This window comes from Hemibagrus wyckioides, linkage group LG28, assembly GCF_019097595.1.
Source record: "Hemibagrus wyckioides isolate EC202008001 linkage group LG28, SWU_Hwy_1.0, whole genome shotgun sequence".
Taxonomy (NCBI): Eukaryota; Metazoa; Chordata; class Actinopteri; order Siluriformes; family Bagridae; genus Hemibagrus; species Hemibagrus wyckioides.
The window spans coordinates 6,438,455-6,499,402 of NC_080737.1; the positions used below are offsets into that span (position 1 = coordinate 6,438,455).

The window sequence follows — 60,948 nt, forward strand, 5'->3', positions numbered from 1 at the left end:
CTGTTGTGTTGAGTTCCACTCAGATAATCACTCTTTACATTGGTGTTGAGCAGAAAAGCATGTCGGAACATTGAGGTGAATGAGCTACAACAGCAGGTTTCTGCTCCTGTCAACAACAAAGAGGAATCTGAGCCTAAAACTTGGAATAAAACCTGATGTCTGAGATGCTTTTTTGTAAAAGATGTCCAGGCAGGTCAGTCCAGTTTGACTCACTGGATGTTTTTTAAGTCTTTTTTGGCACCATTCTGTGAAAAATCCAAAGAGATCAGCGGTTTCTGAAATATTCAAACCAGTAAGAAAAGACAGATCACTTTTTTCCCCAACATGTTTTAAAATTTATTTCCTGAAAATCAGGGGATAAAATCCATCACATTTAACAATCAGAAAATCACTGATCACTAGGAGCACAGCTTTGAAAAAAAGATTGTCGATATAAGATTATTGGATTATCACTAATTCATGGCAAGTTCATAGAAGTCGTTGTAAACTTACCCCAGAGACACCCAGAACAAGTAAACAAGATTGCATAGAGATCAGCGTGGGTTCTCAGGGCTAATGTGCAATAGAGGTTGGGCAGCTTAATAAACCTGAGTTGTGTCTTCGCCTGTAGACACAAATATTGCATAGTGGAAGTTTCATTCTTGTTATAAAAAAAATAATTGTATGTAAATGCGACGCTGAGATCATAATGTGACGAATCACAAATCCATTATTGATTTACGAAAGTGATTCTAATGTAAATTTGACTGCTTAGGAGCCTTGTTTATATCTTTGGAAGTAATATAATGCCAGATTTGGGGTAGTTATGCCATCTGAAACACATGAGTATGGAAGGATGGTGAGTGAAAGAAATGTGGTTCATATGTTTGTCTTGCACCTCCAGGGTTGTGAGTTCGATTCCCGTCTCTGCCCTCTGTGTGTAGAGTTTCCACATTCTTCCTGTGCTTTGGGAGGGTTTCCTCCGGGTTTTCTAAATTGTAATTGTGCAGACATCGCAACCTTTCTCCAGTAAACCAAAAGAGTCTACTCATAGTAATGAAACGATCCAAACGACACTATATTAGAAAAGAGCTTGAGTGGGCAGAGCTGAAAGTCCTGAAACACATATGAATCAGATGCAAGTCGAGTGGGCAGAGCTGAAAGTCCTGAAACATGTATGAATCGGATGCAAGTCGAGTAACGGATTTACGGCAGTGACTACAGATTTGCGATTCATACATCAGACATTTCACATACGCATTCACATCCAATGATTTCTAACAGGAAATGAACTCCAGAGTGGAACAACCCAATGGCAGAACCCAAAAGAGCATAGCACCATATCCATTTCTTCATATTGAGAAAAAATAAATGATTGGAAGTTTTTCAAATGCCTAATTAAAAGGAAAAAGCTAGAATTAAATGGAAAGCCTACAAAAAGCGCCCCATGTTCCCACAGGTGTCTTTGGTTTATTAAGTTTCCTTCAGATTAGCAAATGTTTGGCAACAGAAAAAGGGAAGCTTAGCTATCTGTTTCAGTATCTCCCAATATCGTGACACAATATTATGTATAGTCGAAAAACTATTATATTTGAAAACAGTAGCAGAAGACATTTCCCTGGTTTTTGCAGTGCATTGTGGAATTTTTTATTTTTTTTATGAAGCAAACGTTCTGGAGCACTGACCCTTGTGATGATCCTCAAAATGGCTGACTACCTGATCAGTGGAGAGCTGATAGTCTGGTTTTAGGCTTGGTTTGTCTACAGACAACTGTATGTACGAAGTAAAATTAATTCTAGTAGTAATTAGATTTGTATTCCTACTACTTATTATACGACTCATTCTGAAGGTAGAAAGTGGAAGTCTTATCAACACTGCTGTTCCAAGTTTACAGGTTGATACGGATACAGTAATGGAGATTTACAAATAGAAATCCATGAATTCCTTCCACAAAATATATCTTGTCTTAACCCTTTCTTTTGCAATTAAGCCTGCTCAGAGAGGTCATTATAGATTCAGCAAATTTCAAGTAATGTTGCATACTCTACGTTACAGATGCAGTAAGTAATGATTTGATTTCAAAGAAACATCTGGAACATTTCATTATTATTTATCTAGCCTGATCTGTAACCTGGTGTTTTATTATTGAGGTTATTAGAGAGGTTAATACACATAAGAGCGGATTTGCTGACTTAAAGATGCTCCTTTACCATCTGGCCAACTTACCATTGTCTTCTGCAATTCACCTGCCACTGTATGTAGTTTGCATGAGTACAAAAATTCTGGCTAAAATTACGCTTCCCTTATTTGTTAGTTACATTAGCCTCTTACGAGTGGAAAATTTAAGGCACCTTTGGGGTCAGGGAAAAGTTGTTCAATTGGCATTTTGGAGAGAGTGTTACTTTAATAATCACTGAATGCTTGGCGATGGGCTAGTGGATATCGGTCAGTGTTCCTGGGATTGGCTTCAGATCTACTGAGACCCTGACCAGGATACAGTGCTTACTGAAGATGAATGAATGAATGAATCATGATATCAGAATGTCTCCCTTTCACTGTATACCAACATTTTGTTCTCAGGAAACTTCTTAGCCCCACTGACTGCACTTGTGTTTGGTCATCAGTGTGCAGATGGTCTCCCCACAGCCCCAGCAGGGCTGAACAGTATGCCCTGGAACTATTTTCCACTTGCACAGCTGGCACACATTAGGGTTGGCGGCGGCGGCGGCAGCGGCAGCTTGCGCAGATTTCTGGGTGATTAACTGCTTGAGTTCATTCAAAATGGTACTGTTAGGTGCTAACACGATATCAATCACTTCGATGCGTTTGGGGTCCCACACGCAGTCTTCCTCCAGGCCACTGGGAACAGCCTTCATACCGCATTTGGGTGGCACCCAGGCCGTGTCGTAGCCATTGGCGTGCCAGGTCTTCTGCATAGGGTGGTTGTCCTTGTCGATTTTCTTGACTTTTCCACAGTCGACATTCAGCTTCAGGACCACACGGTCGGTGAAGGTCGAATTCAAAGGGTAGCGCTCGGCTTTCTTCTGGTTGCGGCTCACGTAAACGCCAGGCCCCAACATTCCATCCGGGGACTGACTGAAACCATTTTGGACGATATTGCGTGCTGCTTGGACCTTGGTGCCATGGTACATGATGTAATGATTGCCAGATTTAGGCGCTTGTTCTGCTCTGAGGTGGCGGTCCTCATCATAGGCCACTTCCCAACCACAGAAAGTGATGGACATCTTTTTTGTCCCTCCTTATATTCTCTGTACCAAAAGAAATAAGAGTACACTGCAATAAGCTTATTACATTCATGTAAAGTTATAGAAAGTCTATTAAAAAAATTCTAATTTGCAAAGTATGCCAGGTACCATAAAATGCTTGTGGTGAGGGTAAAGTAAGCTGCTGTTCAATGTACATAAGTCCTGCCAAACTGCGAATGTAAACAAGTTATATGCAGTGGTGTAGTGCAGGGTATACGCAGGTGTACAGTGTATACCCACTTCTTTATCAGTCGCCTTTGTGTATACCCACTTCTAAATCCCCCCTGATGCTCATCATTCAGTTGTGTCCTGCATTAGCGAAAATCATGAAAGATCATCACATGAGTAGCTGGCCCAATTAAACTGTGAATAAATGCAAATATTCCCTAAAAACACCCAGTAAAGACAGTGATGCGTTCAGGACCAAGGCGCCGGCTTCCCTTCAAATATGATAGCAACGGCCCCGCCCCCAACAATCTGACAATGCCCACCGGCATGGTACTGTCAATCATTACCTGATTCGCTGCCTGTCATTTTAGCAATGTTCAACACTATTTCAATTAATGAATACTGTTTATATATGCAAATGATTTAGCTATTTTTATATCTTGTTTATATATGCAAATTATTTATATTTGTTTATATACTGATTATATATGCAAATTATTTGCACTGCGAAAATGCACTTCTGGTTAAATGCTAACTGTATTTCATTGCCTTGTTCCCACATGTGCAGTGACAAAGTTGAATCTATTCTAATCTAATCTAATCTAATCTAATCTAATCTAATCTAATCTAATCTAATCTAATCTAATCTAATCTAATCTAATCTAATCTAATCTAATAAGAAAGATGAACTGAACTACTCAAACAAAAATTTGTTTTCAGAATTACAAACGACCTCGCAATGCTACATCGGTGCTGTAGCTCAGTTAACGATAGCGATGTAGACAGCAGCACAGCTAATGTCAGCCAAGCGCCCGCGCCCGGCTCCTCCCCCACCCTGAGAGAATGTGCCGACAGTGACAGAGACAGTGGTGTAGTGCAGGGTATACGCAGGTATACGGCGTATACCCACTTCTCCAGGGACCACTACACCACTGGTTATATGGTAAGTGCTAAATGGTTGACCTCGTGGGAGAAAGTTGAACCCTACAGTGTTTTCCTGTCAGTAAACGGTTCCAACCCTTTAAGGAAGCGAAGAATCCACCTTGTGCAACTTGCATATCAATCTTTATAATTAACATGTAATTTATTAGTGTCTAAGATTTATCCAGACAAACATGCACAGCCTGAACCATTTATCTTAAACAGGATTGCATGGCATCTGGAGCCTGTCACTCATACACCCATTCACACACTATAGACAACCTAAAGATGCCAACAACACATGTCTTTAGATCGGGGGAGGAAACCAGAGTACCCAGAGGAAACCGGAGTAGATTAGCCTCTCCTTCATCGCTGGCTCTTTCTCGGATTCTGTCATACTCTGTGTGTTCCAGTCCACCATCTTTGAGACTCCATGGACTCCATGTTTTATACTTAAAGCTGTCCAGTTCACCCGGGACACAATCCAGGTGTAATACCAGGTGTAATCAGGGCTTGGGGCACAGCTGTGTTGTATAACTGCGGTCAGTAAATAATGTGTCACTTGAATGTGTCCACTACTTCTACAAAGGTTCCTATCATTCATAAAAATGTGAACGTCACGAGAAACTCTTGCGTTTTGTTTTTTATGGCGCTAACAGCGAAACGTGCTAACAACGCCCCCAGTGACGTCGGAGGGGGCGGGCATTTGCTATAAAGACTTACAGGAATAACGAAAATACAAAGACAGCCAATAAATAAAAATAAAAATAGCATCCGAGGTACTAATCAGATGATACGTTTTTCAGAAATAAACACATTTAATCTGTTTCAGGGTGGATTTCCGATTTCGTTACTGAATAAAACCTCGCAGTAGACTTCGGTTTAAGAGTGTAGATGAGAATAAACCAGTTTCAGACCCGTGTTTTAAAACGAATTTGAACTGAATGATACAAAAATTATAACAACAAAAATACAGAAATGTGTAAAGAAATAAACCTACAATAAACACTGACCTGCTCTCGTGCTCCTTCCGTCCTTCTCAGCAGCTGATAGTGACAATACTCCTGGAAACTTTCGTTTTCGTTTCAGCTCAGAAGAGTCCTTTTCTTTTCCTGTAACTGAAAACGACACTCCTCTATATCCACTTTATTACTCTTTACCCATCCCAAGTCTTTCATTTAATCTCGGAAGCTGTCCAAAACCAAACCTTATTAACTATATGCTCTGAAATTCTTGTAAATGAGTTTATTGAGCAATATATAATAGGGAATAAAGAACCATTTCGGACGCAACTCTGTCCACGAGTCATTTTAGTTATCATAAAACTAAATGAAAAGATTTGTCTTGAGATAAAACATTAACACTGAAACCTTGTTAAAATGATACGTATATTTTTTTTAGGTACATTTTCATCATGAATGAGCGACCTTTTAGTGGTTTCCACCCGGACTTATTTTATTGTTGCTCTTCGATAGAAATGTTTAGTCTAAAATAGTGAGCTAATGCACCTGGTTTTTTTTAAATAGTAAACAAATGCTGCCATTTTCAGTCTTCTGCATACTTAATGGTAACAGTTTCAGGTAAACATCCATTTCATTTTGGTGAATATTATTTTATTTTGTCTCATTTGGAATCGTTAGGAGGAAAACCGTAGCGTTACGTCTCTCTCTCTCTCTCTCTCTCTCTCTCTCTCTCTCTCTCTCACACACACACACACACACACACACACACACACACGTTTTCCACTTGTCATCCTGTCATCTTAAAAGTTGAAAAAAAAGTAAGAAAGTAAAATCAGCAATGACGTGTACACCTAGCGCAGGCTATGGTTTCCACCCGGACTCGTTTCTATGTTACTTTTTAAACGGATTTGCCAAATTTAGTAACCTAACTTGATGTCTTTAAATAAATATCCTATTTTTTTCAGTCCTCAGACGACCTGTAAATATTTGCTGCACATTATTTTATGCATTTATTTGACTTTAGCCTCATTTATGTAAAAGGGGAAGGCAATCTGTGATGGCCTTGAGGTAACTAGGTAACGAGAGTGCGTGTAGCGAATTTGCATCTCTCTCTCTCTCTCTCTCCCCCTCTCTCCCACCGTCGGCTTACCACACAAAGCCGTAAAAGCTAGTAGCTGCCCCCTTTTTTTAACCTGATTTTATCCCTCATCAGGTATTATTCTAGAGTAAAATAATAAACCGGAAGTCAGGATGCTCGGGAAGCCATTATCTGCTCCAGTGAAGTGCTCTGTGAGAGAAGTGGACTGGTGAAGATGTCTGAAGTGCTGTTGGTTGGAGAAGGGAACTTCTCCTTCTCGGTGGCTGTGTGTGAGTCGGGTGATGTCGAGAGCATCACCGCCTCCTGCTTACAACCCGAGCAGCAAGCCCTGGCTCAGGAGCACGCAGCCCACAATATCCAGCGGCTCCGGGACCGAGGTGAGACCATCAGCATCGCCGTGTAGTAGTTTAGATAAAGTATAGATTTCTATACCAAACGGGATAGTGCGCAAGCAACGCGCGTTGCCATGGCGACGATATATGCGGCAGTCTCGCGCATTATGTTTTCAGACCCTATCTTATAAAATGTGGTCATGTTTTCCCTTTTGTGTGTGTGTGTGTGTTTTTTTTTTTCTTCCATGCCGTCTTTAATGGACTTTTAAAATATTAAGTAACAGCTTAAATGTACAACAGTCAAAATGGGTCATTTCTTACTATCATATTGTCTCAGAATAAATGTAATACATGACTGAAGACCGTTATTTGGACCGGATTATTGTCGGTAATTTTACAGACACGCCCCCTGTCATACTTAATAATCATTAGGAGGAGAAATAACATGTTTATAGAGTTGTAACTTGGCATTCAAATGGTTAAAAATGCCCGAGTGAGATTGAAAGTAATGTCATTACTAATTGTAACCCCAGCTGAAGTTCCGGGGGCGGGGTTTTTGCGTACATGGATGGAAATGGGGGCGTGTTCTTTGAGTAGAAAATATTAAAATGTTACTCAAGGCCACTAATTTAACCAGTAAGACACCATACTAATCACAAACCATAGGAATGCACCTTTAAAAGTTAGGGGGAATCAAAATTTGAATTATTTCTGCCCCGCCTATATTAACAAAGCTCCACCTCCATGATTTGCGGTAGACCATGCAAGCTACAAGGATGTTCGTTAACTTAACAAAAGATAATGACTAAATCCATTGTTGTTATTATGGTTGTTGTTAATTTAAGTCATGTTCTACATACACTATATTGGCAAATGTTTTGGGACTCTCCTCCAAATCATTGAATTCAGGTGTTGTTTTTCAGGGGTTGGACTCGGCCCCTTAGTTCCAGTGAAAGGAACTCTTAATGCTTCATCTTCATACCAAGACATTTTGGATAATTTCATGCTCCCAACTTTGTGGGAACAGTTTGGGGATGACCCCTTCCTGTTCCAACATGACTGCACACCAGTGCACAAAGCAAGGTCCATAAAGACATGGATGAGCGAGTTTGGTGTGGAGGAACTTGACTGGCCTGCATGTCACAGAACACCTTTGGGATGAATTAGAATGGAGACTGCGAATCAGTCCTTCTTGTCCAGCATTAGTGCCTGACCTCACAAATGTGCTTCTAGAGGAATGGTCAAAAATTCCCATAAACACACTCCAAAACCTTGTGGAAAGCCTTCCCAGAAAAGTTGAAGCTGTTATAGCTGCAAAGGGCGGGACAACTCCATATTACATTCATGTGCATGTAAAGGCAGACGTCCCAAAACTTTTGCCAGTATAGTGTAACTCCAGTTGAGGCACAATAAATTTCAAGGACAGGGTTTTGTGTAGATGTGTGGAAATGGGGGCATGTTCTTTGAGTAAAAATATTCAAACGTTACTAAAGGCCACCAATTTAACCGTAAGACACCAATTTTTCACAAACCATACTAGTGCACCTTTAAAAGTTAGGTGGAATCAACATTTGAATGATATCCGCCCCTCACATATTAACAAAGCCCAGCCTCCAGGATTTATAGTACACCATTAAGCGTTTACAAAATGATTGATACATCCAACAGAAACAAGCGTTAAGGACCCGATGTTCATTATCCGAACAAAAGGTTCTGACTGAACCCGTTGTTGTCATTATGGTTGTTGTTATTTTAAGTCATGTTCTACATATTTTACAGGTTGTTTGTACTAGTAAGGAATTAAAAAAAGACAACGATTGCACCTTCAGTCATTTACATTGCATCATTTTTTTGTTTATAAGTTTATGTATGTCATTTTTTTTTTTTTACAAATGTTCCAATCTATCATAATCCATCGTATATAAAATATGTCATACCCACAGCCCCAATCTCTTTAATTAGATCGTAATATGTAAGGAGTAAAATGATTTGTGACACACTTTTGTAGGAAAATAGTATGCACTTGTGTAGGTTTTTATTACAATGCCTGTCATTTTTTCCCCCCTCTTATGAAGGTTGATAAGCTGAAGGATTTGCATGCTCGTGTGTTTCCTGGAGTTGGTTGCTATGAAACAGCCTCAATGCATATTATCAGTAATCCTCATAAACTCTGATTAGTGCATACTGATTATTGAGGTGTGTGTTTTGTGTGTGGTGTTTAGGTTGTAGGGTGCTTTTTGAGGTGGACTGCACGCGCCTAAATGAGCACGATGCCATCCGGTGCCGTGTTTACGACCGCATCATTTTCAATTTTCCTCACTGTGGCCGGAAAAGCGGCGTCAAAAAGAATCGCACTCTCTTGGCCAAATTCTTTTTAAGGTCAGACCTGTTTTTTTGGTTTTTTGGGTTTTTTAAAAAAAAAAAAAAGTACCATCATGGCTTTGTATGCGTGTTATGCAAGCCTGCGAAGGGTTACACAACCGTTAAGAATATTTAACACACTCGCCTGTGAACTCTCGAGCACACACAGTGATTTTTTTTTTGTGTTTCCTTTTTCCACCCCCTAGCTGCGCTAAAGTGCTCAAGGCCGACGGTGAAGTGCATGTGGCTTTATGCAACGGCCAAGGAGGCACTCCATGTGACAACCCGATGAGAGAATGGCACAACAGTTGGCAGGCGGTCGCCATGGCAGCCGAGGCCGGCCTCATTCTCAGCGAGATCCGTCCTTTTGATCGCGACAGATATCAAGGTTACAAATGCACAGGTTACAGGTAAGCGCCCTGAGACTGGAGACATACCTGTAAGCTTAACCTCAGTATCCTGTTCAAGTCATAACACGTTTCATTTAGTAATATTTCCGTGCTTGGCTCGATTTCTGTAATGGAAAATTAATTTGGATCTATCACACAGATTATAATAGAAACAAACAGCCATTCATCTCTTACATGCACTCTTACAGGTGTGTACACACACCTGCCATCAGGAGCATCCCCAAGCATATATTTCATTATCAAAGGATTAAAAAAAAAAAATGGAAGGCTTCCAAACGCTCATATTTCAGTGTGACACTGAACAACTTGGTGCCTTAAATATGAGGCTCCTTACATGCTACTTAATTTCCTCTGTAGGAGTCAGGATAAAGGTTTTCATGTGGAAGGTGGGCTGAACCACATTTTTACTCAGAGCTTGCCGTTCACAATGCCCAAGAAACTGAAAATGGACGCTGCAATTGGGAAGGAGACGGTTAGCTTTGAGCTTCCTGAGGAGTTGAGCGAATACGTGAACAGGTAAATGGTCAAATCTTAAATTCTTACTACTACTACTACAGAAATATTAGTAAGGTTTTGTTCATATTTTGCTTGGTCCTGTGGTTGGGATTGTGACCAATTAAACATTCATTTAAAACCAGCCACTGCTCTGTATCAGTAATAATGTATACTTCAGATAGTTTTGTGGAACCGCTGATCAAATGAATGTTGTTTGTTTTAAAGAAAAAAGTTTGGGTCAGACAGCTAGGGGGTCATATCATAGGTAGGTATCCTGTGTAAATACTAGGAGTCTAACACAATCCATAAGCCCCATATGGGCAGGTGAGGCATAGTGATTACCTCGAATTACCTTATTAGGCATGTCAATCCTTCTTTTCTTACTATGTCAGGGATTTCCTCAGTCGACAGTCGCGCCATCCTGTGAAACTCATCCTGGAGCAGTTGCTCAGAGAGGTCAAATCTTCATGGCCTGTATGTTCAGTGAGCAGCAACTTTCCCGAGTTGCTCAGCTGCTCCCAAGACAAACTCCAGGCCTGCAGATCAAACCTGAGCTCCTCTGAAATCTACTGGATCAAGCCAATTGATAAGGACTGTGAGCCAGCGGAGGAGCAGCAGTTCTCCAGCAGTAGCTATATGCTGCGGCCGTCTTTGTTAATGCATGCAGAGGAAATTATGCAGCGTGAGGATTTTAGCCCCGGAACCATCTATGCGCTTAGTGGGTTGGTTTTCCAAAGAGTTCCCATCTCTCCAAACCGCTCCCCTGTTTACCATCAGCTTCTCCTCATCGCAGTTTTACCTTCTGAACCCCAACCTGTCCAGAGTCTCCAAAACAACCTGGAGGCTCTTCTTTCTCATCATGAAGTCTCATTTGAGAAGGAGGAGCTAGGTGAGGAGCACAGAGTGTGCTTCAGTTCTCGGGAACTCAGCAATTTTGGGCAAATAACTTGTGTCCCTCTTCCTCGATCTAAACCCCCACACTACAAAAGTTCTGTTTTGACCTTGCTGCTAAATTTGGACCACCTTGTAACCCTGACCTTCTCGATCCCTGACTGGCGCCTGCTGTGGACCTTGGACCCACGTTTCCTGGCGAGTTTTGAACCTGGTATCCAGGTGCCTGCGGCGTTTCAGCCATTCTCGCTCTACCCCCCACGTTATACCCATGACGTGAGTTTCTGGATGGAACCAGACACATTTGACGAACTTGACTTTCACGAGGCAGTCCGCGTAGCCACGTGTGGAGCTGTAAAGGACATACAGCTAGTAGACAGGTTCCGTCACCCCCACATGGGACACGCTAGTCTGTGCTACCGGTTGTCATACCAGTCGCCGGATCGCGCCCTGTCCCGCACCCGAGTGCTGGACCTGCAAAACCAGCTGCGCACACTGCTGCCTCTACGCTTGAACATCACCCTGCGGTAAATCCAGGAATTCTTGCGAAAGCAAGAACAATACACAAGTACCTCGGCCTCAAGTAAACACCAGATGAGCCATACCAATAATGGTTACACCCTAGATTTTATTTTAGACTTGGTCCAAAATATCCAAATATCAAATCAACCCTTTTTACACAAGACACAAATAGCCTTTTGCTATAAAGTATATTACATATACTTTATACCGTATATTACATTTTACCGGTCATAGTTTCATTATAGAGATCATTTTTCCTTCTCAAGGCTATACGAACCAACAGAACATTACATCCTGTAGAATTGTCCACCTATTACTCCATTTTAAAAGGCCAGAGAAACTAAAACCTTTGGTTAATTTTCTTTGTGATTCATATATTAAGCCGGTGCTTAATATATGTTGAAATCGTTGATTAAATATTATTATAACAGTTTTCTATAGTCATGATCCAGAACATATTGCATTTTATTACAGCTCAGTTCTTAGCTCAATTTCAAAGAAACAAAGCTATTCATGTTTTTATTTGTAATCCACACAAATTATACAGATGATCCAGATCTCCAGATAATGAACACCTTAGTACATGTTTTAGGGGTACGAAGGGTCTTTTTATGCTCGAGTCCACACCCAGGATGGATTCTGTGCGCCTTTATTTCACAAAACAATTCCTTCATAGCCACTGATTGTGCAAACTTGTTCTTAGTGTTGCTTTAGTTCATGCATTAAATGTTTCTTTGTAATATTGAAGATCTTTTGTCTATGTAGCAAAAATACATTCCTCAGAGTGTATGACATCAGTGTGCATCGAGCTGGTAACAATCATTGATGTTTATGCAGCAAACCTAATTTTTAAAATCTTTTTTATTGAGCCTTTCATTTTCCTCTGGTTCTAAAAAGAGCTTCATGTGTATGCTGCATGATCTTGTATGTACCAAATTTTACTGACTTGATTATTATTCATTATTTGATGATGATGATTGGATTATATTTATGGGTTTGTTTATAATGAATATATATAACACTGAATAAAAATTTTATGTCACTTTGGGGAGGTTTGTTCTTAATTTGCATTCCAGTGATGGTTTCAGAAAGGGAATGAAGGTAGAAGCTGGTTTCTGTGCTTTCAGAAATTTAGACTAAATCTTTTTTCCTCATAAATGCCAGTGTTTTTCTTTGATTGCATACGATTTACACAATTTACACTAAACTTTCCTTTGAGACCTCTTTTTTTTTCCAGAATGTGACGAGATGACAGAGCAGTGGCTCAACATCTGGATAAGTGGTGAGGTAAAAGAAAGCTATAAGGAGGGTGTTGGATGTGGTTTCAGTCCCAGCATACTACAGATCCAGCAAATACATTACAATCTGCATCTCAGCAAAAAAGGAGCCATCACAGATGAGTGAGTTTGGTGTGGAGGAACTTCAGTCCTGAGCTTAACCCAACAGAAAGTCCTGAGCTTAACCCGACAGAAAATCTTTGGGATGAATTAGAGCAGAGACTGCTAACCAGGGCTTTTTGTCCAGCATCTGTGTTTTTTTTTTTTTTGTTTGTTTGTTTTTTTGTGAAAATCCACACCAAACTCGCTCATCCATGTCTTTATGGACCTTGCTTTGTGCACTGGTGTGCAGTCATGTTGGAACAGGAAGGGGTCATCCCCAAACTGTTCCCACAAAGTTGGGAGCATGAAATTGTCCAAAATGTCTTGGTATTCTGAAGCATTAAGAGTTCCTTTTACTGGAACTAAGGGGCCGAGCCCAACCTCTGAAAAACAATAGCTGAATTCAATGGTTTGGAGGGGTGTCCCAAAACCTTTGGCAATATAGTGTATAATACGAGGCTCTACACTACTTCATGAGGCTTCATGAGACTGGAGTCTATTAATAAGTATTAAAAATTATATACCTGTAAACAGTAGGAAAGAAATTAATGTTTTCTTCTATATGATCCCAACTGATATATCCAACTTGATTTGTTTAACATTAGCTCATCTAGGTAAATAGTTCAAATCAGTGGCGTGAGTGAAACTATAAACTTCTTCCTAATCTCTATCCTGGTCATACCACCTACCAAACAAATGCTCGGAGGGTGGAAAAAGTAATTACACAACAGTTCATGCAAGTTCATACAGCTCCACAAACACACACACCATATCAGTGTCATCCAGATAATAGTCAGGAAAGTGTCCTTGTACTCTTGTTGGAGTACAAGGGAGATGATATTTGATGGAACAGAGTGGAAGGATTTGTGGTGCTATTTATTAAGAAAGTGTGTTCAGAGATTTTTCACAGTGTTAGATTAGATTTATGGTTAAACAAACTGCATTATTTTGGATTTGGACATTTTCTGTAACTGAGCACCACCAGTGGTTGTATGAATAATGTGCATTTGAAGAAACCTGTCTTATTATTTCTCCTTCCCAGTGATAAAGGATTTCTCAGCCACAGATGGCTTTATCGTCATCAGGATTCACACTGGTGATGATTGAACTTTTAAGAGAGGAAAGAAGAGCAGGTCTCTAATGTATGAAGAGATTTAAGTCAAGGAGCCAGAAAAGAGAAAACACAGCCAAGGGTTGCTTTTTTATTGCTGTTTAAAAGAAAACCGTATGGGATATATTAGGCAGCAAGTGAACATTTTGTCCTCAAAGTCGATGTGTTAGAAGCAGGAAAAATGGACAAGTTTAAGGATTTGAGCGAGTTTGACAAAGGGCCAGATTGTTATGGCTAGATGACTGGATCAGAGCATCTCCAAAACTGCAGCTCTTGTGGGGTGTTCCTGGTCTGCAGTGGTCAGTATCTATCAAAAGTGGTCCAAGGAAGGAACAATGGTGAATCGGCGACAGGGTCATGGGCATTGATGTACGTGGGGAGCGAAGGCTGGCCCGTGTGGTCTGATCCAACAGACGAGCTACTGTTGCTCAAATTGCTGAAGAAGTGAATGCTGGTTCTGATAGAAAGGTGTCAGAATACACAATGCATCACAGTTGTTGCGTATGAGGCTGCATAGCTGCAGACCAGTCAGGGTGCCCATGCTGACCCCTGTGCACCGCCGAAAGCGCCAACAATGGGCACGCATGAGGGCTATTTTGGCACCAAAAGGGAACCAACACAATATTAGGCAGGTGGTCAGGTTATACCTGATTGGTGTAGGTGTGAATGCATGGAAACGAAATGAAATCCATACCTTTGGGATGCTGTAGCCCATCAATTCAATATCTCTTGTGGTACAGTGGATCACACTGAGATGGATGGTTTTAGTGATGCAAATGCATCACGAGCTGCATCTCGCCAAAAGTGGACCCATCAACTCCCTGTGGACAACATAACATATACGTTTAAGGACAGAGTGATCTGGAGTTCCAACACTCTCAGTAAGTTTTAGAAATTATACCTGTAGACAGTAGGAACCAATTGAATGGTCATGCAAAACGGTTTTCTAATCTTTATTTTGCCTTCTATATTATCCCAAATGATGTATCCCACTCGATTTGCTTAACATTAGCTCATAGCTTCATAGGTGGTTCATATCAGTGGTGTAAGATCTAAGTGAAGCTATAACCTCCTTCCTAATCTCTATCCTGGTGGTACCACCTACCAAATAAACAAATGCTGACAGGGTGGAAACAGCAATTACATAACAGTTCATGCCAGTTCATACATCCAAACAAAAATGTCACACACACAAACACACCTTATCGATCTCGTCCAAATAGCAGTCAACAAAATCTCGTGGCTGTCCGGGTACTCTTGTCGTTTTGTGCTTGTTTATCATATCTGCTGCCTTTTGCTTTAATATCTTCACAATTGTAAAAGCTCTCTTAAATGGAAGGGGTAGATATCTTACCACTGGAAGTGTATTATAAATCTGTAAGGAAATAAAAAATATGTTTCATATGGTACAAACTTTCCATATATGATAGTGATGGTGACGATGATGATGTTTTACCATTCCCCAAGGTCCATTGCTGATCTTTGAGATTTCTGTGAACATCTGGACATACTCTTTTAAGGGTTTTATCCTCATAGTTATAACGAGTGCTGATCAAAGCCAGGTAGATGATATTTGATGCTGCATCATGGAACAGAGTCTGAGGATTCATGGTGCTGCCTGTTCAAAGAAAGTGACATTACTCAACAAACAACATATTCTTATTATTCTTAATTTCACATTTTACTGATATTTGTTCAGGCACAGCTAATTTTAGTTGCTGAAAACTAGCAGATCTTCTATCATATGTGTTGTGCACTGGGCAAACCTGTCACATGGAGCATCAACCAAAAAACTATCATTATACTGACCGTCAGTAAAGCTAGCAAGATATTAGATATCAAACTGCCTCCTTACCTTAGCTTTCTTTCCTGGCAAGCCATGGTCAAGGGAAGAAATCAAGCCACACAAATGAAATCAACTAACAATTTGAAAATACTGACCATAATGATAACTATTAACAACCATGTGCTCGATTTCCCCCAGAATCCTGGCCTCCATAGACTGTTTGCCCATGCCGAAGTTCCTCAGTGTCATGAGGTCAAAGCACCGAAGTTCCTTCCATCCAGGACCATAATCAGCCATAACAATACCTGTTATATATACTTACTTAATTATTTGTACTTTCATTAACACACAGTGATGTCAATAACCAGAAATTCGACAAGGTATCTTCATTTTATATCCATGAATATCTGTGATATGAATTACAGCTGCCATGACTATCAGAGCTGCTGTGAATTTAGTAGCACTGTTATGCAAAGTATTTAGTCAAAGTATAATGACCAGTGAGGCTGTAATTATTTAAATAAACGTCACCTTTCTTTTCTGTGAAATGGCTGACCAGCAGGTTTTCTGGACGTCCAGAAAAGTCAGCAGATTTGGTCACCAAAGCTTCTTTTATTGCCTTTAAGCCAGTAAGGATAACAGCTGGCCTCGTCCTGAATGCAGGCTATAAATGTTCCCATAGCGCTCAGCAAACTAAAGAGTGACACAGTCACAAAATTATATCTAGAAAAGAACACAAGTATGTATTCTGAGACAAGGCAACATGGCACAATACCCTCTCAAAATCTTTCAGAGGATTTTTGATGTTAGGGATGGGGATGGGTTCTGGTCCAGGAGGGAAGTTCTTAGGCCTCTGGATCCTGATGAAGAGGAAGAAAAGGCAGACGCAAAACACAGCCAAAATCCAGGAGCCCAGCATGACTGACCGTCACTCTGCTTCTGTTTGCTCTTTCCTGCTGGTGGACAATCTTGTAATCAGTACACTGATTAAAGTCCTTTTATCACTCAGGAAAACCACCAGGGCAGCTTGCCAAGGCAAGTTGTAGTTCTCTCCCCTCATCATTGTGGAAGTGTCTTATTTGAGGGACAACAAGGTCCAAAAACTATATGGGACTATATGCCCAAAGGTTTGTGAACCCTGGCTAACACACCGATATGTGGTTCCTCCCAACATGTTTCCCCTATGCACAAAGAAAGGTCCATAAAGAGTGGAAGACCTCAAGTGGCCTGTAAAAGTATCTAAAGCAGGGGATATCCAAAGCCTGGGGTCAGCAACAGAGAAGCCCTTTCCTTTGAGCTCAAAATGAAGAACTGCTAGGAGAGATTGGTTAGCAGACCTCTGAGTAAAATAGCAGTAAAGATGACCAGAGAATGGGTTCCAGACCACTGAGGTTGAGTGTTTTAAATTCTACTCTTTTCCTGGTTCCAGGCAAAAACCTAGCCACTGCGTTCTGGAGGAGTTGTTGTTGGGAAAAAACTGATTGTGAGACTCCCATATTGAGAGAGTTACTGTAGTGTTAAAAGGAATACAAGAATAATTTGCAAATTCCATGTAGCTAAAAGAAAGGTTTTCTGTTTAGGAATCGATTTGAGCTGAAAAAAAGCATAAAAGAGTTTAATTGGTGTTGAAGCTTGTCAAAGTTTTCTTAATGGGTTCTGATTTGGGACTGTACTATTACAGTTGCTCTCAAAATGGCCAATGGAGTCATTGAGGACAATGGAAGGACATACTGAGGTTCGGAAAAATGGAATCTAAAGGTACAACAAATCACTGAGGAGTGGAACCCTGGACTCCAACCCTATGCTAGAGGAGATCGAGAAAAAATTCATGAAGTAGTGTTCTAATTTCAAGAAGAACCAAAACAACACTATGCCCTGTATTAACTGTTAAAAGTATTAGCATGTTTGCATATTTTTTACTTCGGTTAATGGTTACCCACAATGCAATTCTACCTGCTGATAGTGGTTGAACGTGGCACAGAAATACTCTTGGCTGGATCGGATGGATCACTAACAGAAGAACTTGAATGACCTCTTGTGACTTTTGTTCCAGAGACAAACACTCTAATAACTGAATAACCTGATTATATAACATTTTGTTACACCATACAGCATACCAAAGGGCCACAAACATCCTCCTTTTCTATATGAATGCAAAAGCTTTGATTGCATTTTGAATTTTTCTAGTCTGTGCTACCCAAGTGCTGGACCTGCAAAACCAGCTGCGCACACTGCTGCCTCTACGCTTGAACATCACCCTGCGGTAAATCCAGGAATTCTTGCAAAAGCAAGAACAATACACAAGTACCTCGGCCTCAAGTAAACACCAGATGAGCCATACCAATAATGATTACACCCTAGATTTTATTTTAGACTTGGTCCAAAATATCCATATATCAGCCCTTTTTATACATGACACAAATAGCCTTTTTTATTAGGCTTATATTACATTTTACCGGTCATAGTTTCATTACAGAGAATATTTTTCCTTCTCAAGGCTATATGAACCAACAGAACATTACATCCTGTAATATTGTCCACCTATTAATCCATTTTAAAAAGCAAGAGAGACTAATACCTTTGGTTAATTTTCTTTGTGATTCATATATTAAGCCGGTGCTTAATATATGTTGAAATCGTTGATTAAATATTATTATAACAGTTTTCTATAGTCATGATCCAGAACATATTGCATTTTATTACAGCTCAGTTCTTAGCTCAATTTCAAAGAAACAAAGCTATTCATGTTTTTATTTGTAATCCACACAAATTATACAGATGATCCAGATCTCCAGATATTGAACACCTTAGTACATGTTTTAGGGGTACGAAGGGTCTTTTTATGCTCGAGTCCACACCCAGGATGGTTTCTGTGTGCCTTTATTTCACAAAACAATTCCTTCATAGCCACTGATTGTTCAAACTTGTTCTTAGTGTTGCTTTAGTTCATGCATTAAATGTTTCTTTGTAATATTGAAGATCTTTTGTCTATGTAGCAAAAATACATTCCTCAGAGTGTATGACCTCAGTGTGCATCGAGCTGGTAACAATCATTGATGTTTATGCAGCAAACCTAATAAGCAAAACATGGAATTTTTAAAATCTTTTTTATTGAGCCTTTCATTTTCCTCTGGTTCTAAAAAGAGCTTCATGTGTATGCTGCATGATCTTGTATGTACCAAATTTTACTGACTTACTGACTATTATTCATTATTTGATGATGATGATTGGATTATATTTATGGATTTGTTTTTAATGAATATACATAATACTGAATAAAATTTTATGTCACTTTGGGGAGGTTTGTTCTTGATTTGCATTCCAGTGATGGTTTCAGAAAGGGAATGAAGGTAGAAGCTGGTTTCTGTGCTTTCAGAAATCTAGACTAAATCTTTTTTCCTCATAAATGCCAGTGTTTTTCTTTTATTGCATACGATTTTCACAATTTACACTAAACTTTCCTTTGAGACCTCTTTTTTCCCCCAGAATATGACGAGATGACAGAGCAGTGGCTCAACATCTGGATAAGTGGTGAGGTAGAAGAAAGCTATAAGGAGGTTGTTGGATGTGGTTTCAGTCCCAGCATACTACAGATCCAGCAAATACATTACAATCTGCATCTCAGCAAAAAAGGAGCCATCACAGATGAGCGAGTTTGGTATGGAGGAACTTCACAGAGTCCTGAGCTTAACCCAACAGACAATATTTGGGATGAATTAGAGCAGAGACTGCTAGCCAGGCCTTTTTGTCCAGCATCTGTGTCTGACCAGTGGAATGGTCAAAAATTTAGGTCAGGCTCTGTGAAGTTCCTCCACACCAAACTCACTCATCCATGTCTTCATGGTGGAACAGGAAGCGGCCATCCCCAAACTGTTCCCACAACGTTGGGAGCATGAAATTGTCCAAAATGTCTTGGTATAAAGCTGAAGCATTAAGAGTTCCTTTCACTGGAACTAAGGGGCCGAGCCTAACCCCTGAAAAACAACACCTGACTTCAATGATTTGGAGGGGTGTCCCAAGACTTTTGGCAATATAGTGTACTTCCTTTGAGACACATGAAGCCAGCTAGATGTATCTAATTGGAGTGTTGTTTGTGTTGTGTAAGACACAAGGTAAAGCTCTGTCTGCCCTCTTCCACATACATGAGCTCATGGATTCCTATGATTGGCTACTGCTGCTATGATTGGTAGTAAGAAAGAGAGAGACAAAGAAAGTGTGCCCCTCCCAACCAGAAAGCATCATTTAGGAGCCTGTTTTAAATCAAGAACAGAAGACATGAGCAATGCCAAGGGCACACAGTAGACAACAACTTAAGTGCATCCATAAATGTGAAAAAGGAAACAATCTGATGTGAAACCACATGTCAAAATAAAGTCGAACAAGAAACACAATAGCACTATTGTAGGACAAATCATTCATCAAAACACTAGTTCAAGGAACATCATTAAAACAATTACAAAAACATGTAAAACGTCATTGGACAGAAAAAGGCAAGACTTATTTAGATCCGGTTTCAGGCCTACAAGTCAGCATCGTAAGATCACCCTTTAATGCCTTTTAAGGCCAAAGCTGAGAATATGCAATATGAAGGAAAGCAGCATAACTGGGCCATGCAAACCCGACAGGATGAGGCACAAGCAGATACAGAACAAATTTACACAGTAATTACACAACAGTTCATGCAAGTTCATACAGCTCCACAAACACACACACCTTATCAGTGTCATCCAGATAATAGTCAGGAAAGTGTCCTTGTACTCTTCTTGTGTAGTTATTTATAATTTCTGCCGCCCTTTGCTCCAATATCTCACATCATTACCTGGACTGCAGGAAAAATAGAACGAAATATGTTGCAAGGTTGCATTAAAAAATATTGCACAAACATACTGTATATGATAGAGATGATATGATATGATCTCTCATGATTCTCCAAGGTGATCTATGAGATTTCTCTGAAGGGTCCTCATAGTCATAATGAGTGCTCATGAAAACTAGGTAGATGATATTTGATGGAACAGAGTGGAAGGATTTGTGGTGCTATTTATTAAGAAAGTGTGTTCAGAGATTTTTCACAGTGTTAGATTAGATTTATGGTTAAACAAACTGGATTATTTTGGATTTGGATATTTTCTGTAACTGAGCACCACCAGTGGTTGTATGAATAATGTGCATTTGAAGAAACCTGTCTTATTATTTCTCCTTCCCAGTGATAAAGGATTTCTCAGCCACAGATGGCTTTATCGTCATCAGGATTCACACTGGTGATGATTGAACTTTTGAGAGAGAAAAGAAGAGCAGGTCTCTAATGTATGAAGAGATTTAAGTCAAGGAGCCAGCAAAGAGAAAACACAGCCAAGGGTTGCTTTTTTATTGCTGTTTAAAAGAAAACCGTACAGTAAATTTCATACTGTCATCAGACTAATGATATATGACTAATTCTATATTTCTTTAGCTGCCTGTCTCAGCTTGATCAACATCTTGTAGGGTTTGGGGGTAATTGTGATTCCATATACAGGAGTGAAGTCTGGTGCTCCTTCATCCTCAGGCCAAATGAACTGGAAGCGACGCAACAGGATGACCAAGACTAGGAAGAGTTCCATACGAGCCAGACCTTCACCAAGACATATGCGAGGACCTTCACAAACACACACATCCATAATAAAAGTCACATTTGTTGAAACTTGGTGTAGGTAGTATTATGTTATTTATGTATGATAACGAATTGTCAAAAGCTGAAGTGTACACTCACCAGCAGAAAAGGGCAGAAAGGCATCAGGCTTCTCAAACTGCCCCTGTTCATTTAGGAAGTTTAATGGGTTAAATTCATGAGGAAACTTCCACTGGCCTTCTTCACTCAGCGCCGAGGCGAGGTTGGGGATGACGAGAGTGCCCTAGAATGAGGATCATCCATAACAAACACAGTAAAAATACACAGATCAGGCATAACATTATGAGCAGTCACAGGTGACGTGAATAACATTGATTGTATCCTCATCATGGCACCTGTTAGTGGGTGGGATATATTAGGCAGCAAGTGAACATTTTGTCCTCAAAGTTGGTGTGTTAGAAGCAGGAAAAATGGGCAAGTAAGGATTTGAGCGAGTTTGACGAAGGGCCAGATTGTGATGTCTAGACCACTGGATCAGAACATCTCCAAAACTGCAGCTCTTGTGGGGTGTTCCCGGTCTGCAGTGGTCAGAATCTATCAAAAGTGGGTCAAGGAAGGACCAGTGGTGAATCGGCAACATGGGCATTGATGTATGTGGGGAGCGAAGGCTGGCCCGTGTGATCCGATCCAACAGAAGAGCTACTGTTGCTCAGTTTGCTGAAGAAGTTAATGCTGGTTCTGATAGAAAGGTGTCAGAATATACAGTGCATCACAGTTTGTTGCGTATGGAGCTGCATAGCTGCAGACCAGTCAGGGTACTGTCGGAGAAAAATAACATACCCAGCTTTGAATTATATACCTAGCTTTAAAAGTAGCTTAAAAAAATAATGTACTCAATGCTCTAAGCTCTGACTTAGCAATATTCTGCCTAAAAGTAGTGTGTATCTATCAGGAATCATTTAGCCATTGATTAAGTAGTTGGCTTTGATTAACACAAGTCTATAATAATCAGGTATAACCTTTATGACAATCATAGTCTTTATAATAATCATGCAGAATTATTAATAGTAGCATGCTAGCGTAATAACCACACTCAGACTGGGAATAGAAAAGAGAAGTTTATTGGAACATTAGGAGTTACAGCTCAGTCAGCCAGCCTATCCAGTGGGATCAGTGGAACCGGAAGGTCAGTCATAGAAGACGGGATCTCAGGTTCCTGAGGAGAAGTTGGAGAGTAATCAGTGGGAGAAATTGGAGGCGAATAGACAGGAGAAGATTGGGGAATATCGTGAATACTGTAAGGCAAAGGCGCAAATCCAGGAGAACGTTGGGGAACGTCAGGGGAACTAGGAGGTGAAGAAGAGTCAGAGGAAGAATCATCAGAGGAGATCTCAACAGGGAAGTCCTCAGTTTGGACGCCTTGAGAGGTGGTGCATATCCAATGCCAGTAGAAGGTCTGAGTAGACTGATCACAGGTTGTGGGGTGAAATTGGGTGCTCTGATCAAGACAGATGGTATCTCTCACGATGTGGTGAGCGAGGTGAGGAGACTCAGGAATAGAGGATTCAGATAGGTGTTCCAGGAAACCAGTAAGTTCAATGGCCAGGCAGGACAGCTGATACTGGCGGTAGCGTCGCAGAGCACTCCTGGGACCTCTCCGGAAGATAGCGCGGCGGGCTGACTGAGCTAGAAGGAAGAATGGGAAATGGGAAGAGATGAGTGAAGTGCATATTGCGTGACTATGTAATCAACAAGAGAGAGCATGCACTAAGGCAAGAGGAAAACAGTGTGGGGAGTAGGCCAGGTTACTGTGACATGACAGTGGTAGGCGGCTAGGGGAGACAATAGCATTGGAATACCAGTAACCAACAGCGATGAAAAGAGGGAAGGATATGAAGCAGCATAATTGCAAGGCTTATTTTAAAAATAAAAATAAAACTTAGATCAAGCAGGCAGAGAAAAGTCATAATGACATAGAGGAAGAGATCAGGATACTTACACATTGTTGTGGAGGGCAACGTCCGAGGTCAGGATGATCCGAGGAAGCAACTTGGGAGGTGGCGGTCAAATGAAGTCGATGAGGAAGTGGCGCTTATAAGTAAGCGCTATTTTTTTCTAAAAACTGTTGATTTAGCCTAAAAATAAGGGGAACTGGAGAGGAGGAAAATTGATGTCATCGAGGGGAGGATGGTATTAATTTAGGGGCGGTATCGGGACAAATACGAAAATAATGGGAACTAGTAGAACGTATGTAAGGAAGGAGGGATTAAAGTAGACATACACTGAATATAATGGGAAATTGCTGGAAATATTTAAATTAGAGAAAAGGAGGCACCATGGGGCACCTGGGGTATAAGTAGAGGGGAATTTTTCGGGATTTTCAGACCAGCTGCTCTCTTCAGAAATGCATGTTGTTGACTGCATGGCTGAATAAAGAAACCTGCTTCTTCTCATCTGCTGACTGAGATCTCCTTTATTTTGGCTAAGTTTTATAGTTTGTTGAGTTCATTGGGCAAGATTATGGAAAGCTAAGAGAAATAGACACAATCTAAAATTCCACCCTGTGATATGTCCACTCGGAGGGGGCTCTGAGTTCCGACAGTACCCATGCTGACCCCTGTGCACCGCCGAAAGCGCCAACAATGGGCACGTGAGCATCAGGGCTATTTTGGCAGCAAAAGGGGGACCAACATAATATTAGGCAGGTGGTCATAATGTTATACCTGAACGGTGTAGGTGTGAATGCATGGAAACGAAATGAAATCCATACCTCTGGGATGCTGTAGCCCATCAATTCAGTATCTCTTGTGGTACAGTGGAACACGCTGAGAGGGACAGTTTTGGCGATGCGCTGAGACTCGTGAATCACTGCCTGGGTGTATGGCATGTCGTGTCTGTCTTCAAAAGATGCATGATCTTTTCCAGCTAGAACCTCATCAATCTCCTGCTGGCATTTCTCTAGAAGCAAAACCAAATGTCACCACAAACACCTTTCTCTTATTTATAATCTTTCTAGAATGTTTCAAGCCAGAAGACAGTGCAGTGGTTCAGACCTTGAACATCTGGATGAGTGGTGAGGTATAGGAAAGCTGTAAGTAGAGTGTTGGATGTGGTATCAGTCCCAGCAAAGTGCAGATCTAGCAAATGCATCACGAGCTGCATCTCACTAAAAGGGGAGTCATCAACTCCCTGTGGACAACATAACATACGTTTAAGGACAGAATGATCTGGAGTTCCAACACTCTCAGTAAGTTTTAGAAATTATACCTGTAGACAGCAGGAACCAAATGAATGGTCATGCAAAAAGTTTTTCTAATCTTTATTTTTGCTTTCTATATTATCCCAAATGATGTATCCCACTCAATTTGCTTAACATTAGCTCATAGCTTCGTAGGTGGTTCATATCAGTGGTGTAAGATCTAAGTGAAGCTATAACCTCCTTCCTAATCTCTATCCTGGTGGTACCACCTACCAAATAAACAAATGCTGACAGGGTGGAAACAGCAATTACATAACAGTTCATGCCAGTTCATACATCCAAACAAAAATGTCACACACACAAACACACCTTATCGATCTCGTCCAAATAGCAGTCAACAAAATCTCGTGGCTGTCCGGGTACTCTTGTCGTTTTGTGCTTGTTTATCATATCTGCTGACTTTTGCTTTAATATCTTCATAATTGTAAAAGCTCTCTTAAATGGAAGGGGTAGATATCTTACCACAGGAAGTGTATCATAAATCTGTAAAGAAAATAAAAAATATGTTTCATATGGTACAAACTTTCCATATATGATAGAGATGATGACGATGATGATGATGTTTTACCATTCCCCAAGGTCCATTGCTGATCTTTGAGATTTCTGTGAACATCTGGACATACTCTTTAAGGGTTTTATCCTCATAGTTATAACGAGTGCTCGTCAAAACCAGGTAGATGATATTTGATGCTGCGTCATGGAACAGAGTCTGAGGATTCATGGTGCTGCCTGTTCAAAGAAAGTGACATTACTCAACAAACAACATATTCTTATTATTCTTAATTTCACATTTTACTGATATTTGTTCAGGCACAGCTAATTTTAGTTGCCAAAAACTGGCAGATCTTCTATCATATGTGTGGTGCACTGGGAAAACCTGTCACATGGATCATCAACCAAAAAACTATCATTATACTGACCGTCAGTAAAGCTAGCAAGATATTAGATATCAAACTGCCTCCTTACCTTAGCTTTCTTTCCTGGCAAGCCATGGTCAAGAGAAGAAATCAAGCCAAACAAATGAAATCAACTGAAAATTCAAAAATACTGACCATAATGAAAACTAACCAACACTTTTTTCCAGTCGTGCAACCATGTGCTCAATTTCACCCAGAATCCTGGCCTCCATAGACTGTTTGCCCATGCCGAAGTTCCTCAGAGTCATGAGGTCAAAGCGCCGAAGTTCCTTCCATCCAGGACCATAATCAGCCATAATAATACCTGTTATATATATTTACTTAATTAGTTGTACTTTCATTAACTCACATAATGTCTATAACCAAAAAATGGACAAGGTATCTTCCTTTTATATCAACATATATCTGTGATATGAATTACAGCTGCCATGACTATCAGAGCTGCGGTGAATTTAGTAGCACTGTTATGCAAAGTATTTAGTCAAAGTATAATGACCAGTGGGGCTGTAATTATTTAAATAGACGTCACCTTTCTTTTCCGTGAAATGGCTGACCAGCAGGTTTTCTGGACGTCCAGAAAAGTCAGCAGATTTGGTCACCAAAGCTTCTTTTATTGCCTTTAAGCCAGTAAGGACAACGGCTGGCCTCGTCCCGATATACAGGCTGTAAACGTTCCCATAGCGCTCAGCAAACTAAAGAGTGAAGCAGTCACAAATTTATATCTAGAATAGAACACAAGTATGTATTCTGAGACAAGACAACATGGCACAATACCCTCTCAAAATCTTTCAGAGGATTTTTGATGTTCAGCTGAAACAGGTTCCCGAATATAGGGATGGGTTCTGGTCCAGGAGGGAAGTTCTTAGACCTCTGGATCCTGATGAAGAGGAAGAAAAGGCAGACGCAAAACACAGCCAAAATCCAGGAGCCCAGCATGACTGACCGTCACTCTGCTTCTGTTTGCTCTTTCCTGCTGGTAGAAAATCTTGTAATCAGTACACTGATTAAAGTCCTTTTATCACCCAGGGTTAACAAATCTACCAGGGCAGCTTACCAAGGCTTACAGTTGCAGTTCTGTCCCCTCATCTTCGTGGAACTGTGTTATTTGAGGGATAACAAGGATCAAAAACTAAGGACTATATGCCCAAAAGTTTGTGAACCCTGGCTAACACACCAATATGTGGTTCCTCCCTAAAGGGTTCCCTTATGCACAAAGTAAGGTCCATAAAGAGTGAAAGACCTTGAGTGGCCTGTAAACGTGTCTAAAGCAGGGGATATCCAAAGCCTGGGGTCAGCAACAGAGAAGCCCTTTCCTTTGAGCTGGAAATGAAGAACTGCTAGGAGAGATTGATTAGCAGACCTTTGAGTAGAACAGCAGTAAAGATGATTATAGAATTGTTCGAGACCACAGAGGTTGAGTGTTTTAAATTCTACTCTTTTCCTGGATGCAGGTAAAAACCTAGCCACAGTGTTCTGGAGTTGTTGTTGTTGTTGTTGGGAAAAAACTGACTGTGAGACTCCCATATTGAGAGAGTTATTGTAGTGTTAAAAGGAATACAAGAATAATTTGCAAATTTCATGTAGATAAAAAGTTACTCAGAGAGGTCAAATCTTCATGGCCTGTATGCTCAGTGAGCTGCAATTTTCCCGAGTTGCTCAACTGCTCCCAAGACAAACTCCAGGCCTGCAGATCAAACCTGAGCTCCTCTGAAGTCTACTGGATCAAGCCGATTGAGAAGGACTGTGAGCCAGCAGAGGAGCAGCAGTTCTCCAGCAGTAGCTATATGCTGCGGCCATCTTTGTTAATGCATGCAGGGGAAATTATGCAGCATGAGGACTTTGGCCCCGGAACCATCTATGTGCTTAGTGGGTTGGTTTTCCAAACAGTTCCGAGTGCTGGACCTGCAAAACCAACTGTGCATTCCATTGATGCTTTCAGAAAGGGAATGAAGGTAGAAGCTGGTTTCTGTGCTTTCAGAAATTTAGACTAAATCTTTTTTCCTCATAAATGCCAGTGTTTTTCTTTGATTGCATACGATTTGCACAATTTGCACTAAACTTTCCTTTGAGACCTCTTTTTTTTCCAGAATGTGATGAGACGACAGAGCAGTGGCTCAACATCTGGATGTGTGGTGAGGCAGAAAAAGCTATAAGGAGGGTGTTGGATGTGGTACAGTAGTCCCCCGTTTATCACAGGGGTTACGTTCCAAAACCACCTGTGAAAAACAAAAATCCGCAATACACGGACGCCACCCCCAAATGCTTTTTTAAAAAAAAATTGTTTAAGCCATAAATTACCCTCCCACACTCTTCAAACACACACAGAAAACTAATCTACGCTACATGGTCTTTGTCTCTTGAGTCAATGCACTGTACAGTATGTTTTATTTTAATTAATGTTTATATTTTGTAAATAATAATTGTATTTTTGTAAATAAATTACCTTATTTCAACATAAAAACAGTTCACTATAAGGTTTGCGGATATCGTGATATACCGGGAAAATCCACAAAAAAAATAAAAATTCCAAATAAAAAATATAGTTGCAAGCAATGATGATCGGGCCCAAGCAACCGTGCCATCGCCACCCAGGCACACCAGACAAAGTGGGCACAGTGGGTACATGCATTTAAAGGGGACACACCAAAAGGACAAAAGTGACAATTTGGGTCTAATGAAAGTGATCACAACAATGTACACTGATGGCAAAAAGGACACTGATTCTCCTTTTAAACTATATAAGGACAAAAGTGACAGTTTGGGTGTAATGAATCATAGCATCATAGCAATCATAGATCATAGCAATGTCCAGTGATGTCAAAAGGGACAATGACTCTCCCTCTAAACTATATTACTATATCAGGTTTTATATATATATTTTTATATATATATAGGTATAAAATAGGTATTTTATATACATATAGGTTTTATATTCTGGGTGACTCATATATGTATATATATATATATATATATATATATATATATATATATATATATATATATATATATATGTATATATATATATTTTTTTTTCTTTTCCTGAAATGCGTATACATATTTCTGAGTGACTCATATATGTGTATATATATATATATATACATACATATATATATATACATACATATATGAGTCACTCAGAAATATGTATACGCATTTCAGGAAAAGAAAAATTTCTATGAATATTTTATTAAAAAATGTATTGCTATACATTATAAATTAATGTATATGATAATATTATTAATATTATACTAATATAATATACATTATACTGTTTTTCTTTTCCTGAAGTGTATATACATTTTTTGGCTGACTCTGTATATGTAAACTGTGAACATGAAACCATATTTAAAATAAAAATAAAGGGGAAAGAGCTTCTAGTGGACATAGTCTAGTACTGCAGGAGTCAGGCCAAAGCCATGTCTAGTCAATGGACTGATAAATGTAAAGATTTGTTGTGAGCCGCGCGAGCATCACAAAATCATGAAACTAAGCAAACTTACTCACAACCAGTTGTTCTTCTTATTTAAATCCTCACCATGGCAACATCATTCACAATATCACAAATTCCTTCACAGTTGCACATCAGCCATGTCTTGCTATTATTCTGACTGTTTTTCAACCAAATCAGGTTGAAAGTAAGGGACAAAACATTAGATTTCTAAAAGTGACACACTTCCTGCTGCCAGTTGGTGGCGCTATGACTGAGACTCACAGTAGTCATGTCCATGTGATCAGCTTTCTTCTCTTAATATAAAGTTGTGGTTTGATGTACATCACTCAATATACACAGAACTTATTAGCCACTTCCTGTTTCCTTTTATTCGCCATAGGTTTAAGGGCTCCTCACGGCTGAACTGTTTGAGATATCAAAAATCCCTTCGCAATTTTAGATCCTCAGTGTCTTCAGATCATACTGGACCCTGTTTGATCAAAATCATATAAATCCCCCAGGAGGAGTATATCAAATTCCATTGGGTGCATTTTTCAAACATCCCAAAATAACTGACTTCCTGTTAAGCAGATCCCATGACAGGTGGATGAACATCATTTGAGATGACTCAGTGAGATCTAAATGTATACCGTGTGTCATGCATATGTGTGCAAGTGAATATGAGCTGTGCAGCTATATTTCTGACAAAGTTCCAGGGGGCGCTGTGACAGCCCTGTGCCACGCCCGGGGACCAGCCCCACGGGCCTTACTCATAAACATTTGCACTTTATATGTGAAATATTTTGGAACATTAGGTCTTTCCACTTGTAAAATATGAGAAGAGTCATTTTCTTCTATTATGTTGTCATGTAAATCGTCGCCATAGTAACACGATTCAAGGTATCAGAAATTCCTTCACAGTTTCAAATCAGCCATGTCTTGACATTACTCTGACTGATGAACCAAATCAGGTGAAAGTAAGGGACAAAATATTAGAGATTTCAAAAAGTGACACACTTCCTGCTGCCAGTTGGTGGCGCTATGACCGAGACTCATTGTTGTCATATCTGTGTGATCAGCTTTCTATGCTTAACATAATCCTAAGGTTTCATGTAGATCACTTAATGTGTTTGATTAAATTTATGGTTAAACAAACAGTGGATTATTTTGGATTTGGATATTTTCTGTAACTGAGCACCACCAGTGGTTGTATGAATAATGTGCATTTGAAGAAGCAAAACCTGTCTTATTATTTCTCCTTCCCAGTGATGAAGGATTACTCAGCCACAGATGGCTTTAGCATCATCAGGATTTACACTGATGATGATAGAGTGAACTTTTGAGAGAGGAAGGAAGAGCAGGTCTGTAATTTCCGTAGAGATTTCAGCCAAAATTGCACGAGGAGCCAGTGAAGAGAAAACACAGCCAGGGTTCCTTTTTTAATGCTGTTTAAAAGAAAACTGTACAGTAAATTTTATACTGTCATCAGTATATGACTAATTCTATATTTCTTTAGCTGCCTGTCTCAGCTTGATCAACATCTTGTAGGGTTTGGGGGTAATTGTAAGTCCATGTACAGGAGTGAAGTCTGGTGCTCCTTCATCCTCAGGCCAAATGAACTGAAAGCGACGCAACAGGGTGACCAAGACTAGGAAGAGTTCCATACGAGCCAGACCTTCACCAAGACATATGCGAGGACCTTCACAAACACACACATCCATAATAAAAGTCACATTTGTTGAAACTTGGTGTAGGTAGTATTATGTTATTTATGTATGATAATGAATTGTCAAAAGCTGAAGTGTACACTCACCAGCAGAAAAGGGCAAAAATGCCTCAGGCTTCTCAAACTGCCCCTGTTCATTTAGGAAGTTTAATGGGGTAAATTCATGAGGAAACTTCCACTGGCCTTCTTCACTCAGCGCCGAGGCGAGGTTGGGGATGACGAGAGTGCCCTAGAATGAGGATCATCCATAACAAACACAGTAAAAATACACAGATCAGGCATAACATTATGAGCAGTCACAGGTGACGTGAATAACATTGATTGTATCCTCATCATGGCACCTGTTAGTGGGTGGGATATATTAGGCAGCAAGTGAACATTTTGTCCTCAAAGTTGATGTGTTAGAAGCAGGAAAAATGGACAAGTTTAAGGATTTAAGTGAGTTTGACAAACGGCCAAATTGTGATGGCTAGACCACTGGATCAGAGCATCTCCAAAACTGCAGCTGTTGTGGGGTGTTCTTGGTGGAGGTGAGGACCTTCACCTTTTCTTTCTACCATGCCAGAGACCCCTGCGGTGGATAATGTTTATCACTTGTTTCATCACGTATTCCGTCTCTATGGCCTCCAAGAAGACATCGAACCCGATCGGGGTTCACAATTCACGTCACAAGTCTGGAAAGTCTTATGTACGCACGTAGGAATCAAAGTGAGTCTCAGTTGCGGGTATCATCCTCAGTCAAATAGACTGACAGAGCATCTGAATCAAGAGATACCTGCACATGTACTGCAGCCATGAGCAGCATCACTGGAGCGAGTTCCTTCCCTGGGACGAATATGCCCAGAATTCTCTCAAACACTCGGCTTCTGGCCTCACACCGTTCCAGTGCGTACTAGGATATCAGCCACCACTGTTTCCCTGGTCAGGTGATCCCTCTGACATGCCCACCGTGGATGACTGTATCTGACATAGCCAAGGAGTCTGGGACAGTGCACACATTCGCCTACAGTGTGCCATATGACGACAAAAGATACAAGCTGATTGTCACAGACACCCACATCCCAGATATCAGGTGGGACAAAATGTCTGGCTGTCCACACAGAACCTTAGACTGAGGTTCCCCTGCCGTAAGCTGAGCCATAAGTTTGTCAGCCCTTCCGCATCATCCGCCAAGTCAACCTGGTGTCTAATTGTCTACAGCTCCCGCCGACATATCGCATCTCTCCCACATTCCATGTGTCACTACTCAAACCAGCACATCACTGCGGAGATATTTCATTGAGTAACGAACCAAATCAACGGGACCCTGGCCTACAAAGTAAACTCTCTCCTGAACTCTCGACAGCACAGAGGCTGCTTGCAGTATCTGGTGGACTGGGAGGGTTATGGCCCAGAAGAAAGGTCCTGGGTCGATGCGGACGACATCTTAGATCCCTCACTAATGGAAGAGTTCCACTGGCAACCTAGTCGACCTGCTATGGCTTGGATTTACTGGTTCTTGAACTTTTTGCCGGATATTCTCAGATTACGTTCTGCCTGTTGATTTGGATATTTATTAAAGATCCTGCACAACCCGCCTCCGGCGCATTATTGCACCCGGTCTGCAGTGGTCAGTATCTATCAAAAGTGGTCCAAGGAAGGAACAGTGGTGAATTGAAGACAGGGTCATGGGCATTGATGTACGTGGGGAGCAAAGACTGGCCTGTGTGGTCTGATCCAACTGTTGAGCTACTGTTGCTCAAGTTGCTGAAAAAGTTAATGCTGGTTCTGACAGAGAGGGGTCAGAAAACACTGTGCATCACAGTTTGTTGCATATGGAGCTGCATAGCCTCAGACCAGTCAGGGTGCCCATGCTAACTCCTGTGCACCGCTGAAAGTGCCAACAATGGACACATGAGCATCAGGGCTGTTTTGGCAGCAAAAGGGAACCAACACAATATTAGGCAGGTGATCATAATGTTATGCCTGATTGGTGTAGGTGTGAATGCAAGGAAACTAAATGAAATCCATACCTTTGGGATGCTATAACCCATCAATTCAGTATCTCTTGTGGTACAGTGGAACACGCTGAGAGGGACAGTTTTGGCGATGCGCTGAGACTCGTGAACCACTGCCTGGGTGTATGGCATGTCGTGTCTGTCTTCAAAAGATACGTGATCTTTTCCAGCTAGAACCTCATCAATCTCCTGCTGGCATTTCTCTAGAAGCAAAACCAAATGTCACCACAAACACCTTTCTCTTATTTAAAATCGATTCAGAATGTTTCCAGCCGTAAAACTGTGCAGTGACTAATTCATAGCTCAGACCTTGAACATCTGGATGAGTGGTGAGGTATAGGAAAGCTGTAAGAAGAGTGTTGGATGTGGTATCAGTCCCACCAAAGTGCAGATCTAGCAAATGCATCACCAGCTGCATCTCACTAAAAGGGGAGCCATCAACTCCCTGTTGAAAACATCACATATTTAAGGACAGAATGATCTGGAGTTCCAACACTCTCAGTAAGTTTTACCTCTAGACAGCAGGAACCAAATGAATGGTCACCCAAAACTTTTTGTACTGCAATCTTTAATTTGCCTTCTATATTTTCCCAAATGATATATATCCCACTCGATTTCCTTAACTTAAGCTCATGTCAGTGGCGTGAGATCTAAGTGAAGCTATTACCTCCTTCCTAATCTCTATCCCTGTGATTCCACCTACCAAATAAACAAATGCTGACAAGGTGGAAACAGTAATTACATAACAGTTCATGTCAGTTCATGCCAGTCCAAACAATGTCTCACACACACACACACACACAAACACACCTTATCAATCTCATCCAGATAGCAGTCAACAAAATCTCGTGGCTGTCCGGGTACTCTTGTCGTTTTGTGCTTGTTTATCATATCTGCTGCCTTTTGCTTTAATATCTTCGCAATTGTAAAAGCTCTCTTAAATGGAAGGGGTAGATATCTTACCACAGGAAGTGTATCATAAATCTGTAGGGAAAATAAAAAATATGTTTCATATGGTACAAACTTTCCATATATGATAGAGATGAAGACGATGATGATGATGTTTTACCATTCCCCAAGGTCCATTGCCAATCTTTGAGATTTCTGTGAACAGCCGGACATACTCTTTAAGGGTTTTATCCTCATAGTCATAACGAGTGCTCATCAAAACCAGGTAGATGATATTTGATGATGTGTCATGGAAGAGAGTCTGAGGATTCATGGTGCTGCCTGTTCAAAGAAAGTGACATTACTGAACACATTCTTATTATTCCGAACTTTAGGAGCTAAATACGAGAACGCTCTACCCCCTTTTGTGGACTTTGATATTCTGGGAACTACTAGAAGTCCGGAATTTTGTGATCTTAAAGAGCGTGGTAGATTGTAAAGACTGGCTAGATACGTGGGAGCTAAACCATTTAGAGCCTTGAACATAAGTACTGCTAGTTTATATTCAATTCTAAGTTTAACAGGTAACCAGTGCAGGGATGATAATATTGGGGTTATATGATTATATTTTCTGGTAAGAACTCTGGCAGCTGCATTCTGGACTAACTGTAGCTTGTTTATTGAAAATGCAGGACAACCACCTAGTAACGTATTACAATAGTCCAGTCTGGAGGTCATGAATGCATGAACTAGTTTTTCTGCATCAGATACAGATAAAATATTCCTAAGCTTGGCAATATTTCTAAGATGGAAGAAGGCTGTGGAAATATGATTTTCAAAGGACAAGTTGCTGTCTAATATTACACCCAGGTCTTTCACTGTTGAGCTAGTAGTAACAGTACATCCTTCTAAATGCAAGCTGAATTGCGAGAGCTTCTGTGTACTAGTTTTTGGGCCAATAAGTAATATTTCTGTCTTATCAGAATTTAGTAATAGAAAATTATTGGTCATCCAATCTTTAATATCTTTAACATACTCAGTTAATCTAGACAAATTAGATGTTTCATCTGGTTTTGATGAGATATATAACTGGGTATCATCGGCATAACAATGGAAACTAATCCCATGCCTTCTAATGATGTTACCCAATGGAAGCATGTATACCGAGAAAAGCAGAGGTGCTAAAACTGACCCTTGTGGGACCCCGTATTTCACTGGCACTACACTGGACAGTTCTCCATTTAAATCTACAACGTGGTATCGATCAGACAGGTAGGATCTAAACCATTTTAATGCCTGTCCCTGCATACCCATGTGATTTTGTAAGCGACCTACGAGAATGTTATGATCTATAGTGTCGAATGCAGCACTAAGATCAAGCAGGACTAAAATCGAGATGCAGCCTTGGTCCGAAGCTAATAGCAAGTCATTTGTGATTTTAACTAGTGCAGTTTCTGTACTATGATGGGGCCTAAAACCTGATTGAAATTCTTCAAGGATATTGTTTTCCTGTAGGAAGGAGCATAATTGAGCTGACACCACTTTTTCTAGTATTTTTGATATAAACGGAAGGTTTGAAATCGGTCTGTAATTTGATATTTCATCAGGGTCTAGTTTCGGTTTCTTAAGAAGAGGCTTAATAACTGCTAACTTGAGAGATTGTAGGCCATGACCTAGATATAATGAGGAGTTAATAATATTGAGAAGAGGCTCTCCAGCTGCATGTATCACTTCTTTCAGCACATTATCATCTAGTGCTGCTAATATTATGAACAGCAGCTATGCTAATTCTGTTCCATTGTTTCCCTTCTTCTACCCATCCTGGGGCATACAGAGACTGTGCCGGCTCCAGTGGCATCCGGAGATGGACCAGCTCCAGCCGGGTTCTGCTTGTGAGGATTGGGATATTCAAGCAGCGCTGTGGATGACAACAACCTCCTCAATGATTTACACAATATTCTACACATGCTGTATCGGCATCACACAATTGTCACCCAAATGAGGATGGGTTCCCTTTTGAGTCTGGTTCCTCTCAAGGTTTCTTCCTCATACCATCTAAGGGAGTTTTTCCTTGCCACAGTCACCTCAGGCTTGCTCACTTGGGATAACATCTAGGCCTGTTTGTCTGTTTATATGTTTGTTGTTTTCTTATGTTGTTTCTCATGTAAAGCTGCTTTGAGACAATGCTCTTTGTTAAAAGCGCTATACAAATAAAACTGAATTGAATTATTCTTAATTTCACACTTTACTGATATTTGTTCAGGCACTGCTAATTTTAGTTGCCAAAAACTGGCAGATCTTCTATCATATGTGTGGTGCACTGGGAAAACCTGTCACATGGAGCATCAACCAAATAACTATTATTATATTGACCATCAGTAAAGCTAGCAAGATATTAGATATCAAACTTCCACCTTACCTTAGCTTTCTTTCCTGGCAAGCCATAGTCAAGGGAAGAAATCAAGTCATGCAAAATAAATCAACTAAAAGTTCTAAAATACTGACCATAATGAAAACTAACCAACACTTTTTTCCAGTCGTGCAACCATGTGCTCAATTTCCCCCAGAATCCTGGCCTCCATAGACTGTTTGCCCATGCCGAAGTTCCTCAGAGTCATGAGGGTAAAGCGCCGAAGTTCCTTCCATCCAGGACCATAATCAGCCATAACAATACCTGTTATATATATTTACTTAATTAGTTGTACTTTCATTAACACACATGATGTCTATAACCAAAAAATGGACAAAGTATCTTCCTTAAGTATATCAACATATATCTGTGATATGAATTACAGCTGCCATGACTATCAGAGCTGCGGTGAATTTAGTAGCACTGTTATGCAAAGTATTTAGTCAAAGTATAATGACCAGTGGGGCTGTAATTATTTAAATAGACGTCACCTTTCTTTTCTGTGAAATGGCTGACCAGCAGGTTTTCTGGACGTCCAGAAAAGTCAGCAGATTTGGTCACCAAAGCTTCTTTTATTGCCTTTAAGCCAGTAAGGACAACGGCTGGCCTCGTCCCGATATACAGGCTGTAAACGTTCCCATAGCGCTCAGCAAACTAAAGAGTGAAGCAGTCACAAATTTATATCTAGAATAGAACACAAGTATGTATTCTGAGACAAGACAACATGGCACAATACCCTCTCAAAATCTTTCAGAGGATTTTTGATGTTCAGCTGAAACAGGTTCCCGAATATAGGGATAGGTTCTGGTCCAGGAGGGAAGTTCCTAGACCTCTGGATCCTGATGAAGAGGAAGAAAAGGCAGACGCAAAACACAGCCAAAATCCATGAGCCCAGCATGACTGACCGTCACTCTGCTTCTGTTTGCTCTTTCCTGCTGGTAGAAAATCTTGTAATCAGTACACTGATTAAAGTCCTTTTTAGGGCTGGGCAAGTTAATGCGTTATTATCACGTTAGCTCAATAATTAAATAACGTCGACAATTATTTTATCGCGCATAAAGCAGTATTACTTTAAAAGTCTGTTGCTCACTGGCTCTGAATACACATACAGACAAACCATGGGTGACGGGAGGGGTGGCATATTGATCCGTATTGGCTTGGGATTAACGTCATCACACGTCTCAACCAATGAGAGCATTTGGGATGACCGTAACACTGCTGCGGCGCTCACAGGAACTGGAAAAGAAATAGAACTGGCGGATAAACAAACTTGGAGAAAGGCACCGAACTTTTACATGGACATTTTCATTTTTAACTTGTTCCAGACGGCGGATGGATGGATGGATGGATGGATAGATAGATAGATAGATAGATAGATAGATAGATAGATAGATAGATAGATAGATAGATAGATACACTATATTGCCAAAAGTATTCGCTCACCCATCCAAATAATCAGAATCAGGTGTTCCAATCACTTCCATGGCCACAGGTATATAAAATCAAGCACCTAGGCATGCAGACTGTTTTTACAAACATTTGTGAAAGAATGGGTCGTTCTCAGGAGCTCAGTGAATTCCAGCGTGGAACTGTGATAGGATGCCACCTGTGCAACAAATCCAGTCGTGAAATTTCCTCGCTCCTAAATATTCCACAGTCAACTGTCAGCTGTATTATAAGAACATGGAAGTGTTTGGGAACGACAGCAACTCAGCCACGAAGTGGTAGGCCACGTAAACTGACGGAGCGGGGTCAGCGGATGCTGAGGCGCATAGTGCGAAGAGGTCTCCAACTTTCTGCAGAGTCAATCGCTACAGACCTCCAAACTTCATGTGGCCTTCAGATTAGCTCAAGAACAGTGCGCAGAGAGCTTCATGGAATGGGTTTCCATGGCCGAGCAGCTGCATCCAAGCCATACATCACCAAGTGCAATGCAAAGCGTCGGATGCAGTGGTGTAAAGCACGCCGCCACTGGACTCTAGAGCAGTGGAGACGCGTTCTCTGGAGTGACGAATCGCGCTTCTCCATCTGGCAATCTGATGGACGAGTCTGGGTTTGGCGGTTGCCAGGAGAACGGTACTTGTCTGACTGCATTGTGCCAAGTGTAAAGTTTGGTGGAGGGGGGATTATGGTGTGGGGTTGTTTTTCAGGAGCTGGGCTTGGCCCCTTAGTTCCAGTGAAAGGAACTCTGAATGCTTCAGCATACCAAGACATTTTGGACAATTCCATGCTCCCAACTTTGTGGGAACAGTTTGGAGCTGGCCCCTTCCTCTTCCAACATGACTGTGCACCAGTGCACAAAGCAAGGTCCATAAAGACATGGATGACAGAGTCTGGTGTGGATGAACTTGACTGGCCTGCACAGAGTCCTGACCTCAACCCGATAGAACACCATTGGGATGAATTAGAGCGGAGACTGAGAGCCAGGCCTTCTCGTCCAACATCAGTGTGTGACCTCACAAATGCTTCTGGAAGAATGGTCAAAAATTCCCATAAACACACTCCTAAACCTTGTGGACAGCCTTCGCAGAAGAGTTGAAGCTGTTATAGCTGCAAAGGGTGGACCGACGTCATATTGAACCCTATGGATTAGGAATGGGATGTCACTTAAGTTCATATGCGAGTCAAGGCAGGTGAGCGAATACTTTTGGCAATATAGTGTAGATAGATAGATAGATAGATTCAGGATTCAAGAAGTTTTATTGTCATTTCAACCACATATATCTGATGCAGTACATAGTGAAATGAAACAACGTTTCTCCAGGACCTGGTGCTACAGAAACAATCAAATACGAAAAAAACAACACAGAGCTAGGACCAAGGTTTTTGTACAGTTCTGGGTGTATGTGTGTGAGAGAGAGTTTAGTATAGTTCAGTCCTGGGTGTTGAGGAGCCTGATGGCTTGAGGAAAGAAAGAAAGAAAGAAACTGATTGTGAGACGCCCATATTGAGAGAGTTACTGTAGTGTTAAAAGAAATGCAAGAATAATTTGCAAATTCCATGTAGCTAAAAGAAAGGTTTTCTGTTCAGGAATCGATTAGAGCTGAAAGAAAGCATAAAAGAGTTTAATTGTTGTTGAAGCTTTCAAATTTCAATTGTTGTCAAATTGTTCCTAATGGTTTCTGACATGGGACTGTACTATTACAGAGAGGGAGCCTAGGTTGCTCTCCAAATGGCCAATGGAGTCATTGAGGACAATGCAAGGACATACTGAGGTTCGGAAAAATGGAACCTAAAGGTACAGCAAATCACTGAGGAGTGGAACCCTGAACTCAAACCCTTTGCTAGAGGAGATCGAGAAGAAATTCATGATCAGTAGTGTTCTAATATCAAGAAGAACCAAAACAACACTATGCCCTATATCATCTGTTAAAAGAATTAGCATGTTAGGTTAATGGTTACCCACAATCAGTGGCGGGCCGTGCATTTCACACCTAGGCCTTCACTGGTGTCCTTCCTGAATTAATCCGCCTCTATACCATCATTATGACGCCACGGCAATATATACAAATCAACTGTTAAATAACAAAGTAAAAAAGAAATTAGTCTACAGTATTTCACACCTCACAAAGAAAAGTCCATTTTATTTCGGTCCTTTTCTCAAAAAAGACATTCTTGATGACGTATGCAGCAAACTGCAATCTCCGGAAGACACAGCATCCGAAATGAGATGCAGCGAATATAAAAACACTGTATAACAGTGCGTTGCGTCACAGGCTCTTGTAGATCATATATTAAGCCGGTGCTTAATATATGTTGAAATTGTTGATTAAATATTATTATAACAGTTTTCTATAGTCATGATCCAGAACATATTGCATTTTATTACAGCTCAGTTCTTAGCTCAATTTCAAAGAAACAAAGCTATTCATGTTTTTATTTGTAATCCACACAAATTATACAGATGATCCAGATCTCCAGATAATGAACACCTTAGTACATGTTTTAGGGGTACGAAGGGTCTTTTTATGCTCGAGTCCACACCCAGGATGGATTCTGTGCGCCTTTATTTTTTTGAGCCTTTCATTTTCCTCTGGTTCTAAAAAGAGCTTCATGTGTATGCTGCATGATCTTGTATGTACCAAATTTTACTGACTTACTGACTATTATTCATTATTTGATGATGATGATTGGATTATATTTATGGATTTGTTTTTAATGAATATACATAATACTGAATAAAATTTTATGTCACTTTGGGGAGGTTTGTTCTTGATTTGTATTCCAGTGATGGTTTCAGAAAGGGAATGAAGGTAGAAGCCGGTTTCTGTGCTTTCAGAAATTTAGACTAAATCTTTTTTTCCTCATAAATGCCAGTGTTTTTCTTTTATTGCATACGATTTACACAATTTACACTAAACTTTCCTTTGAGACCTCTTTTTTCCCCCAGAATATGACGAGATGACAGAGCAGTGGCTCAACATCTGGATAAGTGGTGAGGTAGAAGAAAGCTATAAGGAGGTTGTTGGATGTGGTTTCAGTCCCAGCATACTACAGATCCAGCAAATACATTACAATCTGCATCTCAGCAAAAAAGGAGCCATCACAGATGAGCGAGTTTGGTATGGAGGAACTTCACAGAGTCCTGAGCTTAACCCAACAGACAATATTTGGGATGAATTAGAGCAGAGACTGCTAGCCAGGCCTTTTTGTCCAGCATCTGTGTCTGACCAGTGGAATGGTCAAAAATTTAGGTCAGGCTCTGTGAAGTTCCTCCACACCAAACTCAGGAGTTTCCTGAGGGGTGTCCCAAGACTTTTGGCAATATAGTTTACTTCCTTTGAGACACATGAAGCCAGCTAGATGTATCTAATTGGAGTGTTGTTTGTGTTGTGTAAGACACAAGGTAAAGCTCTGTCTGCCCTCTTCCACATACATGAGCTCATGGATTCCTATGATTGGCTACTGCTGCTATGATTGGTAGTGAGAAAGAGAGAGACAAAGAAAGTGTGCCCCTCCCAACCAGAAAGCATCATTTAGGAGCCTGTTTTAAATCAAGAACAGAAGACATGAGCAATGCCAAGGGCACACAGTAGACAACAACTTAAGTGCATCCATAAATGTGAAAAAGGAAACAATCTGATGTGAAACCACATGTCAAAATAAAGTCGAACAAGAAACACAATAGCACTATTGTAGGACAAATCATTCATCAAAACACTAGTTCAAGGAACATCATTAAAACAATTACAAAAACATGTAAAACGTCATTGGACAGAAAAAGGCAAGACTTATTTAGATCCGGTTTCAGGCCTACAAGTCAGCATCGTAAGATCACCCTTTAATGCCTTTTAAGGCCAAAGCTGAGAATATGCAATATGAAGGAAAGCAGCATAACTGGGCCATGCAAACCCGACAGGATGAGGCACAAGCAGATACAGAACAAATTTACACAGTAATTACACAACAGTTCATGCAAGTTCATACAGCTCCACAAACACACACACCTTATCAGTGTCATCCAGATAATAGTCAGGAAAGTGTCCTTGTACTCTTCTTGTGTAGTTATTTATAATTTCTGCCGCCCTTTGCTCCAATATCTCACATCATTACCTGGACTGCAGGAAAAATAGAACGAAATATGTTGCAAGGTTGCATTAAAAAATATTGCACAAACATACTGTATATGATAGAGATGATATGATATGATCTCTCATGATTCTCCAAGGTGATCTATGAGATTTCTGTGAAGGGTCCTCATAGTCATAATGAGTGCTCATGAAAACCAGGTAGATGATATTTGATGGAACAGAGTGGAAGGATTTGTGGTGCTATTTATTAAGAAAGTGTGTTCAGAGATTTTTCACAGTGTTAGATTAGATTTATGGTTAAACAAACTGGATTATTTTGGATTTGGATATTTTCTGTAACTGAGCACCACCAGTGGTTGTATGAATAATGTGCATTTGAAGAAACCTGTCTTATTATTTCTCCTTCCCAGTGATAAAGGATTTCTCAGCCACAGATGGCTTTATCGTCATCAGGATTCACACTGGTGATGATTGAACTTTTGAGAGAGAAAAGAAGAGCAGGTCTCTAATGTATGAAGAGATTTAAGTCAAGGAGCCAGAAAAGAGAAAACACAGCCAAGGGTTGCTTTTTTATTGCTGTTTAAAAGAAAACCGTACAGTAAATTTCATACTGTCATCAGACTAATGATATATGACTAATTCTATATTTCTTTAGCTGCCTGTCTCAGCTTGATCAACATCTTGTAGGGTTTGGGGGTAATTGTGATTCCATATACAGGAGTGAAGTCTGGTGCTCCTTCATCCTCAGGCCAAATGAACTGAAAACGACGCAACAGGGTGACCAAGATTAGGAAGAGTTCCATACGAGCCAGACCTTCACCAAGACATATGCGAGGACCTTCACAAACACACACATCCATAATAAAAGTCACATTTGTTGAAACTTGGTGTAGGTAGTATTATGTTATTTATGTATGATAATGAATTGTCAAAAGCTGAATGGTAAAAACACTCACCAGCAGAAAAGGGCAGAAAGGCATCAGGCTTCTCAAACTGCCCCTGTTCATTTAGGAAGTTTAATGGGTTAAATTCATGAGGGAACTTCCACTGGCCTTCTTCACTCAGCGCCGAGGCGAGGTTGGGGATGACGAGAGTGCCCTAGAATGAGGATCATCCATAAGCAACACAGTAAAAATACACAGATCAGGTATAGCATTAAGACCACTAACATGTAAAGTGAATAAGACTGATGATCTCCTCATCATGGCACCTGTTAGTGGGTGGGATATATTAGGCAGCAAGTTAACATTTTGTCTTCAAAGTTAGTGCGTTAGAAGCAGGAAAAATGGGCAAGTAAGGATTTGAGCGAGTTTGACGAAGGGCCAGATTGTGATGTCTAGACCACTGGATCAGAACATCTCCAAAACTGCAGCTCTTGTGGGGTGTTCCCGGTCTGCAGTGGTCAGTATCTATCAAAAGTGGTCCAAGGAAGGAACAGTGGTGAATCAGCGACAGGGTCATGGGCATTGATGTATGTGGGGAGCGAAGGCTGGCCCGTGTGATCCGATCCAACAGAAGAGCTACTGTTGCTCAGTTTGCTGAAGAAGTTAATGCTGGTTCTGATAGAAAGGTGTCAGAATATACAGTGCATCACAGTTTGTTGCGTATGGAGCTGCATAGCTGCAGACCAGTCAGGGTACCCATGCTGACCCCTGTGCATTGCCGAAAGCGCCACCAATGGGCACGTGAGCATCAGGGCTATTTTGGCAGCAAAAGGGGGACCAACATAATATTAGGCAGGTGGTCATAATGTTATACCTGAACGGTGTAGGTGTGAATGCATGGAAACGAAATTAAATCTATACCTTTGGGATGCTGTAGCCCATCAATTCAGTATCTCTTGTGGTACAATGGAACGCGCTGAGAGGGACAGTTTTGGCGATGCGCTGAGACTCGTGAATCACTGCCTGGGTGTATGGCATGTCGTGTCTGTCTTCAAAAGATACGTGATCTTTTCCAGTTAGAACCTCATCAATCTCCTGCTGGCATTTCTCTAGAAGCAAAACCAAATGTCACCACAAACACCTTTCTCTTATAATCTTTCCAGAATGTTTCAAGCCAGAAGTGCAGTGGTTCAGACCTTGAACATCTGGATGAGTGGTGAGGTATAGGAAAGCTGTAAGCAGAGTGTTGGATGTGGTATCAGTCCCAGCAAAGTGCAGATCTAGCAAATGCATCACGAGCTGTATCTCACTAAAAGGGGAGCCATCAACTCCCTGTTGAAAACATTACATATTTATGGAGAGAATGATCTGGAGTGCCAACACTCTCAGTAAGTTTTACCTTTAATCTTTAATTTGCCTTCTATATTTTCCCAAATGATATATATCCCACTTGATTTGCTTAACATAAGCTCATGTCCATAGGTGGTTCATGTCAGTGGTGTGAGATCTAAGTGAGGCTATAACCTCCTTCCTAATCTCTATCCCAGTGGTAGCACCTACCAAATAAACAAATGCTGACAAAGTGGAAACAGTATTTACGTAACAGTTCATGTCAGTTCATGCCAGTCCAACCAAAAATGTCACACACACAAACACACCTTATCGATCTCGTCCAAATAGCAGTCAACAAAATCTCGTGGCTGTCCGGGTACTCTTGTCGTTTTGTGCTTGTTTATCATATCTGCTGCCTTTTGCTTTAATATCTTCATAATTGTAAAAGCTCTCTTAAATGGAAGGGGTAGATATCTTACCACAGGAAGTGTATCATAAATCTGTAGGGAAAATAAAAAATATGTTTCATATGGTACAAACTTTCCATATATGATAGAGATGATGATGATGTTTTACCATTCCCCAAGGTCCATTGCCAATCTTTGAGATTTCTGTGAACAGCCGGACATACTCTTTAAGGGTTTTATCCTCACAGTCATAACGAGTGCTTATCAAAAACAGGTAGATGATATTTGATGCTGCATCATGGAACAGAGTCTGAGGATTCATGGTGCTGCCTGTTCAAAGAAAGTGACATTACTCAACAAACAACATATTCTTATTATTCTTAATTTCACATTTTACTGATATTTGTTCAGGCACAGCTAATTTTAGTTGCCAAAAACTGGCAGATCTTCTATCATACACTACTCACAAAAAGTTAAGGATATTCGGCTTTCAGGTGAAATTTCAGGATGCACCTAAAATGCACTATAACCTTTAAAGGTGAACTTAATTTGACCTTCTCTACACTTTTGAATACACATGTCCAACTGTTCAGGGTTTCAGTACTTTTTGCATAACTTGCTGTTCTCTAACAAGGTGCTTAACGGCAAAATTCACAACTGGAGTTTGATCCATGAATCGACCAATAAATTTTCTGGTTCAATTAGAATTGGTATTTAAACAGTCCTCTTCATCATGCTGTTCACATTTTGACATCATGAGACCAAGGTGACACCTAACAACAGTACCTCGCCTCCAGACCTGAATCCCATAGAAAACCTATGGGACCAGCTGAGTCGCCATGTAGTGATTGGTAATGACCTGAGGGCCGCCCTTCAAGAAGAGTGGAATGCCATGCCTCAGCAGACAATAAGTTGACTCGTGAACAGCAAGAGACGTCGTTGTCAAGCTGTAATTGATGGTCAAGGGCACATGAAAAATTATTGAGACATTGACATTTTTTGTTGTGGTATACCCACCACTGTTGTTGGCTTTTTTTTTTTTTCTTTTCAATAAATTGTTTAAGATGAGGAAATCACCATTGCATGCTTCTACTTAAATGCCCTACTTTCAAGATATAATATCACTGTATCGTGAACTTTTTACATTTTCCATAAATTTCACCCAAAAGCCAAATATCCTTAACTTTTTGTGAGTAGTATATGTGTGGTACACTGGGAAAACCTGTCACATGGAGCATCAACCAAAAAACAATCATTATATTGACCATCATTACTTCCACCTTACCTTAGCTTTCTTTCCTGGCAAGCCATAGTCAAGGGAAGAAATCAAGTCACGCAAAATAAATCAACTGAAAATTCAAAAATACTGACCATAATGAAAACTAACCAATACTTTTTTCCAATCGTGCAACCATGTGCTCAATTTCACCCAGAATCCTGGCCTCCATAGACTGTTTGCCCATGCCGAAGTTCCTCAGAGTCATGAGGGTAAAGCGCCGAAGTTCCTTCCATTCAGGACCATAATCAGCCATAACAATACCTGTTATATATATTTACTTAATTAGTTGTACTTTCATTAACTCACATAATGTCTATAACCAAAAAATGGACAAAGTATCTTCCTTTTATATCAGCATATATCTGTGATATGAATTACAGCTGCCATGACTATCAGAGCTGCGGTGAATTTAGTAGCACTGTCATGCAAAGTATTTAGTCAAAGTATAATGACCAGTGGGGCTGTAATTATTTAAATAGACGTCACCTTTCTTTTCCGTGAAATGGCTGACCAGCAGGTTTTCTGGACGTCCAGAAAAGTCAGAAGATTTGGTCACCAGACCTTCTTTTATTGCCTTTAAGCCAGTAAGGACAATGGCTGGCCTCGTCCCGATATACAGGCTGTAAACGTTCCCATAGCGCTCAGCAAACTAAAGAGTGAAGCAGTCACAAATTTATATCTAGAATAGAACACAAGTATGTATTCTGAGACAAGACAACATGGCACAATACCCTCTCAAAATCTTTCAGAGGATTTTTGATGTTCAGCTGAAACAGGTTCCCGAATATAGGGATAGGTTCTGGTCCAGGAGGGAAGTTCCTAGACCTCTGGATCCTGATGAAGAGGAAGAAAAGGCAGACGCAAAACACAGCCAAAATCCAGGAGCCCAGCATGACTGACCGTCACTCTGCTTCTGTTTGCTCTTTCCTGCTGGTGGACAATTGTGTAATCATTACACTGATTAAAGTCATTTTATAACCCAGGGTTTGCAAAACCACCAGGGCAGCTTGCCAAGGCTTATAGTTCCAGTTCTGTCCCCTCATCTTCGTGGAAGTGTGTTATTTGAGGGATAACAATGACTATATGCCCAAAAGTTTGTGAACCCTGGCTAACACACCGATATGTGGTTCTTCCCAAAAGGGTTCCCCTATGCACAAAGAAAGGTCCATAAAGAGTGGAAGACCTCCAGTGGCCTGTAAAAGTATCTAAAGCAGGGGATATCCAAAGCCTGGGTCAGCAACAGAGAAGCCCTTTCCTTTGAGCTCAAAATGAAGAACTGCTAGGAGAGATTGGTTAGCAGACCTTTGAGTAAAATAGCAGTAAAGATGACCAGAGAATGGGTTCCAGACCACTGAGGTTGAGTGTTTTAAATTCTACTCTTTTCCTGGTTCCAGGCAAAAACCTAGCCACTGCGTTCTGGAGGAGTTGTTGTCGGGAAAAAACTGATTGTGAGACTCCCATATTGAGAGACTTACTGTAGTGTTAAAAGGAATACAAGAATAATTTGCAAATTCCATGTAGCTAAAAGAAAGGTTTTCTGTTTAGCAACCGACTGTACTATTACAGAGAGGGAGCCTAGGTTGCTCTCCAAACAGCCGATGGAGTCATTGAGGACAATGGAAGGCCATACAGTGAAACCTTGACTTACGAATGAATCAACTTACGAGTTTTCCGAGATACGACCCATCGCTTGGACGATTTTTTGCTTTAAGATGCGAGTTATCAGTGAGCTTACGACACCCGCCACTTGGTAGCCCAGCGAGTGTTCAGTTCACGTACAATTAATTGTAGCATTAAGTGTGTAGCAAGTATGTTAAGTTAAGCGATAGAGCACAAAATGAAAAACTCCGCCAATCTCCTCCACCTCCGCCAGCATCTTCGTTTGATCTTCAAAGTAAATACACTTAATAAAACCAGTTTATTTCTTTACATTCATTTTTATTATGTATTATTATTTTTTTATACATTATTTCTTATGCATAAAGTACATTTTTCTTATTTAAAAACACGTAACAAAAAAAATTGGTGTGGTTTTTGGGGGGCTGGAATGGATTAATAGCATTTCAATTCAATTTAATGGAGAAATTTAATTGGATATACGAGCAAATTGAGTTACGAGCTTGGTCACAGAACCAATTAAACTCGTAAGTCAAGGTATTACTGTATTGAGATTCGGAATAATGGAACCTAAAGGTACAACAAATCACTGAGGAGCGGAACCCTGGACTCAAACCCTATGCTACAGGAGATCGAGAAGAAATTCATGATCAGTAGTGTTCTAATATCAAGATGAACCAAAACAACACTATGCCCTGTATCATCTGTTAAAAGAATTAGCATGTTTGCATATTTTTTACTTCGGTTAATGGTTACCCTCAATCAGTGGCAGGCCATGCATTTCACACCTAGGCCTTCACGGGTGTCCTTCCTGAATTAATCCACCTCTATAGCATCATTATGAGGCCATGGCAATATATACAAATCAACCATTAAATAACAAAGTAAAAAAGAAATTAGGCTACAGTATTTCACACCTCACAAGCAGTGTTGGGTAGGTTACTTTGGAAATGTAATCGGTTACAGATTACAAGTTACTCTGTTTAAAAATGTAATAGGTAGTGTAACTTTTATAACTTTGTAAATTTATAAAAGTAAAGTAACTGATTACATTTGAATACTTTTTGATTACTTTTAAGTTTCTAATGGATATTTTCAATGAAATCATTTCCAAACCTTTATACCAGGGAGGGTTAACCTTACAGTAGAACTCAACTCTGTTTACTGTTAGAATTTTAAATCTTTCATCACTTGAATTAAGATTATATTAATTTAATTTTAAGCCCAGCCACAAAACCAGACTTCAGAACAAAAATTGTTTAATACTGTTTTAGGAATCAAATCTTTGCATAGCTATGACAGGACACACTGGCAAGTAACAATGCCTTGAAAAAAGAAACATAATCTGAAAAGAGTCATCATAATGTATGCTACAGTGCTAAAATAACCAAGTTATATTAGATCTGACATTTCCAACACATTTTCAAGGAGGAAAAGCGTGAGCTATATATTTTCTGTCAAAGGGTTCATAAATAGAAGTGTGCCTGGTAAAGGTAGCTAGCAGCAGGGACGATTTTAGGATTGAGGGTATAATAGTAAAAATAATAAAATAAAATAAAATAAAATAAAATAAAATAAAATAAAATAAAATAAAATAAAATAAAATAAAATAAAATAAAATAAAATAAAATAAAATAAAATAAAATAAAATAAAATAAAATAAAATAAAATAAAGGTTTGACTAACTGGGTAGGATGGGAAACTTGCGGCATTCCACTGTATTGCATAGATGTGTATAACATTTGAGTACTGAACAAGCCAAATACGAGTCTTCCTGATCTCACACACACACTTGTCCTCTGATCCTCGCTTTACAGAAATTTAAAGGGGACTGAGGAGATCACTTATTCGTATACAGTTTATGGAGAATCGCAGAATTTTAGGGGGGCTTTAAAATGGCCTAGCGACACCCATGGCTAGCAGACTAGCTAATTTGTTCTGAATGTTATGAATACAGGTCTTGAGGACACTATGGGCTCGATGAATGCGCAGGCACGTTTCAGTGGGTTTTTTTTCGACAGAGCAGCTTCAGTAAATCAACTGACCACTCCGTCACTTTTTATTATACAGAAACGAGTAATATATCATTCGAAACTAAAGGGTCTGTTTTTATTTCTGTACACTCACAATAATGACAAATTTTACATTTTAAATATATTATTAAACAAAGAAAGGCTAGGTTCCACACCTGCAGATACTTCCTCAGGTTCAACATTGAAGCCTTTGATACTGAAAGCATTTTAACAGCCGGCAAACAAATTTCCCACTGAACTGTTATATTTGCCCCTTATTGGATTTCAGGATGAAATTATTTTTAAATTTCCAGGACTGAAATGCATTTTTATCACTCGCCATGGTGGCAACACTCAGACAGTGTAGTAGCCTAAAGCTTTCCGAGGCAATGTGGATTAATGTAACTGACAGACGCGCCGCAAATTCAAACCAGAGAACCAATCAAAATCATCAGAATAGCACAAACTTTAACAAACTCTAACAACAAATTAATATTTATTCAACATATACTAGTTTTTTTTTAAAGGAAATATTCAGATGTAACTCTATTTGTAATCTTTAACATTTTCATAAGTAACTGTAATTTTAATTACACATTTTGCTAAGTAACTGTAACGAGTTACTGTTACATTTATTTTGTAATTAAGTTACGTAACGCTGTTACATGTAACTAGTTACTCCCCAACACTGCTCACAAGGAATAGTCAATTTTATTAAGGTTACTTTTCTCAAAAAAGACATTCTTCATGACGTATGCAGCAAACTGCGGAAGAATCTCCGGAAGACGCAGCATCCAAAATGAGACGCAGCGAATATAAAAACACTGTATAACAGTGCGTTGTGTCACAGGCTCTTGTAGCGAACATGAATAAAATTACATTACATATAGCAAAAAAAAAAAACCCAGATTAACACAATTCAGTCTCACAAGTTTCCTTTCACTGCAGAAAAAAAAACACAGCCCACCCCGGGGATGTGGAATGAAGGCAAACTGAAAACCCAGAAAAAAAAGAAAACCCAAAAGTATAAACGGTTCTTGAAAAAGCTTACCAACTATTTGAAGAATCAAAAGGATTTTCTTGAAAATGCATTTGTAAGGATGACCGCGACCAAATCGATTTCTTCTCCTCTGTCAGCCTCTAGGTGCGTTTACTTGTAATCCGATCGTAACAGGACTAGAAGCACAATCAGATTAAAGTAGGTGCGTTTACATAGACACTCTTTAATCAGATCGGACTGAATTCAATCAGATTGACGAATCCGATCACAGCGTTTACATGAACGCGATATAAAGTAATCAGATTGTTATGCGCGTTTACATAACACATGATTAGAATCGGATTAGATCTTTTGACATGCGCACAGTCCACGAAAACATCCGTACGTCATACATCATTCGTATCAACGTCCGTATGTCATTCGTCATTGCACATGCGCAGAACTTTCCAGGAACATATTCCATCCGATTAAGTGTTTACATGTCCTCTCGATCGGACTAAAAATGGTTTAAACCACCCCTTACCATCCGATTGAAATTTTAATCGGATGTGGCAAATTCCATCCGATTGACGTGTTTACATGACACTTTTTTAATCCGATTGTGCTTCTAGTCCTGTTACGATCGGATTACAAGTGTCCAATCGGATGGAATTTGCCACAGGAATATGTTCCTGGATAGGTTCCGATTCTAATCATGTGTCATGTAAACGCGCATCAACAATCTGATTACTTTATACCGCGTTCATGTAAACGCTGTGATCGGATTCGTCAATCCGATTGAATTCAGTCCGATCTGATTAAAAAGTGTCCATGTAAACGCACCTATTGTGAGTTAAAATATATATATTTTATTTAGTTTGTGCGGTTTACTGCCTCTGACCACTCCAATTATCCAATCAAAAGACGTGAAATTGCTGACGTAATCGTATGCCTGCTAGAAGGCCCCAGTGACGCCAACTCGAAATCTGATTGGTTAATGGAGGCAGTTTCATTGCCACTTATTTTAAGCTACAGTCGCCTGCACTATTGATTCTGAAGGCCTTAAGGCAGATTTCTTTCACCCTGGCAACACATGATGTCAGCCACTGGCTGAAATATGATTGGATAAATACTCTTATCATAAATATACACTACTGGATTCAGCACAACCAAGAGAAAAGCTATGAAATGTAGAGAATATTCTATTGGGAATAATTTAATACACATTCATGGAAAAATATTAGTGATTCAGATCACTGCTGCTTAGGCCAGCGGAGAAGGCCTTTCTGGCCCTGACGGTCCACCACTGAGTATAAGCAAACTTAAGAAAAATGTGTAAATAAATAATAACAATAGACGGAGTAAACCAACAAATAAACATACACATGAATAACTAAAAAAGGGGGGGTGTAGAAAAATAAACTAACTAAATATCAGGACAAAAAACAGTGTTCTATTGATTATGTCAGAATAACGCTACATATGTGAAAAATCTACTCAGGACGTCTTGTGACATCAGACATATAGTGACCAATCAGGTAGCGCTTCCCTCATGAAAATAATGAGCTCTCCACTGCCGTACTTAGGTATTAAACAGGAAGCGGTTGCTTCATGAATATTAATGAGACCCTCCTTTGCCTTCTTGCTTTTTTTTTTGGAAAATCGTAACCTGCCAATCAGACATAGGTTTCCTCATGTATATTAATAAGCCCTCCTTTACCGCCCTACGTTTGTGAAACGCGCGGTGTGATTTCTTACACGCCCCCATGATGACGCACCAGGAGAAAACATGGCGACGAAGGGACTCCGTCAGCGTAACAGACGGGGGAGCAAACAAGACGCCAGCACCGCGAGCAGTCCGGCTGTCAGCGAAAACCGGGCCGCAAAGGACGAGAAAGGCGTCGAGGACAGTAAAACCACCGAGTCGAGAAATGAGTGAGTGAACTTTAATCGCTTTTGTTCCGCTCGGTGACAGCTCAGCGCTAGCTTATTAATGCATCTATAAACGCGTTATGAGGCGCAGTAACGCAAGGACGCGTCAGATTGAGTTCGTCAAGCTGTCGATGTTTACCGAGTCTTTCCGAAGAACATAGTTGCGCTAGCTGACTGACCTCGAGTTCTTTTCATTCATTCATTCATTCATTCATTCATTCATTCATGCATTCATGCCCTCAGGCTGAACCGAGTGCACCTCACACACACCTCCTGCTGCTTTACACACTTCCTGTATCTCCAGCTGCATGTGTTTACTTTCTGTTTATGGTTTTATAATTAACATTAAATAAAATTATATGCAGAACGCTATTAATCTTTTACGCGCATGCGCGAATCTGCCAAGTTGCTCAGAAGCATGGCTACAATCAAAATACACACGCTTCCATACTAAATACTATATACTACTCGATTACACTCTCACCGTCCACTTTATTGGGAACATCTGTACATCCGCACCTTCATGCAGTTATCTAATCGGTCCTCAACAATCATGTGACCTCAACATACAGATGATGATGAGAGCTTGTGGTAATGTTCACATCAAACATCCGACTGAAGAAAAAGTGTGATCCCTGTGGCTCTGTGACACGTTTTCGATGAGTATAATCACTCGTTACAGCTGTGGTGAGCCGAAAAGCATCTCGGAAAGCATCAGAAACCCACACCGGGTTCCACAGAACAAGAAGCTGGGCCTATCGTGTGCACTAAACTGAGTGATGTTCTGCTGTTTCTTCTGCTCTTGTAGCTCATCCACCTCAGAGTTTGATGTGTTGTGGGTTCTGAGATGCTTTTCTGCTCACCACGGTTGTACAGAGTCATTATTTGAGTTGCTGTAGACTTCAACAGGTGTTTCAGCCTGCAGTGTGTTCTAGAGAGTGTTGTTTGCGACACGGTACTTGGATAACTAGAGGTGTATAGGAATTCCTATTCAAGTGACCACTGAGTGTTTGTAAATGGTACTCTTATACTCAATAGTATATACTGTGAAAGATCTCATTTTGTCGTATTAAACTCTATAAGATATTTATAATCTAATGCTAATGTCTTGTCTCAGGTCCTCCAGTAGTAAGGCAGGCCAGGTTTGGGCTCCCGAGGGGTCGACAGCTTTCAAGTGCCTGGTGTCTGCCCGCTTCTGCGCCGCTTTACTCAGCAACATCTCTGACTGTGACGAGACCTTCAATTACTGGGAGCCGGTGAGCTGAACGTTTTATTATTTAGTTCTCTCTTTTAGAAGACAGAAGACAGTGAACCTGAAATCTTCACTCTGTTTCTTCAGACTCATTACCTGCTGTATGGGAGAGGGATGCAGACGTGGGAATATTCCCCCGCGTATGCCATTCGCTCCTATGCCTACCTGTGGCTGCACGCCCTTCCTGCCTGCTTTCACGCCAAGATACTTCAAACCAACAAGGTAGAACTAGGAAAGGCTTCAGTTTGTCGCCTGATGAGCAACATCCTAAATCTTATCAGTCTTTTTCTATTTGTTTTTGGAGATGTTGTCTTGTTTTGTTTTTTTTAGACAAAAATTCTCCGCCCCTAAAATAGCAACTCTATAAAATCAATTCTGGGTCAGTTTTGGGTGAAAAAAGAGTATTTATTTCAATGGATTTTCACTGAAGTTTTTCGTCTTTTCAGGTCCTCGTGTTTTACTTCCTCCGCTGCGTCCTAGCATTCGCCTGCTGTGTGTGTGAACTCTACTTCTACAAGTAAGTGTGACCGTGACACCTCAGCTTTTCGCATCTGATTTGTTCTGTGAATACGGCTAAAAATAATTCTTGTCTGAATTGCAGGGCGGTTTGTAAGAAGTTTGGCCTGCACGTCGCCCGGCTCATGCTGGCCTTCCTGGTTTTAAGCGCTGGGATGTTCTGCTCTTCTGCAGGTAGGCATGTATGTGCATGTATGACTCGCTCGCATCCAATATAACCAAGTCTAAAATACAAACATACTGAGAATTTCACTAGCAAATGTCAGTCATTATCCGGCAACTGGGCAATGATGTAAATTCCACATATATTATTCACTAACCTTCCCATGAAATGAATATAAGAGCAATAAATGGTGTAGATCTTCAGCATTCAGTAAAAAACGAAACAAAAAAACACCATATCTAGATGTCTTCTGGCATCATATTGAGGCCACGTCGGTTTGTTTACCTTCTCAGTTGATTATAGTGTTTGTACCCTGAGCTGCTGTCAGTTCTTGTCCGTCAGTCCGTAGTCGGACTCCTTTCATGCCTAAAGCTACTCAAATTTGCGAAATTGCCAAGCACAGGATTCTTCTTTTAACCCTCTTGTTATCTGTTGGCTTGATTTTTGTGTTAATTTCTGAAATCCTGGAGATCAAACAAAAGTTTCAGCATTTCTATCCTGTCTGACCCTAAATTTGTCCTGGTGGTCTGTTGCACTTTCTTGCTGTACGTGGACGCATCCTACTGTGCGTACTTGAAAGCATTCACTCAAAAATCGGGTGCATTTTGTATCCACAGCTTTCCTGCCCAGCACCTTCTGCATGTACAGTACGGTGGTCGCGATGACTGGCTGGTTCCAAGGGCGACCGAGTCTGGCCATACTGGGCATAGCAGCTGGAGCCATTGTAGGCTGGCCCTTCAGCGCTCTGCTCGGGTGAGTACCAGAGTCTGTGTGCTGAACGACTAAATGGGCAAAACAATCAGATGTGTGGAACAGTTAGCTATTGTTTAGAGGATACAGTATCTCCGTCATGGATATGCTTGAAAAGCAGCTTTAAAGGAGATCTATCAGGTCTGTTTTTTGAATTTGAATACACAAGACAGAAAGACACCAGAATTGTGCACAAACATTATTCCGTATATTTTCTATACCTTTTATATTCAGAAAGAAAAGAATAATCAATAACAGTCCCATACTGGCATGAACTTTTGGTGTCATTTGTGTTTGTTTTGGTGCAGCTTTCCCATTGCCTTCGACCTCCTCTTAGTCAAGAAGAAATGGAAAAGTTTCATCACGTGGACACTCGTGGCCCTGGTGCTCTTTCTGGTAAAGACGCCATCACATTTTACTCCATTATTTCTGAGGTAGTGAGGTAGAAGTGCGGAAGGTTTCAAAATTGTACCATGACATGAGTCTGAAATGAGATCTTAAAGTAAATAAATGAAACGAAACCTATCATTATAGGTCCCAGTTGTGGTGGTGGACAGTTATTACTACGGCAAACTGGTGGTTGCACCGCTAAATATAGTACTCTACAACGTCTTCACTCCTCATGGGCCAGATCTTTATGGTAAGTGACCACAGACCACAAAGATGGTATCATTACGATGGTATACATCGATCAGGCATAACATTATGAGCAGTGAGAGGTGAAGTGAATAACACTGATGATCTCCTCATCATGGCACCTGTTAGTGGGTGGGATATATTAAGCAGCAAGTGAACATTTTGTCCTCAAAGTTGATGTGTTAGAAGCAGGAAAAATGGACAAGCGTAAGGATTTGAGTGAGTTTGACAAGGGCCAAATTTTGAACTTTGGCTAGACCACTGGATCAGGGCATCTCCAAACCTGCAGCTCTTGTGGGGTGTTCCCGGTCTGCAGTGGTCAGTATCCCATGGAGGCCCCACCTCGCAACTTACAGGACTTAAAGGATCTGCAGCTAAAATCTTGGTACCAGATACCACAGCACACCTTTAGGGATCTAGTGGAGTCCATGTCTCGATAAATCAGTGCTGTTTTGGCAGCAAAAGGGATCAACACAATATTAGGCAGGTGGTCCAAGACCAATAATCTCATTAAACATGTGTCCTATAAGGCAAATGACATGTAATCAGTTAACTAGTAATTAGTTTCTAACATGTATTACATTGACTAAACGTCATTAAGTTATAGCATGAGCGACTTGACGTCCCAGAGGCAGCAGCGTTCTGCTGAATTTCTTCCCCATGTATTGAGCATAATGTAGTGAACACGAAGCCAACTTTAAATCTACAATAACTGTCACGGAGGAGCTCATAAAACAAGCATAGCAGATGATGATGATGATGATGGTTTGTGAAGATGAGTTAAAGATGGAAGATGATTTTTTTTCCATTCTCGAGCCAGTTTACGATAATGGCAGCGATAAGGAAATGTTTCTATGGGTAAATGAATATGAACGGATCTGAAATAGTCTTGAGAGTTGAATTGGCTCACTTTTTTTGTGACCCTTTCACCTTCCCTGGTTTATTAACACTATCAAATAATATAGTCATCAAGTGTCACATAAAGGGGTATAAAATTCTAGTCATAAATTTGAATGCTGATGAAATACAAGGGCTTCTGAATTTCTTATTTTTTTATTTTTATTTTTTATTCAGGCTTTTAAAACCTTTTAGCATAGATTTAGATTTATTTTATGAGCGTAATAGCTTTTATAATTGAATAATATTAGGCTCATGAATAGAGTAATATTCTGCCAGTAGATTTGAGTTACTAAGCTTTTAATTCTTCATGTTTTTGTGGTTTGGATTAAACCAATTTAGTTTAAATAACCAGTTAAATAGGGATTGGATAGTAAGCATAAGATCTTTAATAATAGGTAAAGTTTTTCTTTCCTGCAGGTACTGAGCCTTGGCACTACTATTTTGTGAACGGGTTCCTCAACTTCAACATTGTCTTTGTGCTGGCGCTGTTCTCGCTTCCTCTCACCGCTCTCATGGAGGGTCTGCTACAGCGGTTCAATGGTGAGTAAAGTGTGTGTGTGTGGAGGAAAAGAAATCTGTGTGGTCCCGGGTTAACCGTTTCTTGAACACACTTGTTCCCTGCAGTGCAGAACCTCGGCCGTCCCTATTGGCTCACCCTGTCTCCCATGTACCTCTGGATGCTGATTTTCTTCACCCGTCCCCACAAGGAGGAGCGCTTTCTCTTTCCCATCTACCCCCTCATCTGCCTGTGTGGCGCTGTGGCTCTTTCCTCTCTCCAGGTTCAACTGACAAAGCAAATCCAACATGTACAAAACGATCGTATTCAAATGAGGAGGTTTTAATTGTGATGGTTATCTGTTTCTCTTCAGAAATGCTACCACTTCATGTTCCAGCGCTATCGTTTAGAGCACTACACCATCTCCTCCAACTGGCTGGCTCTCGCCTCCGTTATTCTCTTTGGTGTGCTCTCTCTCTCCCGATCGGTGGCTCTCTTCCGAGGTGATTCACAAATATTAGATTTCTTTTACAGCCCCGCCAATGTGCCACTGATGGGATACGAATATTAGTTTATTGTATATTGTACTATAGTCCTTTTTTTTTTTTCTTCTTAGCCTCATGGGTATGATATGCTTACAGGGTATCACGCTCCTCTGGATCTGTATCCAGAGTTCCACCGCATCGCCAAAGACCCGTCCATCCACACGGTACCTGAGGGCCGGCCGGTGAGCGTGTGTGTGGGGAAGGAGTGGCATCGCTTCCCCAGCAGCTTCCTCCTGCCCAATAAGTGAGTACAATAGCGATGTTGGAGTAACACGAAGCAGTCATAAACTTTGTCTTAGTTCCGTTTTTGTGCTCCAGCTGGCAGCTCCAGTACATCCAGTCAGAGTTCAGGGGTCAGCTGCCAAAGCCCTTCGCCCCAGGCCAGGATGCCACACATCTCATCCCGACGGATATGAATGACCAGAATCTGGAGGAGCTGTCTCGATACGTGAGTGAGCCCAGTTGCACTCATCAAATACAAGAAAAGGATAATATGTAATAGTGAATGGGTTAATAAATCAAAGTGCTCCATTTCCCCAACGTTGGCTTTATTAGTTTTGCACTTAATGAGCAAAAACCTAGGGGAAGCTTGTAACTTGGTACTGGATTAACAAGGATATTATCCAAACGTTGCCTGTCTCTGAGGCAAAATATGAGCTCTACAATGTTAAACTGGTAGCTATAAACATACTTTCATTAGCCTCCTGGCTTCAGTTCAAAATATGTCTAGCTGCAGCTTTGTTGAACAGCTACATTTGAGGTAAATGATGTAAATTTAATGATGCCGTGAACTGATGCCGTCTAAATCCATGGGGTGAAGTCAGGCTTAATCCAGCTCCTCCTACCTTGATGGAGTCTAAATCCAGAGGGTGGAGACATCTCAGTGTGATTCAGGCTAGAAGTGTGGGTTGTTCCATCATACAGTGTCTCATGAGGGTTAGACTTACACAAACAATTAGATCAGTTTCAGCTTCACCCCTGGACTGCAACAAAGACTAGGTCAAACTTTTTGTTTAGAGAAAGGCATTTTTATTCAAGTTGTCCACTCTGATTTTCACCTTTTTACTTCAGGTGGATGTGAAGCACTGCCACTATCTGGTGGACCTGGCCACAGACAACGAAACCCCACGAGAGCCATGCTATGCTGCTAACAAGGAGGAGTGGAGTATCGTCGCAGAAAAACCCTTCCTAGATGCTTCAAAGTAAGGAGAGAGTGAGTGAGAGAGTGAGTGAGAGAGAGAGAGAGAGTGAGAGAGAGAGAGAGAGAGTGAGAGAGTGAGAGAGTGAGAGAGTGAGAGTGAGAGAGTGAGAGAGTGAGAGAGTGAGAGTGAGAGAGTGAGAGTGAGAGAGTGAGAGAGTGAGAGAGTGAGAGTGTGAGAGAGTGTGAGAGAGTGAGAGAGAGTGAGAGAGAGTGAGAGAGAGTGAGAGAGAGTGAGAGAGAGTGAGAGAGAGGTGTTTTTAGTGAATGTCCACATTGATGTCTGAAGACTGACACTTGAGACTCCATCTATTAGTCTTAAATAAAAGTCTTTGTGATTTAGCTGTTATTATAGAAAAGTATAGGCACAGGCACATGAATATACATCTGCGTTATGTCATTACTGATAATGATTCAACATTCTCTGACCAATCAAATTTGAGGATTCAACTTTCATAGATTCAAATTGTAACTTGAGTTATTCTCTCATTCGGTCACTCTCCTCATCAGCCAGACATCTGGAGTGCAGCTCCGTCTGGAGTCTTTTGTACTAATCCTTGCACCACCGCCACATGCACTTTATCTCGTTAAAATACTGACACCGGTGTGTTAGATTAGGCTTGGAATTAAATCCTTCATAAGCCATTAATGCGCCATTTGATATCGACACCTACTGTGAATTCACTCGTCCTAAAGGGGGCGCCATAGTCTTGAATTTAAAAAAAAGAAGAAGAAGAAAAAATTAGAGGAACAAGTGTGGGTAAAATCTTGAAGAAAATCGAACAGATACAAATATTATCTACAGATTATAATATTCCTCTCTTCCTCTGCAGGTCATCCAGGTTCTACAGGGCGTTCTTCGTTCCCTTCCTGTCAGAGCAGTACACCAGTTATAGCAGATACGTCATCCTGAAACCACGGAGAGTGAAACACAGCAGGAGACGAACGCAGCCCTGACGCCTCATCTAGCTGTTGTTTTTTTTCCCCTCTCATTATTGCATTCCTTATTTGCTTCAGCCCTTTAGCAGTTTTTCTGCACCTCTGGTAAAACAAAACAAAACCCTCTGTTTCGTGTGTGTTTACGTGATATCGGCATGGAATCGTTAGCCGTTTTGCACTCTGATCATCTCATATCATTCCATACGACGTCCTTTTTCATGACGGATCCCTCCATTTTCCTTCTTTCCTTTCCAAAAACACACACCATCTGCTGTATCTCTCAGAGCAGAGGCTCCTTTGCTCAGCCGCCCCCCTTTAAGGATCTTTCCCATGTGCACGTCCGCGTAGTCTCGACCTGGTCTCGGACAATGAACTGAACTCGTCCCAGGTCTCGGGTAACCTCCGTAATCGGTGCAGAGTAAACATACACGGACTTGTGTGTCCTGTCTCTTATCCAGAAGAGGAACATACAACAGCCCTCAAACACCCCCCACCCCACCCTCCCTTCCCCCGGTCCTCTGATTGCTCTGATGTCAGTGTCAGTGATGTCATGTCTCGTCCTGGAAAAGAGTCATTACAGTGTTCAGTGTGTGATGGAATCAAATAAAGAACATCTTGTTGATGTGATGACCAGAGACTTTTATTGTAAAGAATATAGAAATATAACGTGCAACAGCTTTGTCCGTTCTTTCATACTATTTACCATCACAGGGTTCTGCTGGGAAATTATTATATCTAGAATAAAAACCAGTTAGCTCACTGGCTAACGTTAATTACGTTCACGCTAAATTAGTTTGGTGTAAAAATCTTTTTCATAAGATGGAAGAAAGCAAGTGAAGCCGCTCCTCAATTGTTGAGATTTTTGGAAGGATTCTCCAGTATTAGTGCTTTTGTAAAAGTCTCAGCTGGATCTCGAGAGGATTCCAAAGTGACTAGACACTGCATTTGAAAAGGAAAAAAGAGAGAAGATGGTGAGGGAACATGTGTTTTTAGCGGTTGTGATAAAAGCGATAACTGGAATTCAATTGTTTCAGGGACAATCTGCAACTTTATACTTTACACATTGCTATAACCGATGAGGTAAAAAAGTACAAGGTCATTATTTAATAATTAGGAATGTAAATAACTTGCTGTCAAAAAAGAATAATAAAACTTTCTGGGAATTCTGAGTGGGAACACTAACATTCTGGTTTAATCTAATTTGTATATGAACAGATGACTGGTTTTTATACATTGTGATGCAATAACATTTTCCTGTCATGTTACAACAGCTCAGATTTGACTTGTTTGTATCAATAAAAATTTCAACTCTGATCAGATGATAGGATTTGAGAATTAAATATTAAAATAATAATAATAATATACATGATGTTAAAGGTTCAGGTGTTATTCAGAAATCCAGGAGTAGGCGGCTGGTATGAGTTTGCATGTCGGAAAGATCGTATTTACAAGTTGCACGCCAACACAGAGTCGGAATTACGAGTGGGATTTTTTTTGAGCGCCGAGTTTCCCAGTTTGGGGGGTGAGGGCGTGTTAGTAAGGAAACATGGTGGATGCAGCGTTTGTAGTTGACGGTAAATTTGTTGAATTTTAATTTTTTATTAGCTCAACAAACTGATTTCTGTTATTATGTGTTCGGTTTCTGCTGCAAGATGTTGAATTA

The 60,948-nt window shown here is 40.5% G+C and overlaps 6 protein-coding genes and 1 pseudogene across 8 annotated transcripts; 2 read left to right on the plus strand and 5 right to left on the minus strand.

The window, feature by feature from the left end:
- Nucleotides 1-865: 865 nt before the first annotated feature.
- gig2p (grass carp reovirus (GCRV)-induced gene 2p) lies at nt 866-5,452 on the minus strand. Of its 2 annotated transcripts, none has more exons than XM_058382936.1 (2): nt 5,348-5,452; nt 866-3,248 (listed from the first exon to the last, which is right to left on the minus strand). In XM_058382936.1, the coding sequence occupies exon 2, from the start codon at nt 3,222-3,224 to the stop codon at nt 2,568-2,570; it is 657 nt and encodes a 218-aa protein (XP_058238919.1). In that variant the 5' UTR covers nt 3,225-3,248; nt 5,348-5,452; the 3' UTR covers nt 866-2,567. The 2 variants fall into 2 exon arrangements, with proteins under 2 accessions (XP_058238919.1, XP_058238920.1); XM_058382937.1 differs by having other exon boundaries at nt 5,335-5,402.
- A 365-nt stretch (nt 5,453-5,817) lies between these two features.
- On the plus strand, nt 5,818-11,731 carry fdxacb1 (ferredoxin-fold anticodon binding domain containing 1). The gene is made up of 6 exons (XM_058382926.1): nt 5,818-5,914; nt 6,510-6,772; nt 8,950-9,106; nt 9,295-9,498; nt 9,856-10,014; nt 10,386-11,731. Exons 2-6 carry the CDS (start codon nt 6,610-6,612, stop codon nt 11,413-11,415), a joined length of 1,713 nt encoding a protein of 570 aa, XP_058238909.1. The 5' UTR covers nt 5,818-5,914; nt 6,510-6,609; the 3' UTR covers nt 11,416-11,731.
- Nucleotides 11,732-14,578: 2,847 nt separating this feature from the next.
- LOC131348206 (cytochrome P450 2J2-like) lies at nt 14,579-16,632 on the minus strand (annotated as a pseudogene).
- A 4,403-nt stretch (nt 16,633-21,035) lies between these two features.
- On the minus strand, nt 21,036-26,665 carry LOC131348200 (cytochrome P450 2D3-like). Of its 2 annotated transcripts, XM_058382927.1 has the most exons (10): nt 26,521-26,665; nt 26,241-26,439; nt 25,996-26,158; nt 25,618-25,770; nt 25,118-25,278; nt 24,859-25,032; nt 24,344-24,479; nt 24,061-24,248; nt 21,432-21,573; nt 21,036-21,317 (listed from the first exon to the last, which is right to left on the minus strand). In XM_058382927.1, the coding sequence occupies exons 2-10, from the start codon at nt 26,400-26,402 to the stop codon at nt 21,121-21,123; spliced, it is 1,476 nt and encodes a 491-aa protein (XP_058238910.1). In that variant the 5' UTR covers nt 26,403-26,439; nt 26,521-26,665; the 3' UTR covers nt 21,036-21,120. The 2 variants fall into 2 exon arrangements, with proteins under 2 accessions (XP_058238910.1, XP_058238911.1); XM_058382928.1 differs by lacking the exons at nt 21,036-21,317; nt 21,432-21,573 and adding an exon at nt 22,394-22,506.
- A 3,657-nt stretch (nt 26,666-30,322) lies between these two features.
- LOC131348347 (cytochrome P450 2F2-like) lies at nt 30,323-37,028 on the minus strand. Its single transcript, XM_058383178.1, has 9 exons — nt 36,654-37,028; nt 36,409-36,571; nt 36,029-36,181; nt 33,689-33,849; nt 33,430-33,603; nt 32,929-33,064; nt 32,635-32,822; nt 30,710-30,851; nt 30,323-30,595 (listed from the first exon to the last, which is right to left on the minus strand). Exons 1-9 carry the CDS (start codon nt 36,813-36,815, stop codon nt 30,399-30,401), a joined length of 1,476 nt encoding a protein of 491 aa, XP_058239161.1. The 5' UTR covers nt 36,816-37,028; the 3' UTR covers nt 30,323-30,398.
- Nucleotides 37,029-42,004: 4,976 nt separating this feature from the next.
- Nucleotides 42,005-50,356, minus strand: LOC131348346 (cytochrome P450 2D3-like). The gene is made up of 10 exons (XM_058383177.1): nt 50,031-50,356; nt 46,082-46,280; nt 45,837-45,999; nt 45,459-45,611; nt 44,241-44,401; nt 43,991-44,164; nt 43,529-43,664; nt 43,254-43,441; nt 42,405-42,546; nt 42,005-42,286 (listed from the first exon to the last, which is right to left on the minus strand). The coding sequence occupies exons 2-10, from the start codon at nt 46,241-46,243 to the stop codon at nt 42,090-42,092; spliced, it is 1,476 nt and encodes a 491-aa protein (XP_058239160.1). The 5' UTR covers nt 46,244-46,280; nt 50,031-50,356; the 3' UTR covers nt 42,005-42,089.
- A 1,355-nt stretch (nt 50,357-51,711) lies between these two features.
- On the plus strand, nt 51,712-60,229 carry alg9 (ALG9 alpha-1,2-mannosyltransferase). Its single transcript, XM_058382492.1, has 15 exons — nt 51,712-51,893; nt 53,008-53,146; nt 53,230-53,364; nt 53,589-53,659; nt 53,744-53,832; nt 54,439-54,574; nt 54,880-54,967; nt 55,106-55,211; nt 56,525-56,647; nt 56,732-56,886; nt 56,977-57,106; nt 57,245-57,392; nt 57,467-57,596; nt 58,220-58,350; nt 59,180-60,229. The coding sequence occupies exons 1-15, from the start codon at nt 51,748-51,750 to the stop codon at nt 59,301-59,303; spliced, it is 1,851 nt and encodes a 616-aa protein (XP_058238475.1). The 5' UTR covers nt 51,712-51,747; the 3' UTR covers nt 59,304-60,229.
- Nucleotides 60,230-60,948: the final 719 nt, after the last annotated feature.

What these genes read in the sequence shown, in the direction of transcription:
- gig2p (XM_058382936.1), bottom strand. Translation starts at nt 3,224, where the DNA reads ATGTCCATCACTTTCTGTGGTTGGGAAGTGGCCTATGATGAGGACCGC.
- fdxacb1 (XM_058382926.1), top strand. Translation starts at nt 6,610, where the DNA reads ATGTCTGAAGTGCTGTTGGTTGGAGAAGGGAACTTCTCCTTCTCGGTG. An exon ending in CCAGCGGCTCCGGGACCGAG is followed by an intron (nt 6,773 to 8,949) that starts GTGAGACCATCA and finishes TGTGGTGTTTAG; the next exon opens with GTTGTAGGGTGCTTTTTGAG. An exon ending in TTGGCCAAATTCTTTTTAAG is followed by an intron (nt 9,107 to 9,294) that starts GTCAGACCTGTT and finishes TCCACCCCCTAG; the next exon opens with CTGCGCTAAAGTGCTCAAGG.
- LOC131348200 (XM_058382927.1), bottom strand. Translation starts at nt 26,402, where the DNA reads ATGCTGGGCTCCTGGATTTTGGCTGTGTTTTGCGTCTGCCTTTTCTTC. An exon ending in CTCTGAAAGATTTTGAGAGG is followed by an intron (nt 26,159 to 26,240) that starts GTATTGTGCCAT and finishes TTCACTCTTTAG; the next exon opens with TTTGCTGAGCGCTATGGGAA. An exon ending in CTTTCTGCCCTTTTCTGCTG is followed by an intron (nt 21,318 to 21,431) that starts GTGAGTGTACAC and finishes GTGTTTGTGAAG; the next exon opens with GTCCTCGCATATGTCTTGGT.
- LOC131348347 (XM_058383178.1), bottom strand. Translation starts at nt 36,815, where the DNA reads ATGCTGGGCTCATGGATTTTGGCTGTGTTTTGCGTCTGCCTTTTCTTC. An exon ending in GCAATGGACCTTGGGGAATG is followed by an intron (nt 33,604 to 33,688) that starts GTAAAACATCAT and finishes TTTTCCCTACAG; the next exon opens with ATTTATGATACACTTCCTGT. An exon ending in ATTTTTGCCCTTTTCTGCTG is followed by an intron (nt 30,596 to 30,709) that starts GTGAGTGTACAC and finishes GTGTTTGTGAAG; the next exon opens with GTCCTCGCATATGTCTTGGT.
- LOC131348346 (XM_058383177.1), bottom strand. Translation starts at nt 46,243, where the DNA reads ATGCTGGGCTCCTGGATTTTGGCTGTGTTTTGCGTCTGCCTTTTCTTC. An exon ending in GCAATGGACCTTGGGGAATG is followed by an intron (nt 44,165 to 44,240) that starts GTAAAACATCAT and finishes TTTTCCCTACAG; the next exon opens with ATTTATGATACACTTCCTGT. An exon ending in ATTTGGACGAGATCGATAAG is followed by an intron (nt 43,665 to 43,990) that starts GTGTGTTTGTGT and finishes TGTTTTCAACAG; the next exon opens with GGAGTTGATGGCTCCCCTTT.
- alg9 (XM_058382492.1), top strand. Translation starts at nt 51,748, where the DNA reads ATGGCGACGAAGGGACTCCGTCAGCGTAACAGACGGGGGAGCAAACAA. An exon ending in TGTGAACTCTACTTCTACAA is followed by an intron (nt 53,660 to 53,743) that starts GTAAGTGTGACC and finishes TCTGAATTGCAG; the next exon opens with GGCGGTTTGTAAGAAGTTTG. An exon ending in TGGCTCTTTCCTCTCTCCAG is followed by an intron (nt 56,887 to 56,976) that starts GTTCAACTGACA and finishes GTTTCTCTTCAG; the next exon opens with AAATGCTACCACTTCATGTT.